The sequence below is a fragment of the Dipodomys merriami genome, unplaced genomic scaffold, assembly GCF_024711535.1.
Source record: "Dipodomys merriami isolate MVZ:Mamm:240054 unplaced genomic scaffold, mDipMer1.0.p SCAF_3, whole genome shotgun sequence".
Lineage (NCBI taxonomy): Eukaryota > Metazoa > Chordata > Mammalia > Rodentia > Heteromyidae > Dipodomys > Dipodomys merriami.
The window spans coordinates 5688629-5760717 of NW_027204492.1; the positions used below are offsets into that span (position 1 = coordinate 5688629).

The 72089-nt window shown below is 36.9% G+C and overlaps 1 protein-coding gene across 4 annotated transcripts; it reads right to left on the minus strand.

Moving 5' to 3' along the window:
• Positions 1-4440: 4440 nt before the first annotated feature.
• Positions 4441-46132, minus strand: Fmr1 (fragile X messenger ribonucleoprotein 1). Of its 4 annotated transcripts, none has more exons than XM_070039615.1 (16): positions 45811-46132; positions 31901-31953; positions 26681-26774; positions 24768-24839; positions 24362-24510; positions 23742-23835; positions 23543-23659; positions 21434-21604; positions 21275-21353; positions 17582-17691; positions 16472-16606; positions 13469-13555; positions 11154-11349; positions 9484-9591; positions 8977-9059; positions 4441-6865 (listed from the first exon to the last, which is right to left on the minus strand). In XM_070039615.1, the coding sequence occupies exons 1-16, from the start codon at positions 45859-45861 to the stop codon at positions 6755-6757; spliced, it is 1710 nt and encodes a 569-aa protein (XP_069895716.1). In that variant the 5' UTR covers positions 45862-46132; the 3' UTR covers positions 4441-6754. The 4 variants fall into 4 exon arrangements, with proteins under 4 accessions (XP_069895716.1, XP_069895715.1, XP_069895714.1 ...); XM_070039614.1 differs by having other exon boundaries at positions 9484-9630; XM_070039613.1 differs by having other exon boundaries at positions 9484-9666.
• Between the last annotated feature and the right edge of the window lie 25957 nt (positions 46133-72089).

Genomic DNA, 72089 nt, shown 5'->3' on the forward strand with positions numbered 1-72089 from the left:
CAACGTTAGATTCTACGCTCTACTGACAAGGTATACAAGTAGTCAGAAGATGCACCAACTCAGAAACAAGGGGACAAAAATTTCTCTTGTTATGCAAACTATCATCCCCACGAAGAACTGCTTCCCACCAAGAACCTTGTTAATATTATACCCAGCACATATAAAAAATGAGTATTTGACCAGATAACACGCAATCACCCTAAGAACTCACAAGATGAAGCTGCAACACACATCGAGAACTCAGCTGCCTTTGAAAAATAAATGGACTGCTTTTCTTTTTTCAGATTTTTTTTCAGTATTTTGTACAACTTGGATACAACTAAAGTACCTATCAGAAAGTGCTAAGACATGTAATTAGTTTTCTTATTTTGTACTTTCCATTTTTCCTTACCATTTTATAAAAATCTTAGTCTGTATTGCTTTTGTTATTGTACAACTTCAGGTTTTGCCTGGCTCCTTGTTCCTTGCATTGGGAGGACTTCCATTCCCAGATCTTCACTATGCTCATTAACATTATTTGGGGTATGCTGCAGTTCTGCTCATACATACATGCCTATTTCTTCCAGAAACGTGTTTCTGCATAGGAGGGTCTGGCATGACCTAGGATGGGGCTCCTTGACTGGTGGTCCTGGTAAGTACAATGAATGAAGGCAGAGGGATCTCCCTGTAGCTCCCAATTCTAGTGTCTTCTCAATGTTAATACACAAATTTGTCTTGGCATCTAGGGGTTTGTGAGGTCCAAAGCCCCAGGCAGACAGGAGGTGAAGAGGCTACTGAGAATATAGAGAGATCCTCTTCCCCACTTACTAAGAGGTACAAGAAATATAAAAGGATCTGGGGACAATGTTAATGTTCTTTCAGAGTAGAAAGAACATAGAATCCATGAACTAAAGGACATAAGAGCTGACTCTGTTTCTAATCCTTTGTCACACTCACCTTTAACTTGAAGCCTGTGACTAGGACTAGGCTTTACAGTGTGCCCAGGGACCACAAAGGTACCTCACAAGAGGCCACATCAAGCCCCCACTGACTCCTCCCTCTATCATTGTGTAAGACTCAACAGTGAAAAAGTATGCCCTGTGGAGAGCATGTATGTCATGGAGACAAATGTGAGGAAAGTATCTTTGTATCAATTCTTGCACTGTGAGGATGTTTGTGTGTGTGTATGTGTTCAGTGTTGTGTTTTGTGTTCCTCATGTGGGTTGTTAGGTGAACTTACTCTAAAGTTTCCACGACTGTCTCTACCATTAGCTCCCACCACATTTTGGAAGGTGGGTGGGGCCATGAGTACTGGCCTTGTCCTGGGATTTTCATTGGATGTACCAGAGGTAATGCAGTACAGTGCCCTTGGCCATGAGGTCTAGCACTGCACAGACATTTGCTGTCTAACCACAAGAGACTACCATTACAATGGTCCTTGTTGAGGTGTCTATGGAGGCAGGGGGACTGCACTAGGATCTCGCAGCAGCTGGTGGTCCAACTTGTAGAGCCACAGATCTGTGGGGACCCTAGAGCGACTGGAAGCTATAACTAGATGCAGGAAGTATAAACAGTGAATATGGAGAAAACCTGATGCCAGCAGAAAACTGAGTTGTGTGTTAGCCTTATCTTGTGTCTACTGAGACACAGGATTTGTGACATTCCACAGTGATCCTGTCACAAGATAGGGTGAGTGCCTGTGTGTACTTACCTTACTGCTTCCTGATACCCTTTGGAATATGCCCTTTGATTTTTTTTTAACCCAAACGTCACTAATGTACTTTCTGACCCATTACAAGCAGAGGATGGAAAAGATTCTGAAGTTCAATCAAGCCTGTCAATTGAAGTCATTCCTCGCCTCTCATGTTTATTTATATGGATATTGTTGCATGAATGGACGAAACCAGCATAGGTCCATGGATATGACCAGAGCGTTCTTCAGATCATAGTTGTGGGTGAAAAAAAAATGCCCCACACTGCTGGCCACTGCTGGTTAAGGTCTCTTGCCTGTGCTTGTACCTTGAGCTCATCCGGTTGGGTGGACCTTGCAAAGGTTATACTTATATGGCTTCTCTCCCATATCTGTGCAGCTGTTTAATGATGCCCTGAATAACCTTGAAGATGGGGCACTTATGAAAGGCCTTGAACTCTCCTTTATATATCCAGGGCAGGTACATGTTACCTACTATGAACCACTAACATAATTCAAGGTTAGTCCCTGACATCCAAGCATGACTCTTCATTACTGTGACCTAATAATGCCTCTTCAAGATCCACTGATGATACCATATGCTGCAATTATTGGTTGATTGGCAGCAAAATCACAATGAGCAAGTCTTCATACTTGTCCCTGACCAGTAAGAAGCCTGGCATGTTGCCTGGCTTAGGGGGTGTCTCAGATAATGAGGTTACCAGTTTCTCCCTGGCCTAGCCTAACTGGCTGTCATCATATCACTACTACATGCTCAGTACGCAGGGTATGGAACTATAAGGTCAATGTTTGCCATGATGGAGTTTAGTCGTATTTGCTATCCTCTTCTTTCTCCCTTTGGAATGGGAACATTTACCGGATTTGTATGGTGGAGGTATGTAACTTGCTTTTGACTTTGCAGTCTCACAGCCAGGAGTTCACCTTGAATCTCAAGACTTTCAACTTGGGCTTTTTAAATGAGGTTAGAACTGTAAATACTGTGGGGACTCTAAGACAGGCCAAATAAATTCTGTATCATGACATAAACATAAACTTGTGGTGAGCCATGGATGAAATGTTATGGTTGAAAAAAATTGGGGGCAAGGAAAGTGGCTCAGTGGTAGAGTGCTTGTCTTGCAAGAATCCCTACATTCAATTCCTCAGCACACATAAGCAGAAAAAGCCGGAAGTGGCGCTATGGCTCACATGGTAGAGCGCTAGCCTTGAGCTAAAGAGCTGAGGGACAGCAACCAGGCCCAGAGTTCAGGCCCCATGACCTACAAAAAAAAAAAAAGTGTGGGTGTGAAGGACAAAAAGTTGACTGATGATGGTTAGTTCTGGGAGTTAACATGACTGGATTGAGAAGTACCTAGGAAATTAGTGAAAGACCTGTGGGTATATCAGTGAGATATTAGAGAGGCCTAGGGGAAAAAGTCCCATCTCAAATGTAAGCTCCAACATCCCATAGGGTGGGGCTGTCTAGATGGAAAAGTGTTAAAGTGAGCTTCATTAGTTCAGGCATTCTTTCTCTGCTTGTTTGCTGCCATGATGTAACCTGCTTTGCTTTGCCACACTCACATGACAAACTTCTGAAATTGGGACTTAAAATAACTTGTTCCAACATTTATTCCTCTCAAGTATTTTTCATGGCAACAAAAAGTCAACTAAAATTGGATATAGTAAATTAGGAAGCTGGAGATCCTTGAACATTCAATTTTGAGGCTTGGTGTTTAATTATAAGCAAAGGACATTTTTCAAGCCTTTTTTTCAGTCTTCTCACAAACATAAAACTCCTTAACAAAAAGGATTTTTTTAGTTTTTTGGAACGTTCTGAGATAAAACCTCTCAAATATCCTTTAAAAAAGTTCCAGGAAAACATACTGAGTAAGAGATGCTCAATTTAAATCCTGGCTCCTGCTGAGCAATCATGACTAGCACCTGGTAATGGCTTTTTAAGAATTAGGGGTCAAAATAACAGGACTTATCAGAGGCATCCAAATTTCATAAGGGAATCATGACATTTATGATCATTTAACAGGTAGTGGCTCAATAGGCATCACACCAGTATACTGAGTCCACAAGACACTATACTACAAACCACTAGGAGTTCAATGTCTTTGAATGAGCCACGGTGAGTGTCAAGTTGGCTGCCACCCATTTGCTGTTCCTGTGCACTGGTGAAAACTGTGAAACTACCTACTGTTGAACTGTGTTCAGCTAGACAAAACCAACAGCAGAAAACCAATCAAGTGTTGGCGTGAAAACCCTGAACATCTGAAAACATAAGGCATTTTTCTGAAAGACAAAAAAGAAAATGATAAAAAGCACATTCATGTAGGAGACTTCCTTGAATTATTCCAGATTCTAACAACGGATGAACTATGAAAATGTTATGTCTCAATCTTTATGTACTCTTTTCAAAGTTATAGGCTGTGCTAATCTTTCCTGAAGTGACCATAACAGCCAATTCCCATACTCTAAATTCTATTACTGAGAGGTAGACATCACAAGTTCACAAGTTCCTTGAACTTAAGGAATTTCTGATCCTTCTGCCTCCCCTTCCCAAGCAATTGGGATTGGTGTGCACAACCATGTCTAGTAATACTCTGTTTAATACAGTTTCAGTTTAGTGGCATCCTATGGACTGACATTTTCTTAGAATACAGAGAATTTTCAAATGTGTTCACTTGCCTTTTAATGCATTTGTAACCTCATATTTGCTTTGCATGACAAATATCATCCCCCACATATAAATCATTTTTGTCATTATAGAAATTCAAAACCGGGAGTAAACGTGTCAGACTAAGTTTTTGTGTTTTCATAAGTGCAACTTTTTAATAAAAATTTACATCTAGATAAACAATCTTCAGATTTTTGAAACTTTAATAAGATTTTAAAAACATCATGACTTTGAACTGAAAAACATACACATTTGCACACAAATATTGTAATATGAATCAACTCCAACTCCATTTGAAAACATGTGAATCAAATTACAGTTTTAGAAGTTAGTAATTCACATTTAAGCAAGTTAGCGCCTTGCTGAATCCAGCCTTTGTAAAAAAAGAGACTTAGTGCATATTGTAATGGTACACTGTAGTTTTGTACCACATTGTTGGTTTTTTCACTTTATTATTAAACAAAATTAAGTTCTCGAAAGTTGGTAGATAATGTTGGTAGATTAACGGCTAACTTCCTATATGTGAAATTTCCAATGGTAACAGTTACATTTTGTAACAGAATGCAACTCAGAGATTTCTTCTTTTCCTATCTTAAAATTTAAAAAGCAATCATTGTAAGGATTGCATCAACATCAATTTAGCAGAGGAAGATCAAACTTTATTAAAACTGCTTGCATACAAAATATATTGCACTATAACCAAACAAATGTCAACATAAAATCCAATCTGTTGTCGCTAGTATGTACAGAGAATATTGCCCAAGAGCAGTTACATTACAAGGTCATTCTACCTTGGTTAATTATCTACAGTATTTTAAAACCAAACAGCTTACAGATGATGCTGTGTGCAAGGTACCAATTTCTGTTTTCAAATACTATACATTCCCAGAATAAATAACTAGAAATCAACATTAATGTTTGGCAATACTTTTTAAATGACTTTTTAATATTTGTGAAATCATGTGCAGTTTGTTGCCTTTTTATATGCTTATTTGTATGCAAGGAAAAGTAACTGTAAAATGAAAATGAAAAAAAAAACTCACAAAATACCGAACTTCAGTTTGTACGGCTCTGTACAGATTCGGTGGTACCCCTACATGGAGTTATTTTTTAAGAAAAATATAACATCTTAGGAGTGAAGGTCTTTCACATATTTTTCCTCAGTAATTTTTTTTCATTAAAAAAAAAGCTCAAAACCAAAATCAAAATCACATCAAAACTAAAAAATAGGGGAAAAAAAGTATTACTGTTAATTGAGCCTAGTATGCTTTTCAATTCTGCGTATACATTAGACTTTATATTTAAAAGTTAACAAAACATTTAACCTGCTTCCAATGTTTCTTAGACAAAGTACCTGTACTTCACAGGGTTATTATGTATACATGAAAACAACTTTCCTATCTCCCCAAAATAAGCTTGATTTTAAACTAGGAAAAACTTCACAAAATTTGGGGAGGACAAAATAAAAAAGGTTCTAAGTTAAAATTGGTCATCAGGCCAAAGAGCAGGCATATCCCACTAACTTTCAACCAGGAAGATTTGTTCCTAGCTGAAGACATGTTAGCCTCTCTCAAATGAAAAGAGTTATTTCTTCTCCTGTCTATACAGAAAAATTTCACATCCCTTTCAGTAACACTATTTGTCAAACTTCAGTGCAACAAAACATAAACAGAAAAACAAGTCCTATTCTTTACTGCCTAACCTGATGTTTATGTAAGGAAAAAAATATGGAGAGCATGCATTCTATAAAGTTCTAATGTTCGACAGGGTTTGCTACATCTTTAACATTTAGTGTTTCCAACTTATCTTCCCTGAACTCTGCATCCAAATATAATATTCCTACCTGCCAAGATATAAAAAAGGCACAGATCATACAACTTTTTTTTTGCTAATGAAAATGACAAATGTCACATCACACACATTTCAGGGTCCACTAAAATAATGGAAAAGTGGACCAAAACATAAACTGACACAGGACATGAAATGACACGCATTTCATGGAGACTTCTATATGAGATTGAAAAACAGAAGTCTAGTATGATTCCTATAAATGCTATTTTTTTGAGAAAAACTAAAACATCCTGATGAGTTATTACCCAATGCAGGAAAAATGGTCCAAATGAATAAAGGACATCACTGCTCAGTACTTTGAAAAGTATAATTAAAATCCTGCCCTGAAGTACTAAGTATACTTAAAAGCAATGCTTTAATTTCATCATTTTGTGCAAGTTTGAGAGATTGTTGCTTATGGCCAATATCAAAAAATAACTTCTTAGCAGAATTTGTGTTCATTTCATGCCCTGTGCCATCTTGCCTACTATTTGTCTTTGGCCTAACAAAGTTTTCTAATATGGAATAAGAATTACGGAAATGGTATAGGAAATATAACTTCAGAATTATGCAGTTTAGGGTACTCCATTCACTAGTGGTTGCTGACCATCCACACTGTCGGGCTTGTCCTTCTTCTGGTTTCGATCTTTACCCGGGCGCAGCCGATTACCTTCACTGGAGGCATTCTGTAAATGTTTTAATATGGATACTCATTATTGCATTCAAATCTGATCACACTGGATCTTACATGTAAATGGTAAATGGCCTGAGAAAAATACAAGCTTCTATTGTATCCTTTGCATAAAAAAGGAGAAATGGAATTGAGAATAGAATGGAGGAAATTGAGGTAACATAGGCTCTGTATTTGGTTTACAAATTTAAGACTTTTTGAACTGAAACACACTGGTCATCTTACTGCATGCAAAGTTAGAGAAAACCTGGCAATCCTACAGTGTCTTTTAAGCAGAATATGAGTGAAAAATAAACAGTTAAAATGAATTATTTTCATAGGTAACTATAGGCTTTATCTATAGCATGTATATACATGTCTGTAGATATTTACATATATGCAATACATACTTACACATACTTGTATCTGTAACACTATCTCAGCTAACACTATTCTTTAAAAACAGTGATTTATTCATTTTTTAAAACTATCTCTAGTTACAAGAGGAGACACACAAAATATTTTGGTTTTTCCTGGATGAAGACTCAAACTCATCTATAAGTTTGCCTTCATTTTACACCTTCATATTTATTATAGGCATAACTAATTTTGCATTCTAGTAGCTTGTACTTCAATGAGGTATTTAAGATGAGCCTATAACTTAAAAGCCTGGAGAAAAGATGGCATGGCAAAATTGGCAGGCAAAAATTTGTAGATGAGCTAGAACCCTAAGAAAGCCTAAGGATTATTGTAACTTAAACGAAGAATATTCTAAGTGTTACGTAACATATTTTAAGCACCTATGGTCACACTATTAACAGAATTCTGTAAGGAAGATATTGACTAAGAGTGTAATAATTAAAAATATGGATTTGCTTCAGGTATGCTTCAAAATCTTGCTGTCAAGGATTCAGCAGTATGTTAATTTCTATGTTCATATTTTCAAGATAAACATAGTATTTTCTTTCACTATTCTAACTGAAATATCATTGTGGTCATTCTGCCAAATTCCTGGTATTATGTCACTGAGATTTCAAAACTGGTACAGAAATACTTTATTTGTTTTACGTGATACACATTGCCAATATTTTCATTTTGGTCTAACTCCTTTTCATCCCTTAAGATACTGCCAAAAGTTAATACTGAGAGCTGCTATAAATTTTGAAGAATATTCTATAACTTATCTTTTGTCTTAAAAAAATCTTTCTCTCATTAATATCAGGGCTACTTCCACTGAGCCACCTTCCCAGCCCTTGTTTTTTTTTTTTTTTGGGGGGGGGGGGTCCGGTCGTGGGGCCTGAATCAGGGCTACTTCCAAACCAAGCCCCATTCAGAAAGGATCTCTTAGCTACTCTGGTTAAAGAATTAAGAGCTAAAAGTTACCAAGGAAGTAGAAGAGAACATGGGTAGAGGTTAGCAGAGAATTAGACACCAGGGTTTGAATATCACTCCACCATATGCTAGCTATGAGTGTGTGGGCAAATGACTGCAGCTTCAGTCTATTCACCTATAACATGGAAATTAAATTACTTAAGTGGGCTGCCATAAGATTAGGTGAGATAAAATATACACGATGCACTTAGTAAAGTTGCCTGGATGTGCTCACAGAGCAATTTTAAATTACTTAACAATGAGTTCAGCACTGTCAAAAGCCACTTGAGAAGGGATCCTCAGAGCACACTCTGTCTGTAATAAACAGCTGACTGACTGGGTATGGAGACCAGTTGAACATCCCAAGCTTGTGAGTATTTGTTGTAAGTGAGAGACATAACTACTTTTCCATTCTCCTATCACTACAATTCGAAGTAGAAAGGACCTAGAGGACTTTCTCAAGTCTCTTAAGTATATTTCAGAATATTCTTTTCTTGGGGGAATTAATTGCAGCCGAACAATGTGGTATTTCAATTATAGTATGGCCACTGAAATCTTTATAAATACTACATATTCTCTAGAGAAATCTAATAATTGTATTCTTATCCCAAAGGGCCACAATGACCCACAACTGTGATGCTGAAGGAAAAACATTTTGTCTATGTCAAATTTACCAACATGCTTAAAAATAAACTCATAAATCTCAAGTTGCCATGTTAAAGCAATTTAGATATAAGAAAGCACATTAAGTTTTACCTGAAGGGATCCATCAGCTGTTCTTCCTTTAGCCTCTCTTGGATTACGGGGACGATTATCAGTTCGGGAGTGATCGTCGTTGCCTACATATTTTTAAAATGTTCAACAATTAGGCTTAATGGAAATTCCGTATTCTTACATCTACCAGGTTGATCAAGCATAGAAACTAAAATGTAATCAGTAGCCTACTGATTCCAGTATTACATTATAGTTTGTATCCATCATTCTATCAAGAAATGGAAAAATATTCAGTCAGTCTAGATTAACAATCAGATACTGATTAGAATCCTCAAAAAAGATGAACTAGTGACCAATCTTTAGTTACATTCTATATAAACCACAAGAAAGCTAATAATGTTACTACATAAATCAAAGGCTAATTCCTTCCAACGTCAATCAGCAGAAAACAGGATTAACACATAATTCCGTTGCCAGGCATTTCTTTCATGGGACTTCATACAGTTGTAAAAAATCGCCTTAATTTTTCAATAATGAAAATCATTATACCTTTGAAGCCTCCTCCTCGTCCTCTTCCTCCTTGTCCTCTTCCTCCCCCTCCACGCCGCCGTCCGTCTCCTCTGCGCAGGAAGCTCTCCCTCTCTTCCTCTGTTGGAGCTAATGACCAATCACTGAGTTCGTCTCTGTGGTCAGATTCTGTTTCAGAAGCATTTGATGCTTCAGAATTAGTTCCTATCGAGAGTTAAAAGTTATATACCATTGTCTGACTTAAAAAAAAAGGTTAACAGAAGCTTCCAGAGACGAAGTTTCAGGGGTAATCCAATACTCTTCCCATTATGAAGCCCATCAGAAACTACTATGTTCTATTTAGTAAAACAAGTAATTTCAAGTTCAAAGTGAAGGGTTTTGTAATATTTGAGACTATTCTGGTCATAAACACTTTTTTATAAAGGGTATGTTATGAGCTACCTAAATTCAAACCTGAATGTGCCACATCTTTGAACAGCTGTGTTCTTTTAAATATCTGTGCTCTCTGGAGAAAAAGTTGTCTACAAGAATTAAATGCAAACTTTTGATACACAAAACTTCTATAAAGAGAGCTTTTTAACAAGATTTCACCCGGGGTTGGAAGGGAATGTACTCATTTTGATCACTTGTGAACAGGTGGCAAGAAGGCCACCATGGCATCTGCCTGAGGGAAGGGTCTCTATCAAATTATCCCCAGTGAAGGGGAATACACTTGACTGATGCATGGTTCACAACCTTCCCTCCCACTCCCAGTGGAATAATTCATAATTTAATAAAAGACTGCTACAAAAACTCATTATGCCTGAATGGATTAAAGACATAGGGGATGGGAGTGGAGGAAAAGAACTCCACAGTAAGGTGGAACTTTCTTGGTAAAAGAACAGAATTTTTGGGAGAGGGGTTAGGGGTTAGGTTCAAGGTTGGCCTTAGCAGCATGTGTCTTTCCCCACTCCAGTATATCAACTCTACTACCTCTCTCTCTTCCTCTGTTGGAGCTAATGACCAATTATAGCTTCACCATTATAGCTTCATTCCTGTGGATCTTGAAGGCTTTTCCATCTTAAAGAGTTCCTTTTTGAAATGCAAATATTTGTGAGATGGATTATACCTTATACCATCATCATTAGCAAGTTACATAGTAGATACACAGTTGAGCAAAAAGACAGTAGGCACTGGTAGTTGGGACTGGGTTCACTGAAAGGTATTGTGGGAGAAGAAGCATGGACAGAAGAGCTGGGAAGGCAAAGAAAAACTTTGCCTACTTCTAGACTGTGCCTAGGGCTGACTCTGGCCATGCCTTTAAAAATGTAGACCCCTGATTAATACAGTCCATCCAGCAAGTATGACCAGCACTTGTCTGACAAAAAAAAATGAGCCACAGTACACAGATGCAAAATTCTGGCTATACAGTAATAAAATCAGGGGAGGTCTTAGGTCAACAATACACCAGGGTTTACACAGATGTATCTCCAAATCAGATCATGGATAGAACTCACAACTTCCCTGAAAACTGTGTGTGCCATTATCAGGTTTTTACACTGTATGTTTCTTGAATCACAGTATGACCCATTGGCAGTTGGAAACCATGTTGTGAGAAATTGTTATCATGGAGGTTTAATGAGTATCAGAGATTAGCAGCTATTGAATCTAGGAACACATAAAAGTTACTGAGTAAAATGCTTAGTTTGTACCTGAAGTATATCCAGGACCGCGTCTGCCGTGCCCCCTATTTCTGTAAGGTCTACTACCTCGACCCATTCCTTGACCATCATCAGTCACATAGCCTTTTTCCTTATCTGTACGATTTGGTGGTGGTCTAGAACTAGCTCCAATCTGTCGCAACTGCTCATCAATTTGTAATCTCTCCAAACGCAACTGGTCTACTTCCTATTTAAAATATACAAGATAACAGTAAAAATAATTTGACATTTTACTTAGTATCTTTCTCCTTTTTATCAGATAAAAAAGTATACTGGAAATATTTCAATTTCAGCTCTAAATTTACAGTAAACACTGTTAACAGCATTATCAGGACATTGAATGGTCTCCTTAAAAAGAAAATTACTATAGATACTAGTTATTATTGTCCAAAATTAAAGATATGCTAGTTTGGGGATTTCTTAGTGACAGGATACTCAATAAAACAATACTAAAATGTATAAATACAGATAAATGACATTTAAGGTTTAATCAACTGTCAAAAAATCACATATTGCAAATTATCTTAATAGAAATGGATCTGCCAGCGAATATCTTAATTCACCAAGTACTGAGACTGGGCCATCTTTGATGTGATTGTATGATTAAGGAAAAGTATTTTCCACAAATTGAATATATTCTTTATATGAAGAGGAATAACAACTACTTAGAAGCTAATCAAAATAACTATGTCTTGCATCATAACTTGGAAACCTTTCAAAATCTAAAACTTGGCTAACACAAGTATATTCACTTAAACAAAAGATACTCCAGGTTCTACTAATAGACCCTTCCTTATACAGAGTGCTTCCAATAAACTAGGTTCTGTAAAATCCAGATGACATATTTTTATAACTCGTCTTTCCAATCTATCCATAAACATCTCATTTTCTAGCTACAGAGAAACAGATCTGTAACTATAGTTAGTTGATGTCCCAGACAGAGACCATCTAAATGAAAAGTTACTGGAGAAGACCCTTAAAACTTAGGTTTCTAAAATTTTGGAACATATCATAGCATCTGGAAAACAATAGATTAATACTTCATGGAATGGGTATAAAGGTTTTGTAAAACAGAACGGAATACTTCTACTAGGGCAAAGTAACCATCTTTTGGTTAGAGATGCAAGGGAAGATCTAGTGATGGAAAGAATGTCAATAAAACAGCTGGTGATAGCCAAATAAAATATTCAACAGCGAAGAAGAAAGCAAAAGATCTAAGAGAACAAGAGATGTGACACAATGTAACCTTAACTGCTAAGGTCTCTGTAATTACTTAAGCTAAGAGTATAAAGAAAAATGCTTGCAACATATTACACATGAAACACACTGGCAAATAAAAATAAATCAAATATCATATCCATGCAAACTTTGCTGGATGAAACCTTGCCACTTTTAATTAACTTAACACTATGAAGTATAAATGAGTTAGCCAACTATTACAATTTTTTCTTCCTTTCACACTTATTTACATATAATTAGAATAATTTATCTTTATTTAAGCCAGCAAAAGAATAAAAATGTTATATAAACCAAACAAAGTCAGATTGCTGTTTATAGTACTCAGTAACAGCTACACTGCAGTTTTAATAGATATAAATACAAAGAAGCAAATAACAAAAATTAAACAGCAAGATTCTATTTTATTAAAATTTATAGGACGTTTTGGCCAAAGGAAATTTCAAAAAGACTCTAGTCTATAAAGTGACTTGCCTAAGGTCACATACCTAGTGATAGAAGTATTACTGCAGTTTATTATTGCAATCTAGATTGTACTCTTTCCACATCTTACAACCTCCTTGTTCTTACATCCCAGCTTGCAAGCTACAGGAGGCAAAATCATACAAGCACTCACTGACAAAAACAATTTTTTTTTGAATCACAGAGTATAGAAAAAATATGAAGGGCAAACACTGAATCAGAATACTTCATGGAATGCTAAGAGTGCCCTGCTAAGTGATATAAAAGGGACAACAAAGGCAAGTGTTATGAACACAAAATTTAGCCTACACATAAAGTCTACAAAAGCTAGAAATAATCAAGGGGGCTACGTACAGGATTAACCAAACTGAATGTAAGTATTTAATGATGAGTTAGTGGAAACATAGGAATTTATTGAGAATTTACTAGTCCTCAAATTTATAAGGAAAAAGTTTTGTTTTCAGGAGGGATATAAGCTGAATAAACTATTTTTTCTATGACCATTTACAGGATTATGCATTGTTATGCACTGACTATAATGAACAATAATTAATGAAAATTCAGTTTTTATATTTTAGCGCAAATGAATTAGAAAGTCATGTTCTCACCTTTAAGTAGTTCAGATGATAATCCAAAAGGACAGTAGCATTAGCGATGCTGTCTTTTGTTCCCACAAAAACAAATGGTACCATGCCCTGAAAAAGAAAATTGCAACAATGAGCCCAAAAATATTTGTGATGATTAATTTGACAAAACAAATAATGATTAAATCCCTAGTACAGTCTAGTGAACAATAGGTGTACAAATGTTTCTTGAAAATATAAGGACAAAAACAAGTAGTTGGTATATTCTAATATGAGTAAGGAGAGGTCAAAACAACACAAATAATTTTTTTGGTGCCAGTCCTGGATGTGAATTAGGGGACTATGTGCTGTTCCTTGGCTTTATCTGCTGTATTCTACCACTTGAGCCACTGTTCCATTTCCAGTTTTTTAAGTGGTCATTTAGAGATTTAGAGTCTAATGAACTTTCCTGCTGGCTTTGAACCACAATCCACAGATTTCAGCCAATTGAGTAGTTAGGATTATAGGCATAAGCCACTAAGGTGCCCAGCTAATCACACTCCAGTTTAAAGAGTACCATTAAATGTCAAAATCACAAAAAATATTAAAGTCATACATGATTTACCATGAGATGCATAAACAAAATGAATACTTGAAAATATTCCAATGCATTTACTCCAAGTTTTACCTAAATCAGAATCTTTAGAAAAATAATACAAAACAACATATGGGGGATAGAAAAGTTAATACAATATAAAAATTGCTCAACAAAAAATTTGTATGAATAAAAATGTAGTAGGTAATTTGCATGACAAAAGTTAGGTATTTCCATGAGCATAAAGTTTAGCCAGATTATACAAATTCTAATAACACATTCAATCTTTTCTAAAAAATGTTTTATCTTCTATGCATACCACTTTAGTATATTAAAGCACAGATTTTAAATGAGATAATGTACAAACCTGCACACTTTTAGCCCATCAGTATAAATGAAAGGAAAAAAAAATTTTTTTCACAAGCACTAGGGAAACCCAGCCACAGTTGGGCAAAGAGTAGGTAATTCTGACAGTTAAAATTGAGAATAGTCCACTATTTGCTACTGGAGAAATATGCATGGTTATTGATAATCACCAACTAATACAAGCTATTATGGTAGCGTTGATATGGATATATTACAACCATTAGGCAAAGTTAAAAAGAGTGAGGAGCCAAGAAACTGTCCCTTGAGCCAAGTATCTTTCTCACACAGATTATCCACTTGGTAGGTGTTGCTACCATCGGGCTGCTTTTGTTGCTTACAATTAATGGCTGGCACAAGCTTTGGTTTTTCCGTATACATGAACATAGGTGCAGATGGAGAAGGCAACTGATCAATTACATGAACAATTACAAAGTACTAAATACTGACCTTCATCTAGTAGGTGAGGCATTGCCTCCTATTATTAAGGACAATCTGAAGAATCAGGTGCCACTGAAAACCCATAGACTTCATATGGATTTTTTTTTCTGCACCAATACATAAAGTATCAAAATAATGAAGCCTATAAATAAAATCTTTTTTTATTGTGAAAATACTGTACAGAGGGGTTACAATTACATGGGCAAGATAGTGAGTACATTTCTTACCAAGTATTGTAGCCTCCTCCTTTGTTTACCCTTATAAATAAAATCTTATCTGAAAACACTATTTTGGCTATTGTGTTTCTTCCCCAACTAACTTTGTTATGAAGCTGTTAGCCCATATTTATTTCACGAAATATAATATGACAGAATGTTACACTTCTCCAAATAATCACCAAACTATGCTTTCAAAGCCAATGTTTCAAATTCAGCTAACCTGACTTTGCAGAAAATCATTTAAAGACATTTTCTCTTAGAGCATGTCTGAACTGGTGGAGTAATTTAAGCATCTTGTCAGAAGACCTGAATCAATTCCAATGAAGAAAGTCGAAAAGAGAATGTTGCTTTCAATTCATACACTAGAAAAGTGATTCCTTATTCTAGGATAAGAGCTGAGCTACCCAGCTCAGATTACCCAATTTATTTGCAGATAAAGTGCTCTGTAAAACAGCATTTTTGGTTTTAATCTCCCCTGAGTCATACATCTTTCTTATATAGTTTTCACAGACCAGGGAGAGGACCCTCTAATAAAAGTGTTATACTGAGGGTATGCAAAGTGGAGTAGTGAGAGGTAAGGGAAACTGGCAAATACACACTCAAAGTTTCACAAGGAGTAAGGTCAAAATGAAGAGGCAAATGAGGGAGAAAGAGTGCTCCAGGTAGAATGAACTCACAGTGAGATTTATCATGCATGTCTAGAAGAATCAGAATATGATAATGTTCCAAGATGCTTATTTGAAGTCTTTCTTAACACGGGGACTAAACATTGAAATATATAAACTTAATGTATTTTTCAAGGAATATTTTCCTGATTGCCAAGCCTTGAGTTCAGGTTTCTGGGATTCCCCTGCTACAACTGATGAAACCACTACCACCTAAAACAGTATAAGGAATGCAAGTGATGTCCTTAACTGTAACAAATGATACACAGCAGCCTGAACACAGGACTTTCTTTGTAGGGCTTCTAAACCCATTTCTAAATTGCTAGGTTAAATAGTGAAAACTAGTTTCTAAAAATGTTTTTTTTATTATGTGTACACTAATTATACAAAATAATGGAATTTTGACTAATTAATGTATCTAGCAGAAAGTATATTTTGACCTACAGTACCTACAAAATTTAAGAAAATGCAGCATAAAAAATATCTACCTTCAGCAGGAACAGGGAATCCATTATTCTAAAGATTTGTCACTGTGAACAAATTGAAAAGTATGGGCTGGGAAGGTGGCTCAGTGGTAGAGTGCTTGCCGCGTAAACATGAGGAAAAGTATTCATAACTTTGGTTTCTAAGATCTTATAAGCTGTCAATCAGATCTGTAAATAATATGAGTAGCCTACCAGTCTAATCAGAAAGAGACTCAAAATACCAACTGTTACATCTGAGTTGAAGAAATTTTAGTGTAATTCAAAGTTAAAAACAGTCTTACCCTCTGTACTTTTGTGCTATTAGGCTGAGAAAAATGGGCACTATTTTCCTTTAAATCTAAATGTTTTTTTTCTTCAGAGGAATTAGGTCCAACCCTTGAATTATTGGAAGGTAGGGAATTTGGTGGCATTATTTCCTGGATAAAAAAAAAAATCAAAGAACACAAAACAAGTTTTCAAAAGGACCAATTTTGGGCTGTAGCTATGTTAGCTTAAGCAGTACACAGTCTATGAAGTACAAAATACTAAGTTCAAACCCCAGCAATGTCCCTGACCCTCAAATAGAAAGCACCAATTTAACAACTCCATTATTTCATCAATTATTTCTAGTAAACATACCATTTAATACTTAAATAATGATATATAAACATATTACAAAACTCAACTCTTCCTCCATGATCATTATACACAGTATTGCATATAAACTACTGAATCTAAACATTATGCAATAAAAGCCAAGGGTTTAATTTCAAATAAAAACACCTTACACAAAAGACTAAACAATATATGAAAATTACATTTTGGAGGGACAGTAGCTTAAGAATAGTATTGCACAGAAGGTATACAAGTACTGCAAGGGTAGCTACAATAAAATATAATAGGAAGGTAAAAGTTCAGATTATAAAATTTTAGAATGAAAACATTGGGGAAAGTGATGTATATTAGTCAGAAAAAAATTTGAAGTACAGAGAATAAACATACATGTAACGTAATTCTCAAGGTAAAAGAACTAACAGTAGAAAACCAGAAAGCTTAACTTGTCTTCTAATTTTGTCTGTGTCAGCAACATTAACATTTGAAAAGTGCTTTTTAAACAAAACACGTTCACACACATTATTTCATTTAGTTGTCACTAATATTAGCAAGCTTATGACTGTCCATTTTAAGAGCATAGGTTAAAGTTACTAATTGAAAGTCATAGCATCAGAATAAATACAGTCTACTATTAAACCACAAACAGTATTAAGTTGTATCAGATACATAAGCACAAAGCTCTGGAAAAAAAGGTTTTCCATTAATCTCATGTGTATTTCTTTTTCTAAGGTAATATGTCAAATTAAACAATAGAAACTTTGATTAGACAAACTAGAAATATATGAACTATAACATACCTCTTCTTGAGGGACATTTTTCTCATTTTCAGCCTCAATCCTCACCCTCACAACTCCTGATTTGTCCACAATTTCCTGAATCAGTTTTCCATTTTTTCCTATTACTTTACCTAAGAAATGAATAATTCATGTTTGGTTTTAAAAAACATACCCTCAAACACCTCAATTACTCTAAACTATAAAACATACACGGATACATACACACACAGGGAACTGAATAAAATTCAAAACAAAAACCCTTGATTAGTATATGTGACCTGATTTGGTAAGGTTGAATTTTTAAGGCAGAAAAAGCTTATAGTGTATTAAGAGGGTATCCTTTGGCTCGCTGGTACTGTGGTATTTATCATGCTGAGAAGTTCTACAAAAGGAATTAAGGAGGACAGATAACAGTAAATATACCTGCACATTTGACAATTCCAACTCTTATCTATACTTGATTCAAATCTTATTTCTTTATGGTAAATATATTTAGAGCACATATGAAACAGATATTCAAAAGAAGCTTAAGCAGCTATACATTTATTTGAAAAGAATAAAAACTGGGCTAATTTGTCAACAGAATATTATTTCTGTGCATTAGTCACAAATTAGAGCAGAATAGATCGAGTAGTCAGAGTGTAAGATTAAGAAAGCATGCTTTAAGTCAAAATCACAATGAAAAACTTACATATAAAAAAGCACTCCAACAAACTTGGTTAAAACTTCAAAGATTTCAAGTACTACTACTAAACAGCACTTGATTCTTTCCTTAATTTATAAAGCCAAAACTTGCTACATTACCTCATGGAGGAATCCATGTCTCTCACAATCAGAGCACAGCTATTACACCCTGGATATGGGTAAGGGCACTTACTGGCTATTCAGCCGGACACTGGTGGTTCACACCTGTAATCCTACCTCTCAGGTGGCAGAGATCTGAGGATCACAGTTTGAAGCCAGCCTGAGCAGGAAACTATGAGATTCTCATCTTTAATAAACCATCAAAAAGCTGGAAGTAGAATTGTGGCTCGAGTGGTAGCATACTAGCCTTCTCCAAAAAAATTAAGGGCCAGCCGAGTGCCAGTGGTTCATGCCTGTAATCCTAGCTACTCAGGAGTCTGAGATCTAAGGATCATGGTTTGAAGCCAGCCAGGGCAGGAAAATCCATGAGACTCTCATCTCCAAATTACCCCAGAAGAACAGAAGTAGAGGTAGAGTTCTAGCCTTGAGTGCAAAAGCTCAAGTACTGCACCCAGTCCCTGAATTCAAGCCCCACACCCGATATACAGACACACAAAATCTAAGGGACAGCTCCCAGGCCATGAGTGTGACCACTAATACTGGCACACAAAAAAAAGGAACTGATGTTATCAAATCGGGACTCCTAGGACCTTGCCAATTATTTATGCTCTTCTTTAAATGAAAAGGAGAAATAGGTAAGATTAGTTATCTACACCTTCCCACAGTTTGTTTATAATTTATAAACATACTGATGAAAAGTAAGAAAAAAGTGAGATTTTAGTACATTTCTATTGAGATTGTAATTGACTATTCTGCATTAACTGTAGCTGACTGAACACTTAAACTCATTGTCAAAGGTGGTGAAGAGCAAGCAAATTTTTTTTTTTTGGTCAGTCATGGGGCCTGAACTCTGGGCCTGGGTGCTATACCTCAGGTCTTCAGCTCAAAGCTAGTGCTCTACCACTTGAGCCACAGCGCCATTTCTGGCTTTTTCTGCTTATGTGGTGCTCAAGAATCAAACCCAGGGCCTCATGCAAGCAAGGCAAGCACTCTATCACTGAGCCAACTTCCCAGCCCCAGAACAAGCAAATTTAAAGAAAGACAAATCAGTGTACATGTTAAAGAGATCAGTCATATTGTGAGACTTTAAGGAAACGTATGCAATACTGATTATGACATCTCCTAAAGACCTGCATAAAAAGGCTTTCTGAAAACCTCCAACCATCCCAGTGTTGCAGGATACTGTCTCAAAAGAATTCTTTTTTTTTAATTTAATTTTTTTATTGTGAAAATACTGTACAGAGGAGTTACAATTACATGGGCAAGATAATGAGTACATTTCTTATCAAGCATTGTAGCCTCCTTCTTTGTTTCCCCTTCCCATCCTCCCTCCCATGCCTCAAAAGAATTCTCTTATTTGGCTCCTCTTTTTCCAGTAAGACCAAAGGTGGAATCTAAATTTACCATTTAGTAACAATCCAATTCTACATCACAGGTATTTCTAAAACCCAAAGATCAACTTACTACAATCCTGCTCTACTAACATAGTTATTTTACTGAGTCTCTTACTAATGTCCAGAACTGTAAGAGGTACTTTATACACACAAAGCATGCCCCATATCCATCTCTCAGAGAGGTAGATACTATTATCACATTTATTTGAAAAATAGGGAAGATTCTACTCTGGGAGACTATTATCAATTGTCCAGAGTTGCACAGCTACCAAATAATGAAGTATGACTGAACTCCTATGCCCAAGCACTTCTGCCTACCATAATACCACCTTCAAAATAAACATTCATGGAACTGAAACCTAAATTTCCATCGATATGATAATTTTAAGACACTTTTGGCTATGTTTTCCTAAGAATGCCTCAATTTCTAAATTTACAGTAACATTCCTCATTCAACCTACATGTACGTGGTTAATAACTTATAAATAAGAAAATCTTATTTATAACCTCAAAACCTTAAGATAATTAATTCACCCTGTATGTGACTCTTTTATACAACTGGCATATAAGTCACTTAAATAATGTTAGTGATCTTCTTTAGTCACCTATAATATAGAAGTGAAGTATTAATTTCTCATAATTTCATTTGTACTTGTACTTTATATTCGAGTTATTTTCAGAGGAGAAATACCATGGGCTTAGAGCCAGGGTTTTTTGCTATGTAGCTCAGGCTGACCTTGAATTCCCCATCTACCTGTTTCAACCTCCTGAATGCTGGGATTACAAACAGGCACGCACCAGCATACAGTCATTACTAGTGCTTTTCACTGACATTAGAAGATATTCCTATCCTATGCTGACTAAAAAGCAAACCAAGTAGCTTTGAAATTATGCATATAAAATAAACAAGAAAGCCTTTTTTTCCATATTCAAGTTAGTCTCAACCTTATAAAATCCTATTTGGTCTCTTGATGTGGTTTTAATATAGTCTACTGAAGATTGCTGCAATGTTTGCGAGTATGGGTGAAGAATTTCTATATATCTTCAGATATTTGTGATGGTGGTCATGAAATATTACTCAAGTCAAATATTTGGACTTCTAGTTTGGAACTTATTAGATTTAAGAAGTCTATATTCAGATCTTTATCAGAGATAATTCACATGAATGCTATCATTTTGAGTCCATTTTAAAGATCAAGTCCCAAAATATTCCAAATTATGAGTAATCCTAATATTCATTTAAAATATTCATTTAAAGTAACAAAAAATTACATGGTGAGGAGGCTGGGCAAAATGTATTCTTCCAAGCATTAGTAACTATGAACCTGCAAAACAATCTCTTTTACACTTCCATTAAATTATTCTTCCAAGCATTAGTAACTATGAACCTGCAAAACAATCTCTTTTACACTTCCATTAAATTATGTTAAATGAAAGAAAATGAGATTTTATTAGCATAAAAATTTGTTTACCCTCATTTCTTTGTAATCTATGTCAATGGTCATTTCTGACTTACCTACTAAATTCCTTGGAACTTGTATTACATCTTCAGCAAATTCAAGAAAGCTTCTAGCCTTTTTTACTGCATCCTGATCCTAACAAGAAGAGAAATTTCAAGACTAAAGTTAAACTACTGATATTTTTGTGGGGAGAAACTATCTGGTAAAATATTTACCTCTCCATAAATATGAAATGTGCAGGTGTCTTCATCTAGATCAATAGCAGTGACTCCAGGTACTTTTCTAGCTTGCTGGATATTAGCACCATGAGTACCAATAGCTAGACCCATCAGATCTTCTCGAACGATAAACTGTTCATGAAACCTTGAGGCAAGCTGCCTTGAACTCTGAAGAGAAACATACATCTGATGACTATGCTTGATTAACTATTAAGACAACTGAATATAGGTCAGCCATGTAAATTATCTTGACCCCGTATATCAGGGGCCCATAAATTGATTTCAGTTGAAAACTAATTTTAGAAATGATCTCCCATAGCACAAGTACTTTCTAGGTTAGTGAAGGTCCATGCCATGATTCATTTCTGTTGATAGGAATAGAGCTATTGACAGTTTTCCAACTTGAAAACCTATTTGCAAGGCTGCCATAGTTAACCAATGGCATCAACAATGTAATAATTAATTAGAAGCACATCAAATGTTTCCAAATAAAAACCAGCTCACTGGGTCTGGCAGACTCAAATATTATTTAAGTAAAAAGGTAAAGGAATCCCCCTATGGAAATCATGACTTCTCTTCTCCCCAGACCTAATCAAAGAAACCATAAAAGTTGCTTGGTAGTTAAATGAATTGCTAACAGTACGTCAAAAACTAAAACTGACCTACAATGAGGTTAAGAGTCTGCTAGACCTTGTGATCTGGATCCACAAGTATGATGAACGCTTCAAAATATATTCAGTGTGACAAAACTAAATTCCATTGATATCCAAACTTGTGGATAATTGCTTTCTTTAAATAGTATATCAAAATTTAAAGTTTATTTCTAGCATGCCATTAATGAAAAACAAACATATTAGTGGCTCATGTTGAAAAATGGGTATTTCTTATAGGAATAAATGAATCTGTTTATTATTAGTAGTGAAAAATAGGCATGCATACTAGTTTCATTATTCAGCACAGCTAATTTGAAAGAAATGAATTCACCTAGTGTATGTAAACTAATTTTAAAAGTACACAATCCACTTAAAATATAGTAATAAGTATATACAATCTACCTAGGACTTTCCAAAAAAAGCATGTTTTTTTGAGTACTGGTTCATTAGCCTAGTTCATTCTTTTCATTGATAACTTACTGACAAATGGTAACAGAGCATTTAAGAAAAACTAGATGTTTAAGAAGATGCATATGAGTATACTTCCATGATACTCACAATTAAAGAGGCTACTCTGGATAAAAGTTATGGCAATATCACTGAAGAAACCACAAAATGGTGAACACAGGACAAGATGAAAAGACAAGCAACAATCAATCAAACAGAGCTACATGGCGATAAGAAAAACTTTTCTTTCCTACCAAGGGTTCAGAAACCACATGTCAAGGTGGAAGGTGGCAAAAAAATAGGGCTCTATGTGAATACAGCCTTGACCACCTTCTCTCAATCAATATGTACTTTGGCACTCCTTTATCTCCACTGCTATTTTCCCCCTAATGAAATGAATAAGGATGAGGAATTCTGATCTACTTGAGTTGGTATATTAAAATAAAATCCATTTTGTTTCTATGGCAATGTATGGAAGTACTAAATAGTTATCAATGAAAATAAATATATGGTGATGGAAATTATTGGAGGATTAATAAAAGTAGATAAAATGCACCTTAAGAGACGAAATAGTAAGTTAGGGAAATAGCCTCTGGCAGGAATCTGAAGACAGACAGGAGTTTTAAAGAGTGACAACCAATTAGAATGAAGAAGTTCTATACCCTTTTAAACAGAGATAAACATACATAATGAAAGGAATATGATTAGATATTTATATACTGTCCAGTACTTTACTAATAATATGTTCTATGGAAGAAGCATTGCTTCAATTTACAGCAGCTTTGAAAACGTATAGTAAAACTGAATTTACCAGAAGTTCCTTAAAGACATGAAATGCTGTTTAATTTTGAAACACCAGCCATGAATATTGTAATATGATTATGCTTTGTACATTTAATCTTCCAAATTATAAAGAATTAAGACAAGCTGCCCATATTCTATTTTGAAAAAGTACAACTGTCATTTGTAGGTAGTCTTACAAACAGAGCTAGGGAAAGTGACATACCTCCAGTTGCTTACTGGCCTCTTCATTTCTCAGGATCAGCGATAATTTAGTGCGGAGACTCCGAAAGTGCATGTCAATCAGCATATGTGCTCGCTTTGAGGTGACTTCATTGATGGACTAGGTAAGGTAACAACATTAGTCTCAAAGGAAATTGCTCCAAATGAAATAAACCAAAACTAGATGATATAGAAAAACTCACCAAAATGACAAGCTGATAAGTTTCTGGGTCATAAGATACAGAAAAGGCACCAACTGCCTTTTTAAAGTCTTTATGTGCAGATTCTTTAGCACACCTAGAAATTTAAAAAAAAAACTCATTGTTAAGAGGGGAACCTACCCCAGTTCTTTTTGCTTTAGTTATTACGATAATGTCTCACTCTACTGTTTGGCGCTGGCCTTGGTCTTACATCCTCCTATTTGCACTTCCAGTACAACTAGGATGGTTGTACCACCATGTCTGGCTAGTTTGCTAAGAAGGGGCCTTGCCTTTTGCCTCAGCTATTTTTAAAATTTACTTAACCTGGCCTTGTTTCTTCTTTTGCAAAGAAAAACAGCTGGCCTCTTGAATGAGAGTAGGGAATACATATGAATGAAAAATGCAACAATTTTATATCCACAATTGTTAGTCGATCTATTCTGTAATATTTCAGTGAGACACAAGATGTCCACATCAGACTTACTACTTTTGGGAATTTAAATCATTTTTTCCCAAAATTCACTGAATATAAAACCCAACTTATAATATTTTAAAATTTGTATTCTTTTAATTGCATATCACTTTGCTTGTATCTCCTCAGCAACTCTCATGTGGTAACTTACATTTGCCGTAAGTCTTCTGGTACTTCCAGCTTGATTTTATGAAAAGTATCCTTAGTAGCAGGTTTGTTGGGATTCACAGATCTTAGGCGCTCAATTGTGACAATTTCATTGTATGTAGCATCACAGGCTGCATATTCTATCACATAAAACTGACAAAATAAATAAAAGTCACTTTTAGCTTTTAAAGCAAAAAGTGAAAAAATTATATACCTGTTTTAAAAATAAATCCTCTAGAGGAAAACAAAACTTTAATTACAATATATGAAATGTACTAATTATACAGTGAAACATTTTAATAAAATGACTAAAATTAGACATTCAAATAGCAACCTAAACTATAATGTAACCTTAACTAGGTTTATGAAAGGGAAATAGTATAAGGAAAAAAAATTAAGCACTTTCTTACCTCACCCTTTATCATCCTCACTTTGGCTAACCACCAACAGCAAGGCTCCTTTTCATTTGCTCTGGAATAAACCTACACAAAAATTACAACATACAATATTTGGTGATTAATGTTAAGTTAGAAATATATAGATTATCAGACACTGAGAAAACTTTCATGAAATTCCTCTAGGTATCCTTTAAACCATATAACTTTTAAATCATATGCCTTCAATCAAATTGTACCTGTCTATGCTTTCTGAGCTAGACAAAGTTACCTAATCAGAAGTTACCTGAGACTGCTTGAGAGTAAGCTCCCTGCTATAAGTAGTTTTCTTACATCTTTGTTCTACTTTATGTAATTAATACTCCAAACACAGATGTTTAGGAAAAGCTGCAATTCATACACATGGATATACTTTCCTTAGGTAGTGAGCTATAAAATTTACTGGAATTTACTGACTGGCCTACTGTGTGCATATCAAATGTGTAAGACTGCTGACCAGTCAGCACTAGGGCCTTCATTCCTCCAAATTCCTCTCCATTAAGAAGGACAAATTCACATACACTGTCAGTCTCTGAGTATCGTCTTCCTACTTCATCACACAATTGTGGATCAATTCTAAATGATTTCTCTGGAGAATACTAGCAAATCAAGGTTGATAGAAAAGTACTGTATATATGCAAAGAGAAATGGAAATACTCAGAAGCACAAAGGAAAATAAGAAAGAGGAGAGGAGAGGAGGGGAGGGGAAGGGAGGAGAGGAGAAGGGAGGGGAGAGGAGGGGAGGGGAGGGGAGGGGAGGGGAGGAGAGGGGAGGGGAGAAGAGGACTAAAAGGCTTAAAGCAAGTCAGGTTCTCACTCATTTCCCCTTTACAACCAAAGCTAATGGATATTCAATAAGGTGACTAAAATGTAGCATAAGTTAAAGAACCTATCTTTCCCTCTTACCTCTATTAGTCTCTCAACTCTTAATCTACTCTAATGGCTGACTCTTAGATACTTTAGTCAGTTTACCACAGAAATTTCAACTTGTCATGTCATGTGATTACATTGAAAAACAAAAGATCTTCTTCTTCATCAAACACTATGAGTACTTCCAATATAGACACCAAAAAATGTGCTCCTTGCCTTCAGAAAACTCATAATGTCCTGGAGAAGTGGACATTTAAAGTTTTTGAACTACACGCAATGTTTCTATTTCATTAGTATTGCTTTCAAAACAAAACCCAGTTGCTTATAGCTACTCAGTATATTCTTGGTAAGTATATAAAACTTTATTCCATTTCCACTTATAAACTATGGAGAGAACACAGCCCTAGACATATAGAGACATTCCTGACTACATCCTAAAACATTGCAGCCTTGTGTATGGTTACCTGTTTTGATTTTCTTTCTTCATGACTTTCACTTGCTATGACCCTCATGACTAAACTAAGGCAGGAGATTGTCCTGTTTTCCTGTACTTTTAGCACTCAAGAGCAGAAAAAAAGAGTTTAAGGACTTAAAGTAGCTTAAAATGCAGTGTGTCAAAACTGTAACATCAAAACATTTTAAGCGTGGATTAATAAAAAAAAAATTCCCAATGAATAGGGAATCATGAACACAATGATTTTGATCATGCGTTAAATCTCTATAGCACCTTTTAGTCAAAGAGCTCCATGGGAGATGAGCATGAAAAAAGGTTTTATTATACATATAAACTAAAAAGTGTATTTTCAAAAATTATATACCAGGAAGACATTAAGATTTAAGAAAAAAATACAATAAAATGTCTATATACTCTTAAAAGGATATTATATAGCATCAAAACTCTAATAAAACTCAAAGTAGTTTAAACATTGCTAAAGGCAAGGTATAATTAAATATCCGAAGCAAATTAAGTACTTCCCACTCCTTGAATATTTAATAATTTCTTGACAGTGGTAACTCACCTCAACTTCATCACTTTCATTTATATCTTTATTATAACCTACAGGTGGTGGGAATCTCACATCATGGAATGGGATCTGCCTCTCTGGCTGCCAGCTGAAAATAAGCAAACAAAATTTGTTTACCCTATTTTTGAAGTTTAATTCAAACAGTGACCATTTTGCAATCAACTTGGATAAGCGCGGAACCCCTCCCCCCTTTTGTTTTCTGGTTTAGAGAAGCAAATGCTTTCAAACAGCCAGTTGTTGCTGAGTGGAGCACAATGAGAATGTACAGACACTTCAACAGTCTGCATGCAGCATTGCAGCCTTATACTTCCATGGGAAATTCTTCTCTAAACAAACTAGATCAAAATAGTTTTTCAAAAATTTTTATTCCAATAATTTCAATTTGTAAGAGTTTAAATACAAATTCACACAGAAAAATACCATATGTACTTAAAATGAAATGGTAGTATCAGCAAATGTTAGTAGTATCAACGTACTTCTTTCGACTTGCAAAGAACACTGAAAGACATTCCATCAACTGCCAAAACTGTCCTGATTCTCAAGCAAAATGGAGCAGTCAGCACATCAACAATTCACAACTCACTTTTACCCCATAAAATTTTAGATCCCACGAGGTGGTCAATTCTTGTCATGGGTAGCCGCTGCTGATCAGTTTGACGCATCAGCATGCACTGGGTTGGTGGGGGTGTCCTAAACCACAGAAACCCAATGGAGACAGCCTACAGTAGTTCAATTAAGTTGCCTGTGTTTTCTATTTTTTAAATTTAAAATGATATGGAGCAACTGTAGAAGACACCAAATCATTCTCTTTGTTGTTGTTTTCATTGGTTGTTGGGCTTGAAAGCTTGGTGCCCAAGGACAGTGCTCCACCACTTTAAGCTACAGCTCCATTTCTGGTTTTCTGATGGTTAATTGGAGATAAAGAGTCTCAAGGCCATTCCAGCCCTGAAGGCTTTGAACCATAATCCGGAGATCTCTGCCTCCTGAGTAGTTAGGATTATAGGCCACAGCCCCCAGCATCTGGCAAATTATTCTTTTACACCCACCAAACATTTAAAATGTAGTAAAAAAAAAAAAAACAAAACTCTACCAAAGCACTGCAGCATTCAACTGCTGGAGCAGTGACTTATATTATCCATACAGATATTTGGAGATTCAAGACAAGGAACAAAAGAAGCTGGGACAGTAACTTTTAAAAATATTGCCTGAGTGCTGTTCAAATAGCGTATACCTATTTATTTTTTTTTTGTCAGTGGTGGGGCTTGAACTCTGGGCCTGGGCGCTGTCCATCAGCTCCTCAGCTCAAGGCTAGCGCTCTACCACTTCAGCCAAAGCACCACTTCCAGTTTTCTGAGTAGTTTATTGGAGATAAGAGTCTCATGGACTTTCCTGCCTATGCTAGCTTTAAACTGTAATTTTCAGATCTCAGCCTCCTGAATAGCTAGGATTACAGAAGTGAGCCACTGGCACCTGGCAGCTTATTCCTATTGAGGAATGATAATTTTGTTTGTGCTTTTGCTTTTTAAAGAGCTACTATGTAAGAGCAAAAATAAGTCAGAATTTTTGGAAATCTGACAGCTGAAATTTGACTAAACCCATCTTGACTTACTATACAAACTTGAAAACTATTTTTTAAATCATCTTTACTGGGGCTAGGAAGGTGGCTCAGTGGTAGAACGCTTGCCTTGCATGCTTGAGGCCCTCAGCTTGATTCCTCAGTACCACATAAGCAAAAAGAAAAAAGCCAGAAGTGGTACTGTGGCTCAAGTGGTAGAGCGCTAGCCTTCAGCTGAAGAGCTGAGGGACAGCCCCCAAGCCCAGAGTTCAGGCCCCACAACCAGACCCCCCCCCCAAAAAAGAAAATCATCTTTACTACAGAAAGCCTTTTAAATATTGAAAAATCAGTGACTTTTAACATGTGACAAATTCACTGATAAATGTGTTTTGTAAGGCATATATTAACATAGAATACAAGTTTCTTGATTTGAAAGAAGAAAAACTGACTTTATTTGAATATATAAAGATTAAAAAAAATCAAGGAAGTGGCGCTGTGATTCAAGGGGTAAAGCGCTCACCTTGAGCTGAAGAGACGAGGGACAGCGCCCAAGCCCAGAGTTCAAGCCCCACGACCGACCAAAAAACAAAAACAAAAAACAAAAAATCAAATCTCCTATTCAAAAAGTATGAAATATGATGCTAGAGACCGATGGTTTTCGCCTGTAATCCGAGTTACTCACGAGGCTGAGATTGGAGGATCTAAGGCAGCCCAGGCAAGAATGTCCACAAAACTCTTTTTTTTTTGGGTTAACATTCCAAACATGTATAACCAATGAACATGGCCTAGATTTTTTTTATTGGTACTTACTTCACTAACTTGAATCCACATATATAAGCAGAATATAACCAGAGTTACAAGTAAACACAGATTATACATGCAAATTTCAGTTCACAAAGGTCACATGTGCAGGTATAACTCTTCATGTTTACAAGATGCAATTTTACATTTTTTAAAGTTTGGCCATAACTTTTTTTTTTTTTTTTGTCAGTCGTGGGGCTTGAACTCTGGGCCTGGGTGCTGTCCTTCAGCGATTCAGCTAAAGGCTAGTACTCTACACCACTGGAGCCACAGCGCCATTTACGGCTTTTTCTGATTCTGTGGTGCTAAGGAATCGAACCCAGGGCCTCATACATGCACGGCAAGCACTGTACCACTAAGCCACCTTCCCAGCCCCACAAAACTCTTATCTCCAATTAACCACTAGAAATCCAGAAGTGAGGCTGTACCTCAAAGTGGTAGAGCAGTAGCCTTGAGCAAAAAAGATCAGGGACAGCACTGAAAGCTGTCAAGTATAAGAGTGATAGGTGTTTCTTCATAACTGACACAAAGGGTAAATATCACTGGAATTCTAGCTACTTGGGAGGTTGAGATCTGAGGATAGGAAGATAGTGGTTCAAAGTCAGCCTGGCAGAAAAGTCTATGAGACTCAGCTCCAATTAACCTGAAGTGCAGAAGTGGAGGTGTGACTCACATAGAAGAGAAACAGCCTTGGGCAAAAATGATAAAGGACAGCACCTAGACCCTGAGTTCAAGCCACCAGTATCAGCACAAAAAAAAAAAAAACCAGAAAGAAAGAAAAAAAAGAAAGAGTAAACATAATCTCAAGTTCTATGGAGTACTGTTTGTGTATATGTTTTCTACTATTATGCTCAAAGTCAATATAGTATCTCACACTTGATGAACACAAAGAAAAAGTGTTGCTAAATTTCAGATTCCTGGGATGACTGCTTGAAAAGAAATTTTTATGCAGATATGGCACAGGAGATAAGTAAATTAGGAAGTCAATAGATGGAATGCTTTAAAGTTTAGGGTAGAAATCTGAATGAAAACCAAAATGAACTGATGTGATAAAGCAATGTATTAACTAGACACATGTAGAGAGAAAATGACTGTTTGCTTAATAGTTGAGATTACAGATAGGAGAAACGAGAAGCCTGGCAAATAAAGATAACTCTTTTTTGTTTTAGGAAACAGTGTTTGCTTACTGTACAGAGCAAATAGATAGAATGTAATTACAAGGAAAAAAGTACTCTCCAAATTATGAAAGATTCCTGTACTAGAGGTGTGATGCTTTTCTGCTTACTGTACAACCACAGACACTTGAAATAGGTAAAAGGTAAATTGGATTTTTGGCTTTCTGTACTCGGAGAAGAGTAATTATTCAAATTTATATCCTGAACTAACATTATTAGCCTAGAAGGTCTGAATATTCTCAATCAATTTACTCTGCCCTTCTCAATGTGTTTCAGCACGTAGGGATACTACTTTGTCCCTCTGTAGGCTAAAAGACTGAATGTGATTCCACCCTAATTACAAAACTTTCTAGATGCTGAAATGCAAGCTTGCTCTTAAAGAGTTTTAGACGCAAGATATTTTTGCTTATTGCTCATTATGTCTGGTTCACATTTGTTAGCAGATTTACTGAGATACATTTCAAAAGCCATACAACTCACTCATTTAAAATTACATTTCAGGGCTGGGAAGGTGGCTCAGTGGTAGAGCGCTTGCCTTGCAAGCATGAGGCCCTGGGTTCAATTCCTCAGCACCACATAAAACAAGAAAAAAGCCAGAAGTGGCGCTGTGGCTCAAATGGTAGAGCACTAGCCTTGAGCTGAGGAGCTGCGGGACAGTGCCCAGGCCCAGAGTTCAGGCCCCATGACCAGACCCCCCCCCAAAAAAAAATAAATAAATAAATAAAATTACATTTCAATGGTTTCTAGTGAGTGTGTTCAGAGATACCATCAATTTTAACTAGTGAACTTTAGAACGTTTTCATCCTCAGAATGATGTCATAGCTAAGGCTTCTCTCCTCAATGCCTGAAGAAGTACAAAGGACTACTAATCCAGAGTCTGTCTACAGATTTCTAGCCTGCCTTTAACATACTATTAGTTTTCTTGGTACCTAAAAGCCCAAAAATTTTCACTCATAAGCATCAGAGTTCAGCAAAATCCTGAGATCATGGCCACACCTACATTATGGCCAAAGATTTTACATGTGCTTTAGTATTTTGAATGGCTACTTTATTAATACTCTACACATGTAGTCAATAGATTTGCATTGCCCAATAAAATGACAATATCTGTACTATTGACATTTTTATACAATTCACATTCCTAGATGTCTAAATATTTTTATTTTATGATTTAACAAAAGAAAGCTGAAAAGATGCTGTTGTAATAGATTGTAAATATATTAAGTATAAAAATAAGCTAATGGGTAAATACTATTGTTTCTGATAAAATATACTAGATAACTAAAGCTATCATTAAGATTTAATGAAATGAAAACCACATACATCTTTGCTGAAAAATTGCCATGAATTTTCAACTTTCCAAAAAAATGCAAACATTCAAACTTTCAATTACTAATACAGAAAAATATGGTTTCCATATTCACAGGCAAGGAATCTTCAACCATTCTATAAGAAGAATATCCTATTATACATCCCAACCTCTAAAGATACTAGGTGAAGTAGTCACTCCATTGTCTAATTTTTTAATTGTTTAATAGTGTCTTCTTCAGGAAATTTTGGTCAGTAATAGGAAAAACACTCAAACTAGACTTGAATTAATTTTTAGACACTGAGGAGCAGAAAAAGGAATTGAACAAATTTTTAGTGATCTTAAACATTAAAATTATGTGTTAACACACTTACTTGTTTTCAAATGCGACTGTTATTGAATCTTCATGAACATCCTTTACAAATGCCTGTAAGAAAAGCACAAAAAAATTAACTTTTAGATATAAGGACCATTTTCAGTTAAATTTTAGAGGTAATGCCGGATGCAGGTAGCTCACGCCTGTAATTCTGACTACTCAGGATACTGAGATCTGAGGATCACGGTTCAAAGCTAGCCTGGGCAGGAACAATCTTGAGACTCTTATCTGCAATTAAGCACCAGAAAACCGGAATTGGCACTGTGGTTCCAGTGGAAGAACGCTAGCCTTGAGCTGAAGAGCTGAGGGACAGTGCCCAGGCCCAGAGTTCAAGCCACAGGACCGACAAAATTAAAAAAAAAAAAAAAATTAGAGGGAGTAAACAGTCTATGTTTCAGAATAAAAAGGAACTTTGATTGAAAGTCAGTATCTGAGGTTTGTTCACTCATCATGTCTATACTGTCATATACTGTATGCTAGGCCATAGGAATACAGTTAAAACAACAAGCAAGGAAAAGTTGTGAGACTAGCATGTCAAAGAGAAACAAGTATATTGAAGATTACAATGCAGTGATATTAGTTGGAGGTTTCATTTTAGGCTACAAATATTAAAAACTAAGAAACCTGTTACAGAACCATGTGTCAGTATAGATTTGTGATAACTTTTCCATAAATGCAGTTCCTTCTATCTTATTGTCTTTCCCCTCTTTTCACCTAGCTATTTACTATTGTACTTAAACTTTAAGATTTCAGTTCAGATGTCATTTTCTATAGAAATATCCAGAAGAACAAGCAGGTTAAACACTATCCTCTGCATTCTTATGGAATCCTGTTCTTATTCATATATTTATTACATTTTCTCCTTTGCCTTTAAGCTTCCTGAGGGTAGTTTAACCATATCATTTTATTCAGTTATCTTCCAGAGTACTTAGTATCATATACAATGAACAGTTAAGTGTCCTGTTACCCTGGAGAAAAGGCCTGTGTGAGTGGTAGTAGTTGGATGAAGGAAGATATATTGAAGGTGAGGTTTCCCTTAACCTTAACGGGTAAGGTGGAATTGGCCAAACTAAAGGACATGGAGAACAATGGTAGAGAAAGTGAGGTATTCCACAAAGGTGAGAAGCGTCCAGAAGAGAACTTAGACTGAGAAGCAGCTTAGAATATGACAGAGATAAACCTTTTGTCATTAAGAAAACCAAGACAAATCAAATGGTACAAGAGTAGTGTTTTCAACAAATGCTGTGGGAATAGTTACACATTCACATGCAAAACATTAAACTGACATTTATCTCATACCATACAAGAATCAACAAAATGCACTGGAATCCTAAATAAATATAACAGATATAAAATTCTTAGAAAATATAGTAGGTCCTCACAATTTTGGATACATGTTACTGGAAAATAATGAATTGGGATTAAGAATCATCTTTGACTTCTGTAGCTTCAGCAATTGGCACAATTTCTAGCTATTATGGGTGTAGAATAAGTGTTTTAAGCAAGCAAATGTTTGAGTGCAAAAGGATTATTTGATTGTTTGCTTTTGGGCAGTACTGGTTGTAAACACAGAGCCTTGTATTTGCTAGGTGAAGACTCTATCAAGTGAATCACAGTTGTTCCTTTTTTTGCATAAGGTACCTTTTCAGACAAGGTCTTTGGCTGGAAAATAGAACCTTGGATCACAATAGCTAGGATAACAAGTATATACCTCTCACAAATTGTCTGCCAGGGTAGCCTTGAACCACAATTTTCCTGATTTCCATCTTCCAAGGAATTAGGATTACAGGCGTAAACCACTACAGTCACTGCGAAAAGATCTTTTAAAGACTCTCAAATATCTAGTTACAGCATATGAATCAAATATTAAATAACTGCTTTAAAAAAATTATAGAAGCTAAGGCAGGGCTCTGGGAAAAACAGTTAATATGGAAACAACTTGAACAGAAACGTCAAGCTCTATCAATTATGCTTGACTGAAAAAAGTTATACTAGAAGAAAAACTTGTTTTGAAAGAAATATACTATGGTTAAAATATTAAATGTTTCCCACAAGGCACCTGGTAGTAGTACTATTGCAGGAGGTGCTAGAAACTTAAGTTGGTGGGGACTAGCCAGAGAAGTAGGTCACTGGTGGTGTGTCCTTGGGGGCTAATACCTTGTCTGTGGCCATTTCCTGTCTCCCTTTCTTGCTGGCTCCCATGAGGTAAGAAACTTTGTTCAGCCACAAGCTCTTGCTGGCATGTTCTGCTTCATCACAGGCCCACAGCAATGGAGTAAGCCAGCCATGGAATAAAACCTTTGAAACCACGAATCAAAATAAAATGTCCTCCTTTTAAGTCATTCTCTGACATTATTTGTCAAAGCAAAGAAAAACCTAACACACAGAAAACTGGTACCACTGAAGTTGGGGTTTTTGCGTTTCATGTGATTCAGAAGTCTTTTGAACTGGTCTGGGATAAGAATTTGGGAAAGGCTGGAGATACAGACTAGAAAAGTCCTAGAACGCTGTAAGCAGAGCTTAATGGGTGATTGTAGTGTGAGCTCAGAGAAACAGAAAGCGAATAGGAATGAATGCAAATAATGAAATCCAGTTTCATGAGGTTTCATACAGGAAGGAGGAAATGGGAACTGAGAGGTTGTTTACCTTATATCCTGGCTAAGAATTTGTCTACATTTTGTTCCTGCCCTAAGACCTTGTAGGGGCTGAGTTTTAAAGATGTTAGACTAATCTGATCATGGAAATTTCAAGGCACTCTGACAGGTGGCATGAGTACTGATGGCTGCTTTTAGCAGGTTCGTAATGTGAATTGGGAGCAAATAGCAGAGGAGAAAGATTTTTTTAAAAGGACAATACTTAAAGTTGAGGCTAGGGGACCAGGCATACACGTCACACACGTGCCCTAGCTACTCAGGGGAATGTAGACAAGAGGACAGCAATTCAACTAGCCTGGGAAAAGTTAGTGAGAACATATCTTAGAAACCAACTAAAAAAGACTACAGTGTGGCTCAAGTAATAAAGAGTTTTTACCTAACAAATACAAGATCCTGAAAAGAAAATTAAGGCTAAACACAGTTTGGGAAATTAGTACCAATGAAAAGAGGCCAAGTCACCAGGCATGGTGGCTGACGCCTGTAATCCTAGGTTCTTGTGAGGCTGAGATTGAGCATGTCACAATTTGAAGCCAGCACAGTTAAATACTTCCTGAGTTTCAGTCTCAAACAAAAGAAAAGCTGCCAGTCATCTCAACTGCCATAGGGAGCATAAATAGGAGGACTGAGGTACAGGCAGATCTGAACCAAAAGCAAGATTAAAAACAATCCAAGCAAAAAGAGATGGAAACATGGCTTTGATGCCTGCCTAGCAAGTGCAAGGCCCTGAGTTCAAAACCCTAGCACCAGGGCTGAGAGAGTGGGTGTCTCAAGTAATAAGAGCACTTTACTAACAAGCAAAGCTCTGAGTTCTAACCCAAGTACCACAAAGAATTATTTTTAAAAGGAAGCCAAGTACTCTGTACTGAGACCATTGAAAAGATGACTTGTAAACTCTTTTGTAATGAAGCAAGCTTCCCAAGCCTTTCCCTTGAGAAGAGAGCAAGTGCAGGGGATCCTGTTCACACATGACCCAACTATTTTTCCTCAGGATTCATTTCAACATCCTCAGTCACCTAGACACTCATAGGCTGCTTCAATGGTCACCCAAATAGGCATAGCTACCACTGGAGATGGTAACAGACTTTGGTATGGTCCATGTGATGCTAGTATTGCAAGCATGCAAAAATGCAAGAGTTGGGTAATGGAGGCTTCTACTCAGATTTCAAAGAAAAGCACTGGCAGCCCAGCAGGCAAGGTGAGGCAGGGTTGGAATACCTTCAGGGACCATCTGAGGGTGGTGCATGAAACTGTGTGAGTAAAACTGGTGATGCAATGGAGAGCCCAGGACAGTGGAGATTCAAAATATATGGAATGACCAGGAGGGAAAGCTACAGACAGGAAAACAAAGAAGGCCAGAGAGAGATTATGGGGACTGCAGCTATCTTCAAACTCTTAGGTACTAACAACAACACATGAGTGCCCTAGATACTGGACATGGAGCTAATGGACTTAATGCTGTCCTTCAGTCTTGCTTTGGTTGCAACCCCTTCTATGCTTCCATTCTTCCCTTTTGGTTTAGAAATGTTTGCACTCTGTGCCACTGTATCACTGATAGATTGATTTTGACTGAAATCGGTTTCAAACTCAGTGCCTCATGCTTGCTAGGAAGAAGCTATAACAATTGAACCATGTTCCCAGACTTATTCCAGGTTTCTGAAACTAGGCCTCTACACATTGTAGCCAAGACTGCTGCCAAATTTGCTTCCCTCTGTCTAGATTCTCTGAGTACTACCATGCCCAGCATAAAATACAATTGAAAAAACAAATACAACTGAGTTGGTACTAAAAAAATCACATTTTTACATTTCTGAGTATTTACTCAATATAACATTGGTTAAAGCAATGACTTAGTCAAACAAAAGTTATTTCACAGATCCTTTTAATGAACAGTATTCCAGCCTCGAGAGAACACGTCTTCAACCAGTGGTATAATTTTCTTTGATTTTACATAGGCTTATGCTGACAGTTTGCCTTGAGCTTGGAGGAAAGTTTTTAAACAATGTTGGAACTGCTAGCCCTCTGGGAGATTAAACGCATTTTAGAGATGGACATGAATCTCTTGGTTTCAGGGACCAAACATTATGCTTAAATATGAAATGTGTCCCAAAGGCTCATTAGTTGAACTTGATCCCCAGTTAGTGGTGCTTCTTATAGGAGGGGCTAGAAATTTAGTTGGTGTGTTCTAGCTAGAGGAAATAAGTAGGTCATTGGGGGCATAACCTGGGGGCTATACCTATCTTTGGTCACCTCCTGTGACCTTCCCTTCCTCCATTTCCCTCTCTCTCCTCCTCGCCCCTCCCTCTGTGCTTTCTGGCTGTGGTTAAGGTAAGCAACTTTGCTCAGCCACACACAGGCCAACATCAATGGAGCAGGCTAACCATGAACTGGAATTGTAAACCAATATAAATCTTTCTAACTTTTAGGCTGTTCTCTTAGAATTTACCATAGATACACACAAAAAAAACTGCATGAATGATTACAGTGGACCATAATGGCATTTATGTGTTCTGGTATAGCTAAGGTGGCGAAATTACTATTTTTAAGCTAATTATGTGTTTATATCCTTATAGTTCCTGGCTTAAAAAGAAGTTCACGCTTTCTGTCTATCATTCGGATCTTATTTTTACACAGCTATATTTAAATTATCAACATTTTTCTCCAGCATACTTAAGAGCTCTACTTTATACTGACCATGTTATTTTGGAATACACTAGATTTCATAAAGTTACATACCTCCAGTGCTTTAAGGTGTTCTTTGCTTTACTATTATTTCAACAAAAAGGAGCCTGATTTTGAATTAAAAATTGTAGGAATTGGTCACTTGGGCTCTTAGGCTTAAAAGATGATGTAAGATTATAGAGAAAAGGAAAAAAAATCCTTTACTCTCATTTCTCCCTTGTTTTCACATAACAGCTAATGATCTACTTTTGGGTGCAGTAGGCTCATGCCCATAATACTAGCTACTCAGGAGGCTGAGATCTGAGGATCACAGTTCAAAGCCAGCCCATCTGTGAGATTCTTACCTCCATTTAAACACCAGAAAACCAGAAGTGGTGCTATGGCTCAAGTGGTAGAGCTGAAGAGCTCAGGGACAGTGCCCAGGCCCGGAGTTCAAGCCCCAACAACAACAAAAAAGACTACTGATTAAAATTAAAGTACCCTATTAGGTGACTGATCCCTTATTTACCAATAAAGGCTACTGCTTCTTAAACCTTGTCTGATGTCTAGGTTTATATTTGCATGTCTCAACAGTAAATTAGCCATTTAGTGTGTATAGTATGAAGAAAATGTTAAGGTCACAGAACTCTGTTAGAGCTGGGATAAGAACTATTCCAAATAAAACAGGTATCTTTCAAATACTGATATATTTTTCTCTAAATCTCTGCTGTCTGCTATGTGTGGCTATTTACATTAAAATTAAAGTTAGTCCCTGTTCACTCTTGCTGCATTTTGAGTGCTAAACAACCATATATGCATCCGTGGCTATTGTGGCAGATAGTATGGATTTAAAACATTTGCAAATGTTGGAGACTTTTTGGATACACCATAAAAGCACTCTAAAATTCAGCCTTAGACTCATGACTTTGCTATATTCTTATTTTTTCCCACTTGCCTAAGTTATTGCCCAGTTTAATCATATTCATCCACATTTGCCTATTTTCTAATATCAAATATTCCCTCAAAGGAGGAAAATCTGTAAGTATTGTGACTATTAAAAAATGCTTTCACCGGCTCTGAATGCAATTCTGGATATGGAATGTCAGAAATGGTTTGAGTAATCATCACAGCCCAACAGGACTGATGCCTTTGAGTTAATGAGGCTTATCTGTATATAGATATTTGCATGATTGTTTCAAAATCAGTCATTTTAGTCACTGTTTGCATTTTAAGTGAATATGAAAGACATGCAATACCTCTGGCTGCTGTATTAATAAATAAAATACCTACTTATCAGTTGCCTCTGGCCTCTACACCAAGGACAAATACACCCTGAGTTTTACAGCCCTTTACTAAAACATCAAAGAGTGCATATCTTCTTATATATCAACACATTTTTTTCAATAACCCTCCTTTGTCCGTCTTTGATGATTGTTATACCTTCATTCTCTAGCTGCCTCTCTAGTGCTATCATCCCACATATCAACTTGGAAAAATATGTATTTCTGTGATCTTTACCAGCCAAGTATTAGTGGAGAGAAAACATACTACTGAAAGGCTGCAAAGACATTACTGAATGGATGTTACCAAGACAGCTTCACTGAATTGGATAAGAGGTCATGCTCTTACTGGACTCCAAGAACTTAAGATGTTAAATTTTGCTGTTAATCAAACCTAGGATCAAAATTTTGGTTCTACCCCGCTAAGAGCTGTGGGAGTCTCCAAGAAGTAATCTCAGGACCTTGGATTTCTCAGTTGCAATTAAGAAAGTGGAACACTCTCCTAAAGCCGTTGTAATGAAATTACATACAAAGGTGATTTTAAATAAATGATCAAAGTGGAGAGGAGCTATCTCACATAAGCTGCAGAACCATAAATATTTTTGCATTTAGCAAAGTAAAACTAAATCCCAATTTAAAAAATACTTTCTAAAAAAGAGGCTTTAGCCAGATGCTGGTGGCTCACACCTGTAATCCTAGCTGCCTAGGAGGCTGAGATCTGCAGATTATGTCAGGCTGGGCAGGAAAGTCCTTGAGACTCTTATCTCCAATTAACTACCCCAAATTCAGGAGTGAAGCTGTGTTTCAAAAACTGGTAGAGTGCTAGCCTTGAGAAAAAAACAGTTCACAGATAGCATGCAGGCCTTGAGTTCTAGTCCAGCAACAAACTAAAAAAAGAGGCTTTGGTCAGATATTAGTTGCTTACACATATATATAATCCTGGCTACTCAGGAGACTGAGATCTGAACATTGCTATTTGGAGCCAGCTAGAGCAGACCAATCTTATTTCCCATTAACCAGCAAAAAGCTGGAAGTAGAGGTGAGAGGCTCAACTGGTAGATTCTCACCCTGAGAGGAAAGGAAAATGAGTGTGTGAGGCCCTAAGTTCAGGCAAAAAAAGGAGGGGGGCTTCTAATGGAACTATGAGACACCTAAGACCAAGAGGTCTAAGGGTATGACAAAAAACTGAAGTTCTTCAAAGAAGGTCTGTTCACTCAGGAGTGCTGTTTTCCTGAAAAGACACAAGATTTAGTCACTCCTAATAATGACATAATCCATTTCTGATGATGTGTGTCAAGGATTAAAGTAAACTGTAAAATTAGGAAGAAAAAGAAAAAGATATTTCCAGCAACTCAGATACTAGAGGTTATTTAGACTCTAGGAAGGGAAAAAAAAAAAAAGGTGCTAAAAACCTTTGGAGTTCGAGAAAGGTGATAAAATAGTTAAAACACACATTTTTCACCAGAGGAAATAAAAAAAATTAAAGTGATTATGAAATCCTTAATTTCCTGGTAACTGAGTCAAGGAGGAAATCACAAATTAATATTTACAAAAGTATGTAAGGATTGGAACTTTGTAATTCAACCACCGAGACTGATGCAAGAAAGACAGAAAATAGATCCCTATTTAGGCGAATCTTACTCTCCTACTATACCTCATACCTTCTTAGTTCAGTAAACTACTTTAAAAATAAAAAGTCATTGGTCACAAGAGAGTTTATTGTGTACAGGTTTAAATATAAGCCCCTAGCCACGACTGAGCACAATTACATCATCAGCAGATTTCTACCAATAATTACAAAATATATAGTGCTATAATTCTCTCAAGAGAAAGCTTACAGCATTGTAAAACATCCCTACTACAGATAAGAAATACAGACATTTATAAAACAGTAAATTCATACCCAAGGCTTTACATAATTACCCACTTTCTCTCCCTTTTAATGAGTTTAGCACTATGTAAGAAAATAAATAATATAGTAAAAATACAATGAATCTTACCAACAGTCCTAACCACATGTCCAAAATATTTGACTTCATGAGGGCAATTACGATAAATTAAGTAAAATGTAATTTTATGCTCACTCTGATCATAGTGCTAGGCCATTCATTTTCCTTGTGTGTATATACAATAATCTTTGAATACTTCAGTTTTCACGATCTCCTTGTATAATGTAACTAAAGCAAATGTCCCAGCAGTTCAGAGGTTTCTAACTTTACCTTTCCTTAAGAATTCATATGAACCCACTATATAACCCTTGTTTTCACTGTACTTGGTGTTGGTATAATTTGTGGAGGGGAAGGGAAAAAAAAAACTAAATTGTTTAAGTAGGGATACAGGTGGACCCATTGCAACAATGAGATGTACGAGACGTTATGTCGAGAAACGAACTTTACAACTTTTGGGGGGGGCGGTGGGGGGGGAGGGAAGATGGAAAGCGATGGGAAGGAGAAACAAAGGAGGAGGCTACAATGCTTGATAAGAAATGTACTCATTATCTTGCATGTAATTGTAACCCCTCTGTATGGTATTTTCACAATTAAAAAAAAAGAATTCCTATGAAGAGCTGTAGTAATACCTATCAAGGTACAAGGATTAATTAAAAAAAGGAAACTGACAAACTATCTTATGATATCTTTTCGTAGAAAGATGAATAAAGATGTCAATGAAGCTTATAAACTTCATCAAATGTTCATAAACTTAAAATTCGTATTTTCAGATGCAAACATTCAAATATTTTAACCAAAAGCAAAAAATGGTAACCCAACAACTATGGTTATGAGATGCTAAGGCAGTGTTACAATTTCAATAAAATTGGAGACCAGGCAGGAAATCAAATCCAGTTGATTTCTTCAAGCTAGGATTTATCATTTTAGAAAGTCAAATGGATGACTTTAAGTTCCAGGTCTGAACCTTTAGAATCTACACTACTAGTTTTTTTGGTCTAACTTTCCCAAGCATCTACATCCTTATCAAAAAATATGGAAACAATGGTATTTCACAACTGTGGGAGAGGGGAGAAAAACTGCAGTAAAGCACCTAGTATAGGATGCCTGATACCTTTCAAGCACTCAACACCTATTATCTTTAGTGTCACAGTCCCATAGCGGGAAATTTTGCATTTAATTATTAACTTGGAGGTTATCAACATACTTGAGTATTGAATTGAAAAATGTATATTTCAAAAGAGGAAAAACAATATATTGTCAAAGATACCAAATGATAAAAAGGAGAGATAGTTTTATAGCATAAAATGTGGTACACTTGTCACCTTTTCAAAGTACAGAAAAATAACTTCAGGCAAACTTTTCTGGACGTACTTTAGAGAAAACAGAGAAAACATTGATTCCAGTTTCTGAACACTTAATGAAGCTTGCAAATTTTTAAAATTATATCATATGCAAATTTTATTTGCAGTAAAACTGACTTTTTTTGTACTGGTACAGTGGCTTAAACTCAAGAGCCTTAAGTTCTGGCTTGGCTTGTTTGCTCACTGCTGACACACTACTACTTGCATGTTTCCAGCCCACCATTTTGCTTATTATTTTCACAGAATCTCATGGACTTTTTTGCCTGTGATGGATTCAAACTGAGAGCCTCTGAATGTCAACCTGAGTAGCTAGGGTTAAAGGCTTGAGCTAGTCATACTGATAAAATGAGATATTAGACCTCTACTATGTTCAATGTTTTCCTCTTACTAGATGCTAGTGGTTCACATATTTCATGTTATCTTATCAGGAGGCAGAGATCTGAGAATTGAGGTTCAAAGTCAGGAGAAGCCCCAAAGAAGTAGCAAAAAACAAAAAAAATCCCAAAAATCCTAGAATGGAGGTGTTTGTTGCTCAAGTGACTAAGTTGCAGCAGTGAGAAAAAAAAAACAAGAGAGCACAAGGCCAGAGTTCAAGCCCAAGCACAGGCACACACACAAAATTTCCTCTTGCTTGTGCATTTTATATTGTCACTAGTATCTATTTTTGGGTACTAAGTATCTGAAGTAACTTCTTACCTGTTTTCAGATACTAGGCTTAAAAATGTTTTATTAGTCAGGTGTGGTGGCTCATGCCAGTAATCCTAGCTACTCAGGAGGCTGAAATCTGAGGATCGTGGATACAAGCCAGCACAAGCAGGAAAATCCCAGACTGTTATATCTAATTAACCACCGAAAACCAGGAGTTATGGTTCAATTGATAGCATGCCAGCCTTGAGCAGAAGAAGCTAACTAAGGGTAAGCACCCAGGCCCTGAGTTCAAGCCCCAGTACTGGCACACAAAAAAGTTATATTATAATCGCAAAAAATTGCCAATTAGCACAATTATACCACATAACAATGCATTAGCTATTAGCCACTAGATTGAGAAATAAGAATATTTTGTCTCATGTCTTCAACATATAATTTATCTATCTTTAGCAATTTTTATACTAGTACACAAACATATGAATCTTAGAATCACAAAAATTCTACATCTAAAGGGGAGTTAATTCATTAATATCCTTAATACATCAAAACTTCTGTCCAGAGAAAACTATACTTAGTGAAGATGACTAGAATAAAGACCTTATTTCATCATTATTTATTTAGGCAATGCTTTGTACAGCATGTTTGGGGATATAAATCTTAAATAACATACCTGCAGGGCTCACTAAGTAGTACATGTGAATAACTATTTTTCTAAGTTAAAGAAATACCAAAACTAAAAGTAGTGGCTCTAGTGTTTAAAAACTTAAGAGTTTTTAATCATAAACACAAAAAAGAAAAAAAAGAGAAGTGTTACAACCTTACCCCTTTGGTTTCTTGGTCTTGTTATCCTGACTCTTGAGCTGTACCTATTTTTTAGAGAAAGAATCAAACCATTTCTACCACATATTCCAAATAGTTTATACAGCAAATATGGATACCATGCTCAGGAGAGATAGAGAACTGGCCTTTGGAATTAGGTAGTTTTATAGACATGAGACAAATCAAAGTGTGAACTTAATTATACTAAAATTTTTGACTTGTTTCATTTGCAAAAGTATTTCTATCAATTTGTTCAATCTTTTTTCTATATAAATGTAGTACTTATAAATTGTTCACAGAAGTAGCAATGTGGCTCCAGTGGTAGAGAGCTCACCTTGAGCTGAAGAGCTGAGGGACAGCATCCAGGCCCAAAGTTCAAGCCCATAACCGACAAAAAAAAAATTATATATATATATATATATATATATATATATATATTGTTCATTTTGTATCAGTTTACGTCTCATCTTTCCCCAGCATTCTAGCAGAGAGAAAATTCAATTTACTTCTTTTTTGTTTTTATAACTCATAGCAATGCTATAAGGTCATACAAAAGTAGAAAGTCTTCATTAAAATTCTTCCATCAATAAAGATACTTGAAATTTTCTTTAAAAACCAACCTTAATTAAACATAACAATTCCTCTGCATACTACATACTAAAGGACAATTCATTAATTTTCAGTCACCTTCAAATGTAGCAAGTTGGTTAAAAAAACACAACCACAAAAAAGGAGGGAGAAAGGAGTAGTAGAAAAAAGGGTGGGCATTTCTTATATTCCATACAGTTTGCAAACTAATAAATCCTTCAAGATCAGGATACATAACTTGCCTTCTACCATGAGCTAACTTCATTCAAACAGTGGCCTCCAGTCTAGGGTAATATCACAGGTCAATTAAAATCCTGCCTAGATATTGTGGCACAAATTTATAGGGAGTAAAACTATGGGTCTAGGTATAGGACAGTGGTTTTGTGTAAATGCACTAAAATACAGTGCCATTAAACGTGGCTAAAGAACAGCAACAAAGAACTTTAAAGTTGGAAGGATTAAGAAACATATTAGGCTATTTTTTTATACCTACTTTTACAACAAAACGTTTTATATTTTTTCTGAAAGCCTTGAATTATACTTTGTATTAAAACGCTAAATAATAAAAGGTTGTATGTTGGTAAACACATATGAAAGTTCACTTCATACAATATGTCAATGAACCCTATTTGGAATGTTCAAGTTATTATACATTAAATTATAAAAGTTGTGTTGGACAACAGTATCAGCTATTTTGCATGTTTTTTCCACGTGTACCTTCTGTTGCTAAAACACTTTATGAGGTAGGATATTAGTTACAGAGGTCAGAGATACTCAAGAGGAAAGGGAAAAATCAGATTGTTAGGTCAACAGTAAACTAGTACCAACAAACACACCAGTGCTGCATCCCAATATTTCAATCTTCATTTGCAAAGACATTAGCTGATGTTCAATGACGTAACTAAAAACAGTAAATGTATAAATGGCTATTTAAAAGCTTTAGCATAGCGTCTACTGTAACACGTTTAAAATCGAAGAGAATCTAGTGAAGTTTTGAGCACATAAATATTTCCAAACACTCCCTAGTAAAATTCCCTAGTAGTCACATACTCCCCGTTAATTTCCTGAAGTTCTCTGGCATATATTCCGGTCTTCGAGAACTTAAAAGACAAAAGAATTACTTGAAGTGGCAGAGTTGCTGACGATTTTTTAGACGCGGAAGCATGTGTATTCCTGAACCGACCCTCATTTATCAAAGGGGCAAGGGGCCGGCGAGATCGCCGGTGGTTAACTTCTTTGAGGCATCTTCTCAGATATGGTTGGGTCTTCCTGAAACTTTTGCATCTAAAATCTCCCCTGACATTCACAAAGAGAGCCCCACTAAAAAGCCAGTTGCTATTGTGATAGGTGCTCACTACCGCTTCTTACTACTCTTTTTCGACACCCCCCCCCTCCTCACCCAAGATCAGGGAAGCTCTTGGAAGTCCCAATTCTGGAACATAACATTGGAGTCCGTACAGACCTGAAGCCCTCTGGGCGAACGCGGTCCAGCTGCTGCGCCTTCCGATCCCGCACAACTCCCCGCGGCGGCAGGCCCCAAGCCCGCGGCGGCAGGAGGATTCTTAGGCAAAGGGGGGTGGGGGGGGATGCGCCTTCGCCTTTACTTAGCGCCGATTCCGCCCTTCTTGCCGGGATCTGGTACCTGCCGCCGGTCCTTGCCCATGCCCGCTCTCCCCCGCGGGGCTTGGCGGCGGAAGGGACCCGGTGGTGCCCGTTCCCTTCTTATTCCGCCCATGGCCGGGGCCTCTACATGGGAGCCTGAGCGGAGTTCCAGGGGCTTCCTATAGGCCCCAAGTCCGGTCCTTCCCTCCCAAATCACAGCCTGCCCGGCATGTCCCGGCCAGCGGGCGCGGCGCCGGTGAAAGGGGCCCCGGGCCTGCCTCCCACCGACCCCGAGAAGACAAGGGAAGGGAGCGAGGGGGAACATGGGGCCTGCCCTGCAGCCAAGTACCTTATAGAAAGCGCCATTGGAGCCCCGCACTTCCACCACCAGCTCCTCCATCTTCTCGTCAGCCCTGCTCACGCCGGGAGCCCGCCCCCGAGAGGTGGGCTGTGGGCGCTCGAGGCCCTGCCGCTGTCGCTGCCGCTGCCGCTGCCGCCGCCGCCGCGCTGCTGCACGCCCCCTGGCAGCCGCGCCGCCGTCACCGCCGCCGCCCGCGCTCGCCGTCGGCTCGCCGCCCGCTCGAAGGCGGCCCCTCACCGGAAGTGAAGCCGAAACGGAGCCGAGCGCCTGACTGAGGCCGAAGGCTGGGGCCGCTCCTCGTGTAAACAGTGAAACCGGGTCACGTGACCGGCGCCGCCCCTCCTCCCGCGGACTCAGCCCCCTCGGCCCCGCCTTCTTTCCTTATAGGCTAGGGAGCTCGCGCAAGCGCCGTGATGAGAACCGGCTTTGGGGTCCGACGTAAGGCCGCGCGGGCTGGACGTGCGCGAGCCCGACGGAGAGCGGGAAGGCGCGAAGGGCGGTGACTGGTCGCGCGGCCTCGTGTGGCGAGCCAGAGACCTTCTGGTGGAGGCGCCAGCGGGATCTTACGAAACAAACGGCCTCCTACAATGAAGAGCTTCATCCATCTGTCCATATGCATCCCGACCCGACTAAGACTGGAGGGGGCTATGGTTGGGTTTATTTTGATCGTAAGTCCCCTAGAGCCTGGCTCAGCTGGATAGAGATAGGGTGAAGGAGGCAGCAAGGAAGAAAATACATTGCATTGGAGATCTTCACCTAGCCACAGTAATAGCTGCAATCACCGTGACCCACACTTGTGACAGGTACAGAACAGAGTAAAATCCTCCCGCACTTTGCCTGTACTGTGGATTCATTATGTGCCTTTTCAGAGGTAATGTATTGTGTCAAGACATCCAGTACTACTATGCTTTTCTCAATTCACTCGCATACTTTTGACTTTAAAAAAAACTAAACTAAACTAAAAGTACGAAAGTGCTTCATTTCTTTACAGATCATCTCTGCTCTTTCTGTGTGCCCACCCTGTACCAGAGAATGAGCACACAGTGACCTGTACCAGTTGAGTTACCAGAATCTTCGTAGCAGTCCCCATTTTCCCTGTACAGAACAACTGTAACATTTATTTATTTATTTATTTATTTATTTAATTTCCTGGGGCTTGAACTCAGGACCACACCTGTTTGACTTCTCTGCTCATAGCTGGCATTCGACTATTTGAGCCACTCCTGTTCTAAGTTTGAAAGATAGGAGTCTCTTGGCTTCTACCCCAGCTATCTTCCCACCATGGTCCTCAGATCTCAGCCTCCTGAATAGTTAGGATTACAAGTGTGAACCATTTGCATCTGCTCTAACTGCAACTTTGTTATCTCTGTCTTCCCTGCCACTGGAGAGCTACTGCCCATTGTCTGGAAATTGAGCATCTGATATGTTCATTGAATGCCTACTATGTACCAAACACTGAGCTTGTGCTAGGAAGGCAGCAGGGAGGAATAAAACGACTACCAAACTGGCCATTGCTACCCTCTACCTATAATTCCAACCACTCAGGACAAGGAAGCAGCAGAAGAGATTTACAGTGAACCTGAAGAAAGTTAGCAAGACTCTCTGAAACAAAAATGGAACAAATGAGGGATATATTGGTGAGCCTAAATTTAATCCCCAGTAAACCACTCCCCCAAATCAAAACAGGTTTGCCAGCATTAATCTTGAAACCTAGAAGATCAAATAGATATCAAATTATTACACAAAGCAAAGTAATTCCAACTGTGATAACAGCTAGGTTCAGCTATGATATTGGGATATGACAAAATGGACAAAGTGGGGGAGGGGCACAGAGATGGAAATGATCCCAACTGGTATGTGGCAGGTGACAATTATCTACCCTCACATTGCTGGTGGCAGCAAGGAAATTACCCCAGGCAAATGTTCCAGAATGAGAGCTATGTTGGACCTCCATTTGGCTTCCTACCCTACTTTCAGGCTTACAATGTTGTTCTCCTGGTGGAACTCCAGATTTAAAACAGACGATCAAGGGTCACAACCCTTAAGGCAGAGGTAAATAGCAATGACTCATTGGACTAGGATCTTTGAAAGAGACAAAGTATGTGTAGAACTCAATACAGATGAAAGAATCTCATGTCAGCTGCATGAGAGTAGAGTCTCTTTCAATTCAATGAATATAGGGGAATATATTAGACATTATACCTCCACGTGTAAAACTCGACATATAAGGGCTTTCAAGTATGTCAACTCTGCACACCAGTTATTTTCCTAGGATGCAATTCTATGCTGTGTGTTCCTGCAAATGCTTTACATGCCCTGGAAATATCCTTCCTCTCTTAAGTTTATTAGCTAGATCCCTAGTCTGAAGTTATTTTTCTTCAGGTACAAATAATTAACTTTTCTCCTCAATTTTCAACACATTTTGTCACTGTTATTCCACACAGGACCCTTCTTTTTTCATATAATTTTTGCTCTTGTTATTTCCCCTCATATTCCACACCCCCCGTTCTCATTCTTCTAGATAAAGAGTTTTTTATAGGTTTGACAAAGATTTTTAATAATTTAAGACAGGTAGTGTTTTCGGTGTCTTTTCAACTTATAAAGACACTATCAAATCTGTTTCCCTCTGTTTACATTCAACACTCAGCTTCTGAGATAATCCCACATTACTTACGCATACCTACTTTGATGCTAAGTATTCAATGTTTCATTAATACACATCCCTAGTGTTGGTGCATCTAGGTTACTACTACCTCATTGCTGTCATACTGTGGTGCACATCCTTGTGAATGTCTTTATGAACCTTTGTGAGAATTTCTTTTGTGCTTTTACAGAGCTGAGTGAACACTTACTGTTTCATCATGCATTGGTTATATAGCATGCACAAAAATGTTGAGCACCTCTACTCTAATGCATTATTTACCAGAATTATTTACTTACATTTGGTTCCATTTTGAATTGTTAATTCCTTCCAAGCAGAGAGATACCTTATTTTTGTTGATTTAAAAGTAGTTAGTTTCGGGGCTGGGATGTTGGTTCAGTGGTAGAGTGTTTGCCTCGCATGCATGATGCCCTAGGTTTGATTCCTCAGCACCACATAAGCAGAAAAAAGCTCAAAATGGTACTGTGGCTCATGTGGTAGGGTGCTAGCCTTGAGCTAAAGAGCTGAGGAACAGCACCCAGGCCCAGAGTTCAGCCCATACGACTGACAAAAATATAAATACGTATTTGATTTCAGTATAGGTTCAACAAATAAATAGGTGCTTAATCTTACAACTTGTACATACTGTGACAGTCTGTGTGACTTGTTGGCTTACTCTCAATCTGACTTATGAGCCTTCTCTCCCATATGCTTCCCTCTCTGCCACAGACAACTTCAGTTAGTTACTCAGCCCATTTTAAACTGAGTCATTTGGTGTTGAGCAAAATAATCCAAGTTCAAAAAGCCAAAAATCGCATGTATCTACTCATAGGAAGAATCTAAGAAATGATATGAAGAGGAGTAGGAGGAGGAAGAGGATAGGTCATAAGCATACAAGACTTTCTATGGAGGAATCAGGGTAGGAGTGAGGGGAAGTAGTTACTGGAGTAGTAAATATTATCAAAGTTCATTACATTACAGATATACATAGCACAATGAAATATCACAATAAAATCCATTTGTAAAATTAATGTGTGCTTATAAACAGTAACTAACTAGTTTTGATACTCTCTCAGACATCAAATGCAACAGCAAATCCCTTCAGAGTCCAAAGTATACTTCTGACCACTTGTATTAATAAACCCATGATAGCCAAGTCCCCTTTGGGTCTTACGTCAATTATGGCAATGGTTTCTTCAAGGGTTTCTCTGTAACTACTCTTGTTCTGGCCATTCTCAATAGAACACATGAAAGGACCCTATCCCAATTGTCACTCAAATTACTCCACTATTCAAAATACTCCAATGGCTCTCAATTGCTCAGGAAAATGCCAAAGCTATTATTCATTCTAGACTCAGTGCCTAACAAACACTGGCCTCTGTTAATCTCCTCTGTCTCACCTTCTGCCTTCCTCTTTATTCCATTCCAGCCACAAGTTTCTTTGCTATTTTGTGAAAATCCCTGGCAGGTTTTGTTTGCTTTTTTGTTGTCTTCAGTGCTCTCTTCATAGCACCTGCAGCATAGATGGTTGCTAAATATGTATTGATTGAATTAATGAGTGAATGAATGAATGAGTGAATATGTACTGTGGATTGAGGACAAATTAAGTTGACTCCCATGTCTATATTTATTTAATATTGGAGTGCTGCTTCAGAACTTCTAGTCCTGCTTGATCCCCTATCTTTAATTAGATTGCTGCCTGTTGCCTTTGCATTGACTTACATTTGTGATTTCCCGCTCCTTTGTAACATGAGCCTTTTGAATCTTTCATGCCTCAACTTCTGTTGAAATGCCTTCTGCCCTTTTCAACTCTAGAAATCTTAGGTATCCTTCAGAACTGCTTTCACAATACTTTCTCAGAAAATTTCACTTCACCTTGACTTCTTTGAACTAGATTTAAAAAAATAGGATGACTACCTTTAGATGTATGGGGAAAATGTCCAGACAGTTCAGTGTTTCTATATACTTGTTATAACCTGCCCTTGTACAACCTCCCCCTTTTAAATTGACATCTTGGCTGAGCGTTGGTGGCTCAGGCTTGTAACTGTAGCTACTCAGGAGGCTGAGAACGGAGGATCACAGTTCAGAGCCAGCTGGAGCGGGAACGTCCGTGAGACACTTGTCTCCAGTTAACCACCAGAAAAGTGGAAATGGGACAGTGGGTCAAGTGGTAGAGTGCTCGCCTAATGCTGAAGAACTCAGGGACAGCACCCAGGCCCAGAGTTCAAGCCCCACGACTCACACACACGCACACACACACACACACACACACACACACACACACACACACACACGATATCCTGCATTAGTATGATGCATTTATCATGATTAATATATCAGTATTAGCTGAATTCTACAGTTTACATTTAAGTTAGTTTACTGTTTTATATAGTTCTGTGGGTCTTGACAAGTGCATAATGTACCTACCATTGCAGTGTCAGACAGAAAACTTACTCTCAAAAAACCCTCCTGTGCTCAACCTACTTACTTGCACTATATTCTAACCATTGGTTAAAACTTAAATTTTTTTTTGTGGGGGGTGTCCAGTCGTGGGGCCTGAACTCTGGGCCTGGGCGCTGTCCCTCAGCTCTTCAGCTCAAGGCTAGCACTCTACCACTTGAGCCACAGTGCCACTTCTGGCTTTTTTCTTTTTGCTTATGTGGTGCTGAGGAATTGAACCCAGGGCTTCCTGCATACAAGGCAAGCGTTCTACCACTGAGCCACCTTCCCAGCCCACAACTTAAATTTTTTTAATTTAATTTTATTTTATTTGTGAATATACTGTACAGAGGAGTTACAATTACATGGGCAGGATAATGCATACATTTCTTACCAAGCATTGCAGCCTCCTCCTGTGTTTACCCTTCACATCCCTTCCCAGCCTCCCCCCTCCTCCCCAATCCCAATCCTTCTCCTTCCCCCACCTTTCCCCACACCGACGTTGTAAAGCTCGTTTTGGACATGACAACTTGTACTTCTCATTGTTGCAACAGGTCCACCTGTGTCCTTAAACAACTGGTTTTTCCCCATCTCCTCCACAAGTTATACTGACATCAAATATAGTGAAAGCAGGGGTTATACTGTGGGGGAGGGACATACAAAGCATCAAAGAGATAATCTTATAAATGCGTTAGAAACACATGCATGAAAGAAAAAAACCTTAAAGTACACATCTAAGGGTTCATTTTCCTGACATCACATTATCTGACCTTTTCCTCTTGACTCATACATATCCTAGATATTACAAATAAGGGAAACCATGGGACCTATGTTTCTTTGGGCCTGGCTTACTTCACTTAATATAATTTTTTCCAAGTTTTTCCATTTCCTAACAAATGGGGCAATGTCATTCTTTCTCATGGAGGCATAGAATTCCATTGTGTATATATACTACATTTTCTTGATCCATTCATTTACTCAGGGGCATCTGGGTTGGTTCCATATGTTAGCTATGGTAAATAATGCTGCAATAAACATAGTTGAGCACAACTTAAATTTTTAATGTGTAGTTTTACTGATTCTTGAATGTAGTTTGAATTGTATGTTTTTTTTAAAATAGCAATGTACATTTAAAATTCATTTATGTCTTTTTATAGATCGGTACCTTATTCTTAGTTATTTCTACTATGAAATAATAGTCTGTTGTATTGGGTGTATTAAAACATATTTATTCACCATCTGAAATAAAGAGCCAAATTATTTTCTCCTTCAAACTGTTTCATTGCTGTTTCACAGCAATGATATTCACAGTTTTATGATTTTTTTTGCTCTCTTTTTCATTATTTTTACCTTGTAATTCAGTTTGGGAAGTTTCTATTGACATATCTTTAAACTAACTAGTTCTTTATGTTCTGATTGTTTTATTACCTGTGCTCAGTGTACTAATGAGCCCATGAAGGTATTCTTCACTTCTATTACAACGTATGTTTATTTCTATCATTGTATCCCATTCGATTACAATGTGTGTTTATTTCTATCATTTCTTTTTTATCCTTTCTTGAATGTGTCCTCTCTCTCATAATATTACTCATTTGTTCTTGGATATAGTCTACTTTTTATTAGAACTCAATGTATTAAACATAGTTACTTGAATTTCCCTATCTAATATTTCCAAACTAGTGTCCTATTTCAATCTGGTACATATGCTTACTTGGTCCTTTCAGACTGTGCTCTTTCTTGCCTTTTTAAAATGTATTTTTGTCGAGAGTTAGGCATGATGTATTGGGTGACAAGAACTGAGGTTATTTAACTTTCAGTTTCAGTTTGTATGTTAATCTGGCTAGGAGTTGTGCTGTTTTAATGTTTGTTGCAGCTGTAGGTGGCAGATGCTTCTGTTTCTTTTAGTGTGTTAGTTTGCCTCCTTTGCTATCATTGAATTTCCCTATGAAATCTCTATGAGAAGGTGCCTATTTTGAGGGAGTAAAGGAAAGGCCAACTTCAGTGCCATAACCGTTTGATTATGATATTCTAAAGCAACATTCTACTTTTCTTCTCTTTAATAAAAATATGCGTTTCCAGAATTGTTGATAAGAAGTATTTTCTATAATCTATTTTACATGGACAGAGCAGGTTCAAACTCTATTTAAAAAACATAAAATAATTCTGACCATTTAAAAATTAGTGGGTCAAGGAAAAACAAAGACATGCTAATAGGTGAGTAAACTGAAAGGTTCTGATGATGAAAAGCAATGTGGTATCTTAGATTGGATCATGGAAAAGAAAATGGAAAATATTGGGGAATCTAGTGAAATCTGAATAAGGTCTGTTTTTTAGTTAATAGTAAACTACTGTTTTATTAGTTGTGGTTGTGAGGTTAAATGAAAACTGTACATTATCTTTCTAATTTTAGTCAATTTAAATTATTCTAAGATAAAAGGATTATTAACACTTAAAAGGACTTCAGGCACAAGTGGTTCATGCCTGTAATACTAAGCTACTTAGGAAGCTGAGATATGAGAATTGTGATTCGCAGCCAGCCAGGGCAGGAAAGTTGTTGAAACTCTGACCTCTAGTTAAGCACCAAGAAAAGCTGGACGTGGAGCTGTGGCTCAAGTGGTAGAGCACTATCCTTGAGCGCAAAAGAACCCAGGCCCTGAGCTCAAACCTGAGGACCAGCCCAAAAACAAAAATTAAAATAATTCAGGAGGAATAACATGTAAGAACACAGTGTTTTCATTTAAATAGTAACTACTATAATTAGAATGAATGGTATTTTCACAGCTGGATTTTAGGCACATCTAGAAAGTTGATGGGAAAAAGGACCATCATAAGTCAATTTACTTCATATGGAATGATAAATTTATTATGAAAAAACTTGTATTTGGAGTAGAGAGATCAAACAAATGTAGTTCAAGTTTACAGGCCAACATGGAATAGGACTGATTCTGAGTAAAGTCACAGGTTTTGTTCTGGATCTCAAACCCATGCTAAATTCCTTTATATAAGAGAACCAGAAACGGAGTATGGCATTATTTGCCTAGGTCCCAAGATATTCTAAATATAATGGAGATGGAACAAGCTAGTTTACCAGTGGTGGGCTTGTGCATCTGGTAATACCCTCAGCAGTAGATCAGTGCATCTGTACAGGTATTACTGAACACAGCTAGTAGCAATGATCTTGTTGCATAGCACAGGTGTTAGCTGTGATGCTTCTCACTGGAAGTGCTAAAAACTATAGAGAGAGGAGACAACAGTATAGGGAGAAGGAAATAGGAAATGCAACAGGAACTTAGAAAATTAGTTCTAGGAGGATACATGAAGAATAAATAACCAGGGACATTGTCAGAATTTTTTTTCTAGAAATTATAGGGTTGGATTTATGGCTCAGATCGTAGAGTGCCAGCCAGGAACTGAAAGCAAGTTTCAAATGTCAAGTTCAAGTTCTGGTCTTAGACAAAAAAAGAAATAAAAAAAAACATATAAGTGAATGTGGCCATAGAAACACTAACATGTGACTGTTCTTGTAATTCTCATTTTACTCGTAGGTTGGTATGTTCAGAGAATCACAGCATATACAAGAATGTATTCTACAAGGCCTTGCTTAGAATCGATTGCTGTTTGATAGATTCAGTACTGAAATATAACTTATTAATGATGACCAAAGTACAAGAGAAGGAAAAACACAAATAAAAATCAGTTTGTCTTGCAAGATGCATGTTTGTCAATGTTTTCTTCAAGTAAATAGTGATTTATTTTATTTTATTTTTTTGCCAGTCCTGGGGCTTGAACTCAGGGCCTGGGCACTGTCACTGTGCTTCTTTTGCTCAAGGATAGTCATCTATCACTTGAGTCACAATTCTACTTCTGGCTTTGTGTGGTACTGAGGAATCGAACCCAGGGCTTCATGTATGTTAGGCAAGCACTTTACCACTAAGCTACATTCCCAGCCCAGTGATCTTTTATTGTACAGAACAAAATAGCAATGTCCACTTTGACTAGAGTGTTATTATTCATGGAAACTGAGCAATTAATTATCCAGAATAAATTAATTTTTCAAAATTAATACTTAGAGTTAATGTTAATCTGATCACTGACAATTATGTCCTCTGAAAAGAAGTCAATATGAACACCAAAAGTGGCACAAATATTGTAGCTTTAAAAATTAGAGGCTTCTTTTTTTAATTTATTTATTGTCAAAATACCATAGAGAGCGTTACAATTACATGGGCAAGGTGATGAGTACATTTCTTTTTTTTTTTTTTATTGTTTTTTTATTGTGAAAATACTGTACAGAGGGGTTACAATTACATGAGCAAGATAATGAGTACATTTCTTATCAAGCATTGTAGCCTCCTCCTTTGTTTCCCCTTCCCATCCCTTCCCATCCTTCCCCCGCCCCCCCACCCAATTCTCCCCGCCCCCCCCACCAAAGTTGTAAAGTTTGTTTTCGACGTAACGACTTGTACATCTCATTGTTGCAATGAGTCCACCTGTATCCCTATTTAAACAATTTGTTTTTCCCCTTCCCCTCCACAAATTATACTGACATCAAATACAGTGAAAGCAGGGGTTATACTGTGGGGGAGGGACACACAAAGCAACAAAGAAATAATCTTATAAATGTGTTAGAAACAATCGCATGAAAGAAAAAAAACATTGACTACATATCTTAGGGTTCATTTCCCTAACATCACCTTATATGACCTTTTCTGCTTGACTCAGACATGTACTAGTTATTGCAAATAAGGGAAACCATGGGACCTATGTTTCTTTGGGCCTGGCTTACTTAATATAATTTTTCCAAGCCTTTCCATTTCCTAACAAATGGGGCAATGTCATTCTTTCTGATGGAGGCATAGAATTCCATTGTGTATATATACTACATTTTCTTGATCCATTCATCTACTGAGGGGCATCTGGGCTGGTTCCATATCTTAGCTATAGTAAATGATGCTGCAATAAACATAGTCGTGCTGGTAGTTTTAGTGTGGACCTATTTGTAAACATTTGGATAAATGCCCAAAAGTGGGATGGCTGGGTCATAGGGGAGCTCTATGTGGAGTCTTTTGAGGAGCCTCCATACTGCTTTCCAAAGTGGTTGAACAAGTTTACATTCCCACCAACAATGCAGTAAGGTTCCCTTCTGTCCACATCCCCTCATGAGTACATTTCTTATCAAGCATTGTTGCCTCCTCCTTTGTTCTTTTTTGTTTACCCTTCCTATCACTTCACACTCCTCCCCCACCAAAGTTGTAAAGTTTGTTTTTCAACAAAACGTCAGGCTTCTTTGATATGACAAATTTCTGAAAATGTTTATAATATACTTGGCGGGAAGTGAGGCAAGTTTTAAAATTGGAAGTCAATTTATAGTTTGAAATAGACAATTCTTCAATATTAGCACCATACAAAGTTTTGAGGTACTTTAGACACAGAGATCCCCATCACATCCTTTCTCTCTTGTGACAACAGATTTCCAACTGTTGGGTATATATGAAATCTTGGGTTTATAGGAGAGAACTGATGAAAAAGATGAGAGGAATGTTAGATGGACAGAATTGAACAGGAAGGAAATCGGTTGCATTGACAATTCAATAGTAGTTCTGTCACTGGACACACAGGGAAGCAATAAAGTTAGCAAGGCATCTGAGAACCCATGTCTTCTTCTCCTTATCAGGTTACAGTGGACAGCCAGAGCCAATTCAAATGTCATATGCTACGGATCAGATAAGGTAGTTGTACTACCCCCACTCCAGGATTTGGAGGACAGTCTAAATGCAGGCACATGGAAAACTTGGAATTAGAAAATAAATCTTTTCAGCAAAGGAACTGTGAGGGTCAGGCTTGACTGAACCTCCCCTCCTTCCAAGTCCGATGACACCTGGAAACAGGTGCCCATTGGACATAGAGGATGAGGATGGCTAATGTTACCATCCTCAACAATAGCATGCATCTGAAGCAGCGCATATCCTGAAGAACACATTATTGGCCTTAGGCCCACCCAAGTTTGATTAGGAATTTTAACCTCTGGTTGATCTCTTAAGATTATGGCAAAAGTATATTCCATGTTTACGGATGCATTAAGAAGTGACTTCATGACACAATAATAAACAGCAAAAAGGAGTTATTTTTCTCTTTTTATTGAGCTACATATTACATAAAATATGTTTTGCTGGTTTTGGTATATGGCTCCTTGAATTTTAACAAATGGTCACATTATACAACCAAGGCCACTCTCTCTACCTAGTGCCTGGAAACCACTAATCTTTTTTTTCTCCTAAAGTTTAAACATTTTCTGGAATATTGTATCAATAGAATATACAATATAGAACCATCTTTGTCTCAATTTTTCCACAGTAAAATGCTTTGAAGTTCATCTATACAGTTGGATATATCAGTAGTTTGTCTCTTCACATTGCTTAGTAGTAATGCATAATCTGACTATGTACATACATGTAGCACAAAATATTCATTAAAGGACAGTGGGTTGTTTCCTGTTTGGGCAGATTGTGGATAAAACTAATATAAACATTTGTACAGATTATGTGTGGAAAAACAAATTTTGGTTTCTCTTAGGAAAATATCTAGGGCTGGGATTCATAGATCCTGTTTTGTTTAATTTTGTAAACTTTTGAGTTTATTATTCATTTGTGTGCATTGTTTTAACTGTTCCCAAATCTTTTCCCATTTAAATTTTTTTTGTTTTTCTTATTCTCTGCATACATGTCCTTTACTAGGTAAGTATTTTACCAATATTTTTCTCTTCGCCCTCAGTTTTCTTAAAAAGTTAAATGTGTGTTTCAAAGAGCAATTGTTTTTTTTGATACCGTTTATTTAGTGTTTATACACTGAATTTGTGTGTCTTATCTAAACATATCCTTTATTACCACAAGAGGCATAGCATTTTTTCCTGTTCTATATTTTAAACGTTGTATAGTTTTAGTTGTTATGTTTAGGTCTATTGTACATTTCAATTCACCTTTTGTAGAAGGCTGGTTTGGGTCCAGCTTCACTTTATTTATTTATTTTTTTTGTCGGTCATGGGGCTTGAACTCTGGGCCTGGGCGCTGTCCCTCAGCTCTTCAGCTCAAGGCTAGCGCTCTATCACTTGAGCTACAGCGCCACTTCCGGTTTTCTGGTGGTTTATTGGAGATAGGAGTCTCACGGTCTTTCCTGCCCGGGCTGGCTTTGAACCGCCATCCTCAGATCTCAGCCTCCTGAGTAGCTAGGATTACAGGCGTGAGCCACCAGTGCCCGGCTAGCTTCACTTTTTTTTAAACAGCTAATCCATCCAGTTGTTACAGTAGGAAATGTAGAGGTTATGCTAAAAGATGGAAGATGAGAGAAAAAGGCCTTTTAAAGTCTAAGGAGAAGGAGGTAAGGACAAGTGAACGTATCTTACATGTTTCATCTTACTGTTATGTGGAAAATGAGAAAAGAGATGGAACATTTTGATGGGGGCAACATTTAATGTCTTATTGCAAATAGTGAAGATATGTATTCAAGAAAGATTAAAAGCAGCAATACAAAACATGTTGCAAATTTGAAGCAAGATTCAAAACAAACAAGTTACATCAGGCTATATTTGAATGGACTGATACTTTCATTAACATATAGTGATAGTAACTTAGATTAAAAATGAATTCAAAGTAATAAATACTGAAATTAAGGAAATGGGGAAATATTATGAAAATGTAAATTTAAAAATCCGGGAGAAGCTGGGTGCCGGTGGCTCATGTCTGTAATCCTAGCTACTCAGGAGGCTGAGATCTGAGTATCCTAGTTCAAAGCCAGCCCTGGCAGGAAAGTCCATGAGACTCTTATCTCCAATAAACCACCAGAAAACTGGAAGTGGTGCTGTGGCTCAGGTGGTAGAGCACTCGCCTTGAGATAAAGAGCTGAGGGCCAGCGCCCAGGCCCAGTGTTTAAGCCCCATGACCAACCAAAAAAAAGAAAACCGGGAGAAATTTAAAGTTTAAAACAATAAAAAAGACAAATAATGGCTGTCTGTGACTCATGCCTGTAATCCTATCTACTGAGGAGGCAGAGACTGGGACAATCATGATTCAAGACCATCCCAGGCAAAAAGTTCTCAAGAACCTATCTACCAATAGCCTGCTACCTAGTTTTGAGGGTAAATGTACATGAGAGAATCATAGTCTAGGCTGGCTCTGGGAAAAGGCAAGACTATTTCAAAAGTAACCAGATCAGAAAAGGTTAGAGAATGTGGCACAAGCAGTACAACACTTGATTACCATGCATGGACTGAGTTCAAACTCAACACTGCCAAATACAAAGATAACTCCAAACCTTATATAATTTAAAAAAGCAAGACTATAGTAAACATAAACATAATACTATGTTGAGTAAAAAATATATGCATGAAGTAGGAGTGGTCAATAATTTGAAAATAGAAGTCATTTGATGAGAATTCTAGAAAACTCCATAGGAAAATACTTTTAATCCCCTCCATTTCTTACTTCTGCCTGGAATATGACATGTAATGGATAAAATTGTCACAACTGTCTTATGGCCATGAACAACTTTGAAGAAAGAAAGTATAATAAAAAATTGCAAAGGAAAAAGATTAAAGGAAACCAAAACAGTGATGAAATGGAGCTGCAGTATCAATCCTGCAATATCTGTTGTCAGATTTGCTTAGAGTGTGTAAGAGAAAGGAAATATCTGTCTTGTTTGACTTTTGTCTTTGTTCTCTTTTTAGCATAGGAACAGAATTCCTATCTGATACACAGAGTACGTGGTTAAAGAGGTTGTCATACAAAAGGTAAATACTTTGTAAATATCACTTACTATTATTACCCTTTATGTTTTTGTTTACATTGCATTCTATTTGTATTTTGAGATACATTAAAAATGAAATACTGAAGTGGTCTGATGGCTTATATTTTAACTCAAAATTTTATTTATAAGCTTTATCCATGTTGTTGCAGGTACTAATAATGAATTGAGTTTCTCTGCTATATATTTCAGGTCTGAATGTATTACTATTTGTATAAATTTACATCTTGTTAGTTTTTTTACATTGATTTTTTTTACATCATTATGAACCATGTCACTATGAGCATGGTATATGGTATATGTAGACAGAACAGATATGCATTTATGGGCTATATTCCCAGGAGTGGAATTGCTGAATGAGAGAATATATGAGTATTACATTTTCTAGCATAGTGCCAAATTATTTTCCTATGTGTGTATCCAAGAAAACATTAGATGTTATTTTTTGACAAGGAAGTGGATACAAAATTAGATCTAATTGTAGAATAATTGGTATTTCTCTGCTTACTAATAAGGTGAGCACTAGTTTTACACAGTATATACCATTTATTATTCCTCTTGTATAAAAATGTTTGTTGGTGCTTCATTTTTGTTCATTTATGCCTATACAAGTATTATATTAATTGTGCTTCATAGTAGTTTTTGACATCAGACAATGCAAAGGATACCTTGGATATTCTTGAATCTAGGAAAGTGACACTAAATAGGTGAGTTTCTTTAAAAATGTGTTTGGGTTTTAGTTGAAATTATATTGACTTTGCAATCACTTTACCATGAAAGGCATCTTCTTCCTGTTTTTCTTTTCTTTTTCTTTTTTGTTTTGGAGATGGAGTCTCACAGAATCTCACTGTTATCCCTGAGATCCCAGCTGCTGAGTAGCTAGGATTGTGGGGTTGAGCCACTGGTATCTGGTTATTCCTTCCCATTTTTAAAATTTTTGTTCGTGTACAAGGATTCCAAGGCAGTGACAACACAAATTCAGGGCTCTATGACTGCCCAGGTCACATCCATAAGAAGCTTAACTTACCCCGTTCAAACCTCCCTCTATGTAGTCAGTATTGCTTATATTTATATTCTGTCCAGGAGATATTATGACAAGCTGATAGAATGGGAAAGAAGGCTTAAGTACAGTATTTAAAGTTACCTAGGTAACTAGAAAGGAACTAAAAATAACAATATCAAAAGTCAGGAAGGTGAACAAAGTTCAGAGAGATCATCTTTCATATCAGGTTTATGAGGGTATTGACAGATACATAGCAAGAAACAGAGATCTAATCATATCATCCATACTCCCAGAGAACTCCAAAAGAAAAACTAGACCCAAAGAAAAATGGGTTGCATGGTTTCCCTCATTTGTTTTAACTAGAATGTGCCTATAAATCTACAAGTAAACACACTGTTTGGTAAAAGACCAAAAATTTATCTCAAAACATTCACACAGTGAGATCAAAGGAGGATATTCTTAGGACAGGATCACAGGGGCTCAATAGCAATGTGCATATGATCATATAAAATGATATTTATTGAAATGAACTCCAAGAAATGGAAGCAAGAGGTTTTTTTTATTATTTTGCTTTCCCCCGCTCTTTGTCACTTTTGAAAATGTCTGTACTTTTTGTCTTGTATGTAAGTTTATCTGATTTGGGGAGGGTAAGGAGGAGCACAGAAATGGTGGGACCAAAGGGTGAACAAATGCTGCATTAGTGATAATCAGCAGACAATATATTGTAAATGAAATATACAACTTGTGGGGGAGGGTGGATGGGAAGGTAAAAATGGGAGAAAACCAGGGAAAAGGTGACACCATTCAAAAAGAAATGTACTCATGACCTGAGTTATGTAACTATAACCCCTCTATTCATCTCTTTTACAATAAAAATTAAAAAAGAACAACAATAAAGAAATAAATAAAATAAAAAGAGAAACAGAAAGTGGATTGCTTTAGAAGGGTATGCTTAGACTTGAGGAAAGTTGAAATGGGAGTTGACCTGGAACCCTTTATTTGTATTTGTTATTCTGATGAACTAAGAATAAAGATGGGAAAAGCTGCTTTTTGTATGTGTTGTGATGAGCTAATATACATGAATTACTATAATTCTCCTTTAGTTGAACTAAATGTGGTTGCTTTTTGAAGCTGAAAATAAAATTACAGTCTTAGATACTGGTTTGTAATGAGACCCGACTGTCTATTATTCTCATGGATTGGATATTTATGACAATATTCTTTTTAATTTGAAGTGAGGAGACTGGAGCTTTCAGGTGCTATCTTGGCTACATTGTGGATAGGGAATTAGGTTTAACGGGTGCCATCTTGTTTTCTAGGTGGAGGCAGGGAATTCCTACCTCCCAGATGATGGGTGTGCCAGAATTCCTAGAGGCAGCAGTCGAGACTTGGACAATAGGTTACTGGGCCTTGCAGTCCTGTGCTATGAACTTGTAAGACACTCAAGTTTCCTGTAACCCTGCCCCCTGACCTTGACTCTATATAGGCCCAGGCCAACTCAGGCTCGGGTACTCCATGCCTCTTTTCTCCTTATTCATGTCTCCATGTCTTGTGGCACTCCTCCCAGTCAACATGGTATCCCACTTCAGCTCCCCATTGGAGTTGCTCTGGTTTGTTGGTATTGCATTTCTGTCCTTTCTTTCCACTCTGGCTCTCATGGTTCAGTTTTCTAACAGTGTGTATTCACTGGGCAGCAGATCTTTGTGATAGGAATCCATCTGCTGACCACCCGCACTCCAATAAAGGCTCCAAATCTGACCTCTTAAAATGTAGCTTCTCTATTTCCTTACCTTACAACAATTTTATGTTATTAAACTGGCTTGATCTGGAAAGATGTTTACTGACAAGGAGATTTTAGTAGGTCACTGACATTTACAAATGTTACATTAAATAAGTGGGCCTCTCAGGCTGAATTAATAGTTTTTGAAGAATAATTAGCAATTTTTAGAGAGGGCACTTTCAAACCAGCTTTCTGAATTTTAGCCACTAAATAGAGGTGTTAATATAGTGGAATGATGTGGTTATAAGGTCAAATTCTGGTTCTTCTACTTATTAGTTGTGAAATCTTTTGCAGTCTATTTCATTCTTTTTAAATTCTTGATTACTTTCTACATAGGAGTTGCTATTCAACAAAGTAGTTTATGAGTACAATGCATCTTGATCAACGTCACCCCTTTCAATATTATCACCCATCCCTCCCAACCCAACCCATCCCTTACTTTTCTTAATTCTGTAGGATATACATTGAATTCTTAACTGCATTTTCCCCTCCTTCTCTTCATTCATCTACTCCCTCCCCTTTATCCCATCCCACCCCTTTGAAGTACCAATTTCCAGGTGTTTATTTTGCTGAAGAATGATTTTAATTCTTTGCCTCTATTTTCTTTTTGTTTTTAGAAGATTTTATAGGCATGCATTTGTTATACAAGAGGGGTTTCCTTGTGACATGGCCATACAAACATGTAATATATACTGGTAAAACTCCCTTTTTCAATCTCTTTCCATCTAATTTCTAAAATGAGAATGATAATAGAGCTCACAACAGGATTTAGTGACCCTTGAGTATAGTAAATTCATAAATCATTTAAGCAGTTCCTGAGACAAAACCATTGTCTAGTTCCTATATGCTTTAAAATTCTTTCCTTTATTTGGCACTTCTGAGGATGGATAGAACTTGGAGCCTTGCACTCACTAAGCAGGTACCTTACCTCTTCAGCCACACCCTATTCCTTATGCTTCTGGATTGTTTTTAGGTGGTATCCCGCAGTTTTTTTCTGGGCTAGCCTTGACCCCTGACCCATCTATCACTACTCTCAAATGGACCATTCCTTTTATCTAAGCAATGGTGGTAGGCAGCAGCATTTTCAGGTGTTTTTTTTTTTTTTTAAAGTTGATTCCAAAGAATCATGGTATGTGGCTGGGTATAGCTCAGTGGCAAAGCACTTACCTAGCTAGGGAATAGTCTTGGTTTTAATCTACACTACCCCAAATAAAAGACAAAAAAAAAAAAACAGTTAAAAGAAGAAACATGAAAAGAATGAATTATAATCTGATTATTTGAATATTGTTTGGTTTTGAAATAACCTGAAAATACTAGTTGATTCTACATACGCAGTGGTGAATAGTATGAATCATGAAGGACAAAAAATCTGGAGCAATTATTTTGATGGCTCTAAATTCATTTGAATTGCCTTCTAATATGTCAAGTAATACATGTTTTATTAGAGATACTGATCTCTTCTCTCCCTCTCTCTTTTTTCTCTCTTTCTTTTTCCTTCCTTCCCTCCATCCTCTGTTCTTTGTATAATGAAAAAAAGCATAAACATGATGTTTCTAAAAAAATAAAGTAAAAACTCACGCTAATCCGTATCTCATATAAATGCAATGTTTAGCAACAGAATTTGACAACAAATGCTCTGTTAATTCTGAAAATATGCTTTGAGATGAATACATATTTGTAGGCTATAAATAGTAAAGGATAATGCATATAAAATAATGTTTAGAAAATGTAAGAGATTTCAAATGATTTGTAAAATTTAGCAGGTTAGAATTATAAACTTTTTAAATCATTCTTTCCACTATACAATGAATGTTAGAACTAAATTTTAAGATATATGCCATTTCTCGATATAACACTCCCTTTAAAGTTTAACTTTTGCACATAAATAATGTTGAATTACAGAAAATTATTTGATGGGTTTATAGAACTTTACTCCCTTAAAATTATTAAAGTATGAGTAAAATCTAATGGAAGATTTTTTTAAAGGGAATTTTTTTTATTGTGAAAATACTGTACAGAGGGGTTACAATTACATGGGCAAGATAATGAGTACATTTCTTATCACACATTATAGTCCTTTGTTTCCCCTTCCCATCCTTTCCCATCCTCCCCCCCCCAAACCTCCCTGCCCCCCCAAAGTTGTAAAGTTTGTTTTTTACCTTTGGGAAACTGACACAATTTAGTATGTTTTGGTAGATAGTTATTCTCCTCTGAAATATCCAACTAATGAATTAGTCAAGATTCTTGGTTTTACATGACAGAAATATATCTCATATGAGATTAAATAATAATGAGAAGCTGCTAGCTTGTATATGTTTGAAAGACCAAGGGTAGAGTTACTTGTAAACATTAAAACAATGCTTTAGGAAGTGGAGCTGTGGCTCAAAGTGGTAGAGTATGAGCCTTGAGCAAAAAAAGCTCTGGGATAGTACCCATGCCCCATGACCACCAATAACCAAAAACAATAATAATATTTTATTTGTGTCTCTCTATTCCTTGGCTCTACTTTCCTTAGTGTTGGCTTCGTTGTCCAGCAGGCTTTCATATGTGGCTGTGCATATAGGCTCTGGCAACTCCAAGTTTTCCTTTTGTCTAGTGCTTATAGTCACAGAAGAGATCTTTATAATCAATATCTATATCAATCCATGAAAAAGAGGCAGGTGTGGCTTTACTTGTGAAATGTGACTCGGTGTGCTCAGGGATATGACATACATTGAATAACCTGATAGAGGTGTGTATATACTCTAGAGTTTGGGGAAGCAGAGTACTATGATGATGGTTTATCTCACCATGGGACGCTAGAAGCTTCTAGAAAGAAAAAGTGTAGGGCAATCAAAAAACCTTACAGAAGCCTCTAAGATCTTTGCTTTGACATGAATGTTCTAAAATTTCTCAATGACATGACTTATGTGGTTGTATTTTCATCCATTAGCTTGAGCACTATTTGCCTCTTTCAATCTCAAAATGTACATAGACTTCATTGTGGAAAATTTTCTTTTTTTTATTGTGAATATACTTTACAGAGGGGTTACGATTACATGAGCAAGATAATGAGTACATTTCTTATCAAGCATTGTAGTCTCCTCCTTTATTTCCCCTTCCCATCCCTTCCCATCCCCCTCGCCCCCCCACCCAATCCTCCCCACCTCCCCCACCAAAGTTGTAAAGTTCATTTTCGACATAACTTGTACTTCTCATTGTTACAATGGGTCCACCTGTATCCCTATTTAAACGACTTGTTTTTCCCCTTCCCCTCCATAAATTATACCGACATTAAATACAGTGAAAGCAGGGATTATACCGTGGGGTAGGGACATACAAAGCAAGCAAGAAATAATCTTATAAATATGTTAGAAACAATCGCATGAAAGAAAAAAAAACATTTGACTACATATCTTAGGGTTCATTTCCCTAACATCACCTTATCTGACCTTTTCTGCTTGACTCAGACATATACTAGATATTGTGGAAAATTTTCTTATGTTTTGATATTTCATCAAACTTCTCTTGCTGTCACACATTGTGTTTTCTAATGACCATTATTAATATTGTTCTTACAATATGATTTTGATACCTCTTCATGGAGGAGTTGACTTTATATTCCTTTCTCTTGAGCAGCTGTCCAAACTGGAAAAATATGGCAGAAGGTATCAAGGCTGGGTCAGAAAAGAAGAGATGAATACTTCCTAGATATCTCTCTGTGTCTCTATCTCTGTTTTTGAATATTTTTATTATCTTTAGGTAGTTAAATAAAGGGGTATCAGGATTATGTTCTTCTGATTCTTCTTCCCTTGACTTGGAGATGACGATGTTATTAAATTTTTGTGTGATTTTCCCTCTGTATGTGTCTTTATTCAAATTTACTCTTTTCATGAAGACACCAGTTATATTGGATTAGGGCCCATCCTAATGACCTTATTTTATTTTGTTTCTTTAGCTACTCAATCTCCAGATACTCCTTTTCTGAAATACTCAGGACAGGAGTTCAACACATGAATTTGGCATGGGGACACAAAAGATCTGTAACAAAAATCTTAAGGTTGCTCTTCTTGGCCTGATCAGTTTCCTGCCCAAACCTCTTCCCTGGAAGGCATAGATGTGGCTCCTACAGCTCTAGGAGCTCCATAGGGTAGAGCAGGTAATGGAGAAGGGAGCTTCAATATTAACTGTGTTTGTCTGCTCTGTCACTGTTTCCTCAGCCCACAGCTTTGTGTAATGACTCCCTGTCTGGGTACTCTATTTTGTCTTCTCCAGAAAATAAACTAACTCCTGCTGGGGTTGCAGAAGAGGTCTGGAGTTCTACTGTTTTGTAAGTAAACTTTCATGTGACCATTCTTTTCTCCCAGAGGTACTTGCTTCCACTGATCTCTTTATCATCTAGAGTTGGGGGGGTTCTATATTGTAAATTGTATTATTTCTCAGCTTTTTCCACCTACAGTTTAGGATTCAGCATTCTTCATTCTACTAAGTTGCCACTGAAATACTTTCTAGCTTCCAAAGTCACATTGCTGTTTCCCTCTCTGCAATTACATTTTCCTTGTAAATTTGCATCTTTAAAAAGTCTTTTATTGTTGTTTTAGTGGATTTTTTTTCAGGAGGAAGTTAAAGCAATTGTGGGTTTGAATCCATCATCCTTACTCAAAAGTCCCACACATTTATATTTTTAAAGAAGCTCATGCTATACAGACTGTTTTATAATCTGCTTTTATCATCAAATTCTAGTGAATATTTATATTTTTATCTCAGTAAATAGAAATCTACACAAGTGGTTCTTAAACTTGGCAGCACATTGGAATGAGTAGGTGGTGGGGGTGGGGGTAGCTTTAAAAAGTACTGATGCCTGAGCCCCCACCTCCACAAGTCCTAATTTAACAGATTTGGGATATGGCTGGCACTGGAAATTGTAAAATCTCCTTAGGTGATTCAAATTTGTGGTAAAGTTTAACAGCTACTGATGGTTCATCATAATGATTCAGTATTCTATAGAAAGGCTGCACTGTAATGCATTTAGACCAACCATTTTCTTGGACACGATTGCTGCTTCAAATGGTTTGACATTAGAAACAAATGCTGTATGAACACTTTTGGACATAAAATATTGTCTACATGTTTTATTTGATTGTATTCCTAGAAGCAAAACCAGTCTGTTAAAACATCTGAATATTTATAAGATTTTGGATACAATTGGCCATATTTCCCTCTAAAGTGGTTTGGGTAATTTAGATTCCCCCAAGTAGCAGGGTAGAATTTTACTTTCCCATATGCAGAAACGCTGTGAGCCATCATTAACAAAATTAATAATAAAACCAAAATACAGTCAATTTTAAATGTGAAAAATTATTGTCAGTACTTTCTGATTTTGCTTTCTTTCTTTTTTGGTTGGGATTTTTGTTTGTTTTTTATTGAGACACATTTTTTTTTAACTGTGTAACCCAGGCAGGCCCCAAAGTCGCTATCTTCCTGCCTTAGCCTTTTTAAGTGCTAGGATTACGAGTATACTTTTGCTCTGTTCTCTCTTGTTGGCCTGAGGCTGTGAATGAAGAACTTCCTGGAGACAGGGGTATTAAGAAACCTCCTGGGCTAAAGGGAATATTCTGTGCTTTGACAATATGGTGATTACTTAGACCAGTTCATTTTACAAAAATGAATACATTCTGTTGTATGTGGGTTACATTTCACTAAACCTGATTTTTAAAAGTGAAAAAGAAAACTGAGCATTGGCGGCTCTTGTCTATTAATTCTAGCTGGTCAGGAGACTGAACAATCTTGCTTTGAAGCCAACGTGGGCAGAAAAGTCTAGGAGACTCCACCTCCAATAAACTATTACTATAAATATGTTCTCACCAGACGCTGGTGGCTCATGCCTGCAATCCTAGCTACTCAGGAGGCTGAGATCTGAGGATCACAGCTCAAAGCTAGCCTAGGCCTTGAATTCAAGCCCTATGACCGACAAAACAAAAGAACAAATAAATATAATCTCCAAGAAGCATTAGAATCACAAGGATAGGAAAATAAAGAATTGTCTCAGCAAAGCACAACTGACTTCTGAAGAAAGGTGCACCATTATCCAAAAATTTGGCAAGCAAGCACACCTGATTTCCTTTCCTTTTATTGTAATAAAGTATACACAACATAAATTTAACCATCTTCACCATTTTAAGTGTGCAGTTGATTGGCGTTAAGTACATTCTCACTGTTGTACAACCATCAGCCTCTTCCATTTCTCAAACATTTTCATCTTCCCTGGCTGAATTTTATATATATTAAGCAATGACTTCTTACTCCTCTCCCTGTCCTTAGCTTCCATCACTCTTCTATCTCTACTAAGTTAGAATACTTTGAGTTCATGTAAGTGAAATCAAGCAATCATTGTCTTTTTGTGTTTGGCTTTTCCCACCTAGCATAATGTGTTTAAGGTTACTATCTTACTTTTTGCTTTAAAACTTTTTTTTTGGTGGTATTGAAGATTAAACTCATGACCTCAAGCTCCTATATGTAGGTGCTCTTGTCATGTATATTACATATCCAGCTGGCCATCCAGTTTATAAAATATAAGATATTTCTAAACATAGTCATTTATCTCAGTAAATATGAATATATGTTAGTATATATATGTATGTATATATATGAGTACATTTATTGAAGGAATTGGTCATATGATTATGTAAGCTGGTAAGTTACCAAGCAAGTTCAGGAAAGCCAGTGGTATACTTCCATCCTCACAATTGAAGGCCTGAGAGAGAGGCAAAGAAGTCAATGTGGAAATCCCACTTTGAGTTTAGATTAGATTAGCTAGAACCAGAAGCACTGAGGTCACAGAGTATAAGTAGGTTGATGTCCCAGCTCATGCAGCAAGAAATACATCCTTGTTCTATATTTATTTATTTATTTTATTTATTTTCAGAACCTTAACTGCATTTGGTAATACTACGTTACGTCTGTGAAAACAATGTTCTTTTTTTTCTTATCCCCTCAGCCTACTAATTATTTCCAGAAGAACCTCCCAGACTCATAAATGTTTTGCCAGCTATCTGGGAATCCCTTAGCCAAAGGTTAGATTGATACATGAAACTCACCATTGCAGAAGTAAAACAATATTTGTACTTATTGTCCATTTGTATTTCTTTTTTGTGTAAGGCACAGGCATAAGAAATATAAGAAATGTTTTTGCTGTAAAGTATCTGAAAACCCCATTAACACATGATTGAACTAATGAAAATTTGCCTTTTCTTTACAAGAATGAATATCTTTAAGTATAGGTCAGTGGCACAGTCACATAATATTTACAACTGCTCTAGCTTCAGCCATCCTATCCTTGTTCAAGAGAAGAAGAATGAGATAATTAAGATGTGTAAATACTCTGGGCGCCAATGGCTCATGCCTGCAATCCTAGCTACTCTGGAGGCAGAGATCTGAGGATCGTGGGTCAAAGTCAACCCGGACAAGAAAGTCTGTGAGACTCTTATTTCCAATAAACCACCAGAAAACCAGAAGTGGTACTGTGGCTCAAGTGGTAGAGTACTCACCTTGAGCTGGACAGCGCTCAGGCCCAGAGTTCAAGCCCAACACTGACAACAACAACAACAAAAAGATGTGTAAATACCTTTAGTTTTTATCCAGAACACAATGTTTAAAATTTAAAAACAGTACAAAATGTTTAAGGAGATAGAAATATTAAGCACATTTTTGATCATCACACATTGTATACTAGTATCAAATTATCACACATTTACTTGTATCAAAGTATCATAAACTTGTGTATCCCATAAATCTGTACAATCAAAATAGAAAAGAAATGATCCACTCCTTCAGCAGATACTTATTACAGTCCCCTCTTTTTAATTTCTCAGTGATTCTCAAGTAGTTAATACTGTTAACATACAAATAGCTTATGAAAATCAATACAAAATACATTAAATATTCCAATAGTCCAATAGGCAAAATACTGTTGATTGACTGGTTCATTTAGTTGTCCTTTTATTAACCTTTTGTGTGTGTGTGTGCATTTTCAGTTTAATTTTTGTTTTATCTCAGCACCTTAAAATGGATTCCCCCTACATTTGTATTGACATCAATTAGTTGTACAAAGTGGTTCATTTTCATATGTCCATATATGCATAAGATGTACCTTTATGAGATTCACCACTGTCCCCTTCACTCACTATCGTCACCACCAAATCATCCTTTCCCATACCAGTCTCAACCAGCTTATTGCTCCATGGGCACTCAAAATATTTTAACCATATTCCCCATCATTCGCTCTCTCTGTTCTTCCTCCCCATTCTGACTAGTACCTGTACCCCCAGACAGGATTTTTTTAGATTACTATTATTTATTTATTTTTGGTAGCGGGGCCTGAACTTTAGTACCTGTACCCCCAGACAGGATTTTTTTAGATTACTATTATTTATTTATTTTTGGTAGCGGGGCCTGAACTTTAGGCCTGGGCGCTGTCCCTCAGCTCTTCAGCTCAAGGCTAGTGCTCTACCACTTGAGCCACAGCACCACTTCTGGCTTTTTTCTGGTTATGTCGTGCTGAGGAATTGAACCTAGGAATTGCAAGACAAGCACTCTACCACTGAGCCACCTTCCAGCACCACTATCATTTGTTTTTAAGTGTATTTTAATTGTTCATAGGGTTTTATGTACTGTGGTGTCTCTCATATGCATGTACTGTGCTTTAATCAGATTGACTCCCTTGATTACCTTGAGCATACAAATGAGGGAGAATATGAGACAAAGACACTGGTTTATAGAGATTAGTTTTGCAAGTAGTGTCATGGGAAATCCCATAAACCTGATGTATGCATATATATATATATGCATACATATATATATACATAAACCTGATGTATGCATATATATATATATATATATATACACACACACACACACACACACACACACACACACATATGCTCAAGGTAATGCTCTACCACTTCAACCACAGCTCCACTACCAGATTTTGTTGTGATTAATTGGAGACCAGTCTCATGGAATTTTCTGCCCAGACTGGCTTTAAACCACAGACCTCAAATGGCAGCCTCCTCAGTAACAGGGATTACTGGCATGAGACACCGTGCCCACCTCCGATGTATATTTTAATTGTTAGAGTCAGCCATCATTTTTTTGGTTAGTTCTGTGGCTTGAACTCAGTGCCTGGGCACAGTTCCTGGGCTTCTTTTGCTCAAGGCTAGCATTCTAGTACTTGATCCACAGTGCCATTTCCAGCTTTTTTCTGTTATGTGGTACTGTGGAAATGAACTCAAGGTTTCATGAATGCTAGGCAAGTACTCTACCTCTAAGCCACATTCCCAGGCCTCAGCCATCTTTTATTTTATGGTTTCTTCTTCTGTTCTTGTGTTTATGCATAGCTAGAGTATTTTAAAGCAAAAGATGAATATTTTTCAATATTTTCTTATTGATCTTTCACCGTTTCATTTTAATTTAGAATAATGGCAATGATACCCACATTGAGATCTTATTTGAGAATTGGGGAAGGAATGAATCTGGGAGCTGGGTACAAAAGAATATGAGAAATTTAACCTACTACTACTGAATATAGGAAAAGCAAGCCAGTCCTTTTTGTTAAATACACAAAAATTATC

Excerpts from the sequence above, each read along its gene's own strand:
- Fmr1 (XM_070039613.1), bottom strand. The coding sequence starts at position 45,861 with ATGGAGGAGCTGGTGGTGGAAGTGCGGGGCTCCAATGGCGCTTTCTAT. Across the intron at positions 23,836-24,361 it reads CCAGAAGACTTACGGCAAAT|GTGTGCTAAAGAATCTGCAC; the intron begins GTAAGTTACCAC and ends TTAAATTTCTAG. Across the intron at positions 11,350-13,468 it reads ATCATCTGAACTACTTAAAG|GAAGTAGACCAGTTGCGTTT; the intron begins GTGAGAACATGA and ends TATTTTAAATAG.